Genomic DNA, 68,476 nt, shown 5'->3' on the forward strand with positions numbered 1-68,476 from the left:
AATCTTGAAAAAAAAATCATTTAGATTGGATAGCCAAATGTAAACGATCGTGTAAAAAAATAAAAGATTGTGTATAAAGAATCTTGAAAAAAAAATCATTTAGATTGAAGTAGCTAAATGTAAACGATCATTTCAAAAAGTAAACGATCGTGTAAAAAAAAAAAGATCGTGTATAAAAAATTTTGAAAAAAATCATTTGGATTGGAGTAGCCAAATATAAACGATCGTGTAAAAAAAAGTAAACGACCATGTAAAGAAATCTAAACGATAGTGTACAAAAGAATTAAAAAAATCATGTACCAATTTTTTTTATTTAAAAAATTCATTTAGATTTGAGTCCCAAGATCTAAACAATCGTGTAACAAAATTAAACGATAGAATTAAAAAAATAAATTGTAGCCATATCTAAACAATCGCGTATAAGTTGTAGCCATATCTAAACGATCGCGTATAAACTATAACCATATCTAAACGATCGCCTTGGCTATAAATTATAGCAATATCTAAATGATCGTCTTGTAGTCATATCTAAACGATCGCGTATAAATTATAGTCATATCTAAACGATCGCGTATATATTGAACCATATCTAAACGATCGCGTATAAATTGTAGCCATATCTAAACGATCGCAAATATATTACGCGCGCGTTATTGACGGCGTGGTTGATGGCGCATTTTTGGTATTTTACACGGTGGGCCTCTGGGCTTTGTCAGTTTTTGAAATTGTTCTATACAATGTAAATATTTTGCCGGTTTTTTATATTTTTGAAAATACCCTTATTTGAAACTCTTTTTCGTTAATTTCTTACTTTTTATCATAATAATTAATTATTGCATTATATAATTTTGAATCTATAAAAATTTAGATAGAATATTAAATACTTGAAGTTATTTTTGATTAATTTGAAGGTAAAATTCAGGATAATTAGGAGATATTGAAACCAATTGAATATGTTTATGGATCTCTCAAAGAATATAATAATTTTTTGATTTAATTAATAATTATCATAAGTGGGTGTGTTTACAAATACATTGTAATCGTAATATGTGATATTTTATTTGATTTTTCGATTTCACAAAATACACTGTATTTGTATATGGACAATTGTCATCCGTAAAGGGTAATTTCAGACCAAAAAAGTGAAAAAAATATTTAAGGTAGTTTTTCTATTCTTATATTTGTCATTTCCACATATTCTCTTATTTTAAATTCATGTCCAACGACTAGTTTTTGACGCGTGGTGGACTTTTGTTTTTGTTGGGTTTTAAAAGAAATAACTAAGATATATATTATTATATTATTTTGTTTGTGTCTAACAACTAGTTGAGTTTAAATATCTAACAACCAAATTTTGAAAAAAAAAATTGTTTAGATTTTGGTCTAAATCTAAACGATCATTTACCAAATATATTACGTGCGTTGTTGACGACGTGGTTGACAAGATATTTTTGGTATTTTTGACGGTAGGCCCGTGGGCTTTTTCTGTTTTCAGAATTGTTCTATACAGTGTGTAAATATTTTGCCGCTTTGTTATATTTTTTAAAAGACTCAAATATTTAATGTTATTAAATTTTGTAAGTAATGGTTGATATTAGATATTCCGGGTCTTTTCAAAAATATTAAAAAAAAGTATTTACGCTCTATAAAACAATTTTAAAAATGGAAAAAGTCCAGAGTCCTACCATGTAAAATACTAAAAATACCCCGTCAACCACGCTGTCAACAACGCGCGTGTAATATATTTACAATTGTTTAGATTTGATTATTGTTTGACATGCTATCATTTAGATATGACTACAATTTATACGCGATCGTTTAGATATAGCTACAATTTATACCCGATCGTTTAGATATGATTTTTTTTTTCAAAATTTGGTACACTATCATTTAGATTTATTTATAGGATCGTTTACTTTTTTTTACACGATCGTTTACATTTTGCCACTTCAATCCAAATGATTTTTTTTAAGATTCTTTATACAATACACGATCTTTTATTTTTTTTACACGATCGTTTACTTTGTTTAAGTCAATCTAAATGATTTTTTTTTCAAGATTTTTTATACACAATCTTGTATATTTTTTACACGATTGTTTATTTTTTTTACAGTTTACATTTGGCTACTTCAATCTAAATGAATTTTTTTTCAAGATTCTTTATACACGATATTTTAGATTTTGCTATTTTTGTACACGACGTAAAAAAAAAAAGAAAAAAAGAAAGACGATGGAAAGAAATTGTAATAAAAAAAAAAAGAAAAGGTAGAAAGACGATAGAAAAGCGAAAAAAAAGAAAATAAGAAAAACGGAAAAAAGAAAAAAAGAAGACAAATGAAATAGCAGAGGAAAACGAATCGGGGAAGAAAAGAAAGATGGAAGGGCAAACCTGAAATATTTAAAAAATGACTAATTTTATAAGTTTTGTTATACGGATCGTAAATAGTTTGGTATTTTGTTATTTACAACAGTTTTCCTAGATATTATTTGTTCATTATTTCTAAATTTCAGTTTTTAAATATTTTTACAAATATACATCTAAATATTATCTTACTCGTATGTTAATGAAATTTGAAAGTCTAATGGATATTGATATTTTTATAAAATTGGAACTTTATATTATATTCCATAGAACAATTTGGCTTTTGACGAGAAATGGCTCTCCATCAGAGCGGGAGATGATAAAAAGATCCTCTTTCTTTCTTTTTCTTTTTCTTTTTCACACCTGTTTTCTCCCTCCACAGGGCTCCTCCATTTCCTGATTTCTCGTCCTCTCCCTTTCCTCTCCGACTAGAAATCAGGGTAATCTTCTTTCATTTACTGTTTTGTCTTTCCATGGCTTCTTTCCTCTATTACTTACCTTTATTTTTGGCACCCGATCTGATTTCTTAAAACTTATTCTTGAACTGTATTCGATTCAACTTATGTCAGATAGCTTAGTTTTTCATTTGGATCCATGCTTTCAGTGGTAGTTACTCTTGTAAACATTGTTATGAATTGTCCCATCCGTATCTTACGAGTGACTCTCTAACTAAAGCATTAACAAACACTTTGCTTCTGAATAGTAAGTGGGTTATTGCTTTAAGGCTGTTTAGGGCATTCAAATTCCTGGAATACATGTAGTTGTTATGTTTATATGTTTTTTCAATGGTTGCATCTTTTTTTCCTTGATTGGGTAACGCATTCTGTAATTCCGGAGACTTTTATTGGTTGGGTTGAGTTACTATTCTTTTTCTGATATAGCTGAATTTCAGGCGTGTTGATTGGTTTCTGCTACACAATTTTGATCTTATTGTGAGGAAATGGGGTATATTGGTACACACGGGGTTGCAACACTGCACAGATACAAGTACAGTGGTGTTGATCACTCTTATGTTGCCAAATATGTGCTGCAACCCTTTTGGAGTCGCTTTGTCAATTTCTTTCCTTTATGGATGCCGTAAGTAAAGCTCCTTTGTTTCTAGAAGTAGTGATTTCTGCAGATTCAGTAAAAGATTTTCCCCATATTATCTGATCCTGTGTTCAGAAGCGAACTGTAGAGACTTCATAAGTCAGTTTTTCAAGACATGATAATGATTTGCGTTTAAAAATGTTATTAGCTTCTAGGGCAACGTTCAAAACTGATTACACTTATTTTATTTTCTAGTAAGATTTTTTTCCGATGATATGCTGACTTATCATTTTTTCTCTGTTCTTTCTTCATGTGCATTTCTGGATGATTTCATCAGTCCAAATATGGTAAATTGATGTTTCAATTTTGAGTTCTATACTATATCTTTTGCTTGGACTTTTGAGATAATATGTTCTTTTCTTTGTGGCTTGTTCTCGTGGTAGATAACACTTATGGGATTTATGTTTTTGGTCACATCAGCAGTTCTTGGTTATGTAAGTAACACCCGATTCTCCTTTTTACTGGTCTTATTTAAATTTTACTCCAAATGGTGCCATTTTTATTTTATGATTATCTGACTCGTGCAATACTTGGTCCTACTTCTTTAGGATGATAAACGCTCTAAGACATGCCAAGATTTTGTTTTATTAGTTTTTGTGTTTTTTCATACTTTCACTTATTTTTTTGTTGTTGTTTTATTTTCATTAAAAATGTAATAGGCACAGTATATCTAAAATTGAATCAGATATATTTCTTGTTGGTTTTATTGATCATCAGTCTTTCTCATATTTTTATTTTTATTTCACTTTCATGTCAGATATATTCTCCCCAATTGGATTCAGCTCCCCCAAGGTGGGTTCATTTTGCACATGGATTGCTTCTGTTTCTTTATCAGGTATGCTGTAATATTCTATATGGAGTTTTGTCTGTACTCCTTGGATGGCATGTCCTCTTTTGAAAGCTGAACACTCGCACAGATTTCATGGACACTATTTAGAGTGTTGCTAATACCCTTATAAATTTTTTTATCCTGTTTTACAAGACTTTTGATGCTGTTGATGGGAAGCAAGCACGAAGGACAAATTCCTCAAGTCCACTGGGAGAACTTTTTGATCACGGTAATATTTCTTTTTCATTTTTTTTTTTAAATTTTCTCCTTGATCCCATCTCTCCTGCTTTAATTGGCTCAATGAAGATTAATGTTTCAATGGGCTTGTTTCTGTCTTCCAGGATGTGATGCACTTGCATGCGCGGTATGTATCATGATGTATGATTGCTGTATTTTCCTGGTCATTTGGCATTCATATATTTTTACTTTCTTGATGTTGATACCAGTTTGAAACCTTAGCATTTGGGAGCACTGCCATGTGTGGAAGATCTTCTTTCTGGTTCTGGGTACTTTCAGCTGTTCCCTTTTATGGTGCAACATGGGAACAGTAAGTTTTCTGGACCAGCTCATTATTTTGATATGATAGAAGTTACAATGAGTTATGACAGTGTCTCTTCTCTTATGATTTTAGTTCTTAAAGGGATCTATCTTATTAGCCATGCGGTACCCGTTACTTAAACAATCCCTTAGCTTAGGAAGGGGATTCTTCATCACCTTTCTTTTGGTACAACTTTCTTGTTTAATAAAAGATCTCTGTTTTCAATCTTTTGTCGATTTGGAAGGAAAGGAACCTTAGGATTTGTTAGGTTAGGATATATTGAATACAGGGGATACAACACTTGCCCTCTTGCAGGTGCTTAAACCAAAAAGAGCTCTTTTGTAATTATAGTGTCTATTACGAATTGGAAAGCTTTTCTGTGATAGTTCTACTTTAGGAGGGGGTTCTTCCACTCCCGCTCCTGGGTTTTTCCTCTTCCTCTTCTTTTTATAAATATTAGAGAAAGTTCCTTATCAAAATAAATAAATAAAATCTGTCTTTTTACACAAAAAGGAAAAAGAGACAAAGAAGTCTGATGCTTCCAAGGGAAACCCCTTTTTCCACTTGTGAATCTTGTTTGACTTACGTAGATGGTACAATAGTTTTCTTTGGCTGACAATGTGTGATTATGCATATTTCATCCAGCAGTGAAATTGTTTCTTCTCTAAAAAATATCTATCTATAGATGCGTGACTATGCATCTTTATCATGATCAAGTGCTGCTGGTAGACATTGAAGTTAGATATACCCTTTCCCACAGTTTGTATATCATATTTTGTATGTTCTTTTTGCACAAGGTTTATTGTTCTTCCAATTCAAACAAGGACTATTGCTAACTTCATAACTTGGGTAGGTAAAGTATGCAATTTTAGTAGCATTTATATTAGCTAGTTGGAAAACCTTTATGCAATCTCTCTGACTTTGAGATTGGGTTTCGAGCTGTTACCCTTTCCTTATATGTATGCTTTTTTGGGTGGATTAATTGCTTATTATCTTGAAAGGAAAAAAGGAAACAAAAAAGAGGCACCTAACTTCCATTTTCATCTTTGAGTACAGCTTCTTCACCAATACTCTAGTTCTTCCCGTTGTAAATGGACCTACTGAGGGTCTCATGCTGATATATTTATGTCATTTTTTCACAACCTTTGTTGGTACGTTTCTTCTTCCTGCTTGTTTTACAATTTCCGTTTGCAATTTTCTACCTTGAATATGCAATTCTCTTCCAGCTTACTGGATAAATTCATCAAGTCCTGAATACATCTTCTAACAGGTGCTGGGTGGTGGGCTCAGGAGTTCGGGAAGTCCATACCAATTTTTAGTTGGGTTCCTATTTTCCATGGTAAGATATTAAATCTACTACCAATGAAATTTTTCTATATTGTATACACACCTTCGGCAGTTCTAACTATGAATATCCATCCTCCTTCCCTCCCCCTCTGTAACTCTCTGTGACCAGTTTTTATAGTGAGTTCTGGTTAGCTTTGTACTTTAATAATATATGAGATTCTAGTTCAGCTTGACTGTTGGCACTCTCGATTGCATTGATACTACTCTCTGTGCTTCTATGTCTTTATGGCTGGTCTGGTTCACACTATCATATGCATATTGGGCATAAAATGTAGTTTGTTTGTTTGTTTGTTTTTTTTTTTTGTTGGTTTTTTCCTCCAGTTAGAATGTTTGTTTGAGTGAAATAATACATACAATTCAAATTGGTCTGGTTCATAAAATGAGAAAAAATTGCATACAAAATTTAATGTATTCACTTATGCATGCCCTCCTTGTAGAGAAAGTTGGTAGAAATCCATCACATCTCAATCTACTGATGATATGGTCTTTTGTTCAAGTAAGGAGGAGTCTTTCCTTAATTTGAATCAAGTTTTTGTCATTTTTGGATACTATCTCAGTCCTTCGGATCAATTGAGGAAAATGTCAAATTTTAGGTCTTAATTGAACCATCTAAGCTGGGTAGTTAGGCTTCCTTGGTGGGGTTTGAGGTTGGTACCTTTCCTTCTATAGGCCTTTTCCTAGATCATAACCCTAGACTAGAAGCCTTACGTTTTAGGATCCTGCCTTTTTTTCTTTCTTGGAAGAGAAACATTTCATTGATGAATGAAATTAGAGAAATATCCACACCCCTAAAGGTGATTACATAAGAGATCGCCAGTTGGTAACTAAAAAATATAAGCTAAAGTGTTTAAATGGTTGCTTAATTTTGCACCAAGAAATAACAGTAAAAAGAACCAATTAATGATTACATTTTAGGATCCTCGCGTTGATAAGATTTGTAAAAGGCTCTCTTCTTGGAAAGATAGTTTTTCTTGAAAGGTTGGAGGCTTAGCCTTATTCAGTCTACCCTTAGCGGCTCCTACGTATTTTCTGTTCGTAGCGAGATGTTGGAGAAGTTGAAGAGGCATCTCTTATGGGAAGCGGTTGACGAGGGGAAAGGCTTGCATCTTGTTAGTTAGAAGGCAGCGTCTAGGCCATTGGAGATGTAAGTATTAGGCATTGGTAATGTTAGGCTTGATACATGGTTCTATTATCTAAATGACTCTGGAAACATTTGTTCCTTGTTTCTTCTCTCGCTTTTTATATCAGTTTGCCTCCTTGAGGAGTCACACTGTGGTTTCTATCTTTTCTCTTAATAAGACATCAATTTTTTTGAAACAACTTTCATTAGAAAAAATGAAAGATTGATGAGACACATTTTTTGACTTTTCGCTGTCTGTTGACCGATAGGGAAATGACAGATGTCTTGGCTTTGTTATCCTTGACGGAAACTTTTGCTTCAGCCCTCACAGAGGAGATGTTAGCCTTTGGAGTCTTTGCCCCTCCAAGTGCTTCTATTGTAGCTATTTTGTAGTTGTTTGGCTAGCTCCTCTCCATTTACTGACTGTCATTTTTCCTGTTTGTAGAAGGTTAAGCTTCTAGTGTGGTAAGTTATACATGGAAAAGTTAATGCTTAGATCAGATTTTGGCCAAGGGGTCCTCCTTTTTCTGTACGTCGTTTTGTTGTAAACTTCTTATGTGGATGGCAGAGGACCTTGATTTACTCTAGAGATGTGATTTTTGCCAATGCTATGTAGAGTTGCTTCTTCGAGGCCTTAAATTTTAGGTCTGCCAGCTTGCAAAGTTGTGGGGGAGATGATAGCAGAGCTTCTTATCTCTGCCTTGGCAGGTTAGGGCTTGTTCCATTTGATGGGGTCTTCGCTGTGAGAGAGACAATAGAAGCCTTAGGGGGTATGAGAGATCTTTGGTGATGTTTCATCTCTTATCAGATTTTATGTTTCTCTTTAGGCTTGGGTGACTAGGTCTTTTGGTAAGTACTTGCTAGGTCTTATTTTGCTGGATTAGAGCCTTTTTTTATGGTAATTTGTGGCTTGACTCGTCCATTTCTTTTTGCGCTTCTCCCATTTGGTATGCTCTTGTATCCTTCCATTTTTTTCTAAATGAAAGTTTGGTTTATCATCCAAGAAAAAAAAGGAAAAAAATAGTTCTAGGTTTGCAATCTTGTTATAAGTTTCAGTTTCCTGATGTGATGATACAATATTTATGTCATGATATTTGTACGAAGTTAAATTTGATCTGGGGACAATTTCTTTAAACTCAATCTGTTTGGGTGACAAGCTTATTTTGTTATGTTATCCACCCTTCGCCTCTCACTGCATATTTATTTTGCGTTTTGAACCTGTCCAATATTGGCAAATTTCTCTTTTTATTCCCTTTGTTATTTTATGTCAGATATATAATATAGGCCTCTAATACATTTTTTACCACTTTCTTGTTTTAGTACAATTACTCGTTCATTTGGAAATTTCACTGTAGCAGTTACTTTTCGTGTAGTTGATCATTTTTTTTTTTAAATTTCTGTGTTCAGATATTCCTACATTCAGGGCTGCACTGATTTTATTGGCTGCTTTCGGTGTCATTCCTACAGTTGCATTCAAGTATGTGCGACACTTTACTTTTAAATTTAGAGTGGCATCCAAAATAATGTGGCACTTTACTTTTAAGTTCAGAAAAATTTCCGTAGCAGTGAAGCAGATTAATAGTTTTGGATATAGAGAGTATCAAATTGGTATGCAACAATTATTGTTATTTCAACTGTAAATGATTTACGGATACTGGAAAGGAATACTTGTGAATATCCTGTAGAAACAAGTCAATACTTGGAGAAAATTAAATATAAAATGATTTAAAAGAAAGTAAAACTCGTTACCTTTTTCAAAGTTGTGGCATATCAAAAGTAAATTGATTACCAAGATTTTTCCATAATTTTTCTACATGGGATGAAATGATAAATTTTCTGAATTTTGTCCACTCATGTTTCGTTCCAGTTTCAACTTTGAGGACTCTTAACCAGAATATTTTCTCAAACCCATATTATCTTATGCTTCTGGGCAGTGTGTACAATGTTTACAAGGTTGTGCAGGCAAGAAAAGGAAACATGCTATTAGCATTAGCGATGGTAAAATCACATTGTCTATTAACTTTGGTTTATCCCTGTTATGCTGTAATAATATATAGATTTCGTTTCATTGTTCATACAGCTTTACCCATTTGTGGTACTTGTCGGAGGAGTCTTAGCATGGTAAATTTCAATTGTATTTGCCTTCCCCTCACTTAGTACATTTGTAGTTATCATGTCTTTACACCGTTTATATCTTTCATCTAGGGATTATTTGTCACCTTCTGACATTATTGGAAGCTATCCACATCTGGTTATAACTGGAACTGGACTTGCTTTTGGATTCTTAGTGGTAAGACATAGGCTTTCTATCTCTAGAAGCTATGACGTAAATTTGGTGGACTGAGTTGGTAACTTTTAGTGTTATTTCTATTAAATGGAGGTTTTGATGAAGTACTATTCATCATTTTCTTCGAGTCATCATATGTCCCATGAGTGGGTACCATTTTATGGCATCGATGACTTACATCAGTTGGCGTGGGAGCTTGAATGCAATGAACTCTAGCATTTCTAAAAACTAAAATTGAAGCATTCTGTTTTGCAGGGTAGAATGATTTTAGCTCATCTCTGTGATGAACCCAAGGGGTTGAAAACTGGAATGTGCATGGTATGTTACTTTATTGAACCAAAATACTTTTGACAAATTCGTCAATATTTGCTGATGCTAATATATGACACCAAAAGATTGTTGATTGACAATTCTAGTATTTAGTCAAAAATCAGAATATAGACTTTGCACCAAGTCATTTGACTTTTCAAGCCTGGCTAGCTACGGGGAACATAATTGTGCTGTTTTGAAAATCTTCATGAAGAGGCATGATTGTGCATTATATCCTTGCCTAGCCCTCATGCTACAGTATTTTGATCTGTAGTTTAGAAATGAATATATCTGGGCTTGAACCCCCACCCTTAATAGGAATACTTAAACCTTGATTGTTTGCTTGATTTTTCTAGTTAGTTAATGAGTTATTGATACATAATATAATGAACAAAACCGCCTGTTCAGTCTGTAAATAGCATAATTCATAGTTGAATTATTAAGTCACAGTTCATATACATAAAAAAGAAGCTATAATATACTCACTGTTTTTTTTGAAAATGCATGCACTTAAGCGTGCTTCATATTAAAAATTAAAGCTAAACGAGGTGTCTACCTGTGTTGAATGTTCACTTCGGACTAAGCAGCAACTTTTTTTAATGAACTACGATTGTGGCAGAGGAAGAAAGGATGTTCAAGAATATTCAGAATAAACTAGGTTAATTAAGCTAGCCAGCCTTGTTGTTGGTAAAGTGTTCTGGATGAATTTCAAAGTAACAGAAGTTTCCATAGTATATTTCGATTAAAACTGGTATGATTTGATGATCCAGTAATCATTGGTAGATATTGTAATATGGAAGATGATGTAATTAACCTACAAATCGGTTTAGAGGTCTTTGTATGTAACTTGGTGTTCCCATTATTATTATTGTTGAATTCAAGGTTAACATCGGATATGGTAGCAAATATCTCCGAATGAATTAAAAATTGAATATTAATCACGATGCATTTGTTCATTTCTATGGAAATCCAAATTATTCTTAATTTTCAGCATTTCATCCGTTCATATTATATTATCTAGATGGGGGTAGAGTCTGATGCAAGATTATAATTTTTTTTTTAAAAATTTATGCAGTCATTACTATTTCTTCCACTTGCCATTGCAAACGCTCTCACAGCAAGGCTCAACGACGGGTACGTGGTTATGGATTCAATTGTACAATCTGCAAAGATGGGATGCTATATTATTTATACTAACAATAAAGTTCTGTAAATTCATGTGGCAGGGTACCATTAGTGGATGAAAGTCTGGTTGTTCTTGGTTATTGTCTTTTTACTGGTATGTTTATTTTTAACAATTCTCCCCATCCCACTTCTCTTTAACATTCATAGTTCATTTAATGTGCTATGAAATCATCAGATAGGTCTTTTAGATAGACCAACCATATATTGTCTCTAAATGTAAAGTAAAAACGTATTATAATATGAAAAGTATACGTAAGTGCAGATCATGTACACCATTGTTAAATAATGCTTTATTCTTATTGATTCAATCTCACGTCTCCAATTTGGGTTTCATTTTTCCATGACTTCTGCCTTTTTTGATTTCCTTAGGTGCTCTGTATTTGCACTTTGCGACTTCAGTCATTCATGAGATTACCACTGCCTTGGGAATCTATTGCTTCAGGTGAGAAGAGAGTTTTGGCCACTGCTCATTATGCTCGAATATGGACATTTCACATTTCTGTAGCCTTCTTACTTCTATAAGATTGACAATCCAAAAGTGTGAAATACATATCGAAATCAATTTTAACGTGGTGAACTTATCTAGGCATAATATCTGAGATTAAAATTATTATTATTTTTCACAACACTCTACTGATAATATATGAAGAAATATCTCTTCCTTTGGCCTAAGTTCTTTTTTTTTTTTTTGTATTATTATATCTCTCTTATTCATCATTTTCTCTTATTCTGCAGGATAACAAGGAAAGAAGCTTAAAGTTGGCTGCAGTTTTCTTTACTGTAAGGCCTCTTACAACTGAGTTTTCAAACATTCTTATGTTCAAACCCACATTATGGTTGATGATACTGAAAACTTCATTATTATTGATAAAAACTTTTGTTTTTGGTTAATTTTGTTGCTCTAAACTAGATGTTATGTGTCTCAGCCAACTGGAAGTTGAATGATGCAGCTGCTACAAGCATTCCTCAATATGACGACAATTCTGCATTATTGGGATTTTGATTGAAATCATTTTTGGATGAAATTGATGAGGATAGTTTTGAATCCAGTGATTGTTATTCAATTCATCCCATACTTCAATTGATGACTTATAAGATCAGTATAGGGTTATCTTAGGTGGTTGTGACATTCTGAATCTTAACTCTAGAAAGAGAAACTTAAAAAATGTAGTAGTATTTGATTCTTATTGTATCATTTATTATTACTTGTGTATTACCCGTGCAATACACATGTATTTAGGACTTACGATACTTGAATTATATTTAAATTCAAGTGATTTGGTGAAATATTTGAAGTATAATTAATTTTGAAATAAATTGGGATACAATTTTATAGTAATGGTCGCATTGAATATTTTTCTTTTGCATATCGTATGTTTCATTAATTTAGTTTTGATGTATTTTTTAGCAAATACCTTAATGATCTTTTGTACAAATATGATGGTCAACACGGGCACTTTCGGTTGGAGTCTCAATTATTGTTTTTTTTTTGGTGTGATGGTGTGAAATTATTAACTTGCACCTAATATTTAAATTTATAAAGGATAGTAAACGTACATCATGAAGTGATTGATTCTAATTAATTCAAATAAGACATTCTTTTCCCCAAAATTTGTGTGTGTTTCTTTAAAATCACTTTCTAATGATAATAAAAAAGGTTGTGCCAATTAAAAATGTGTTTATGTTTACATTTTCTTAAATATGGATCATAAACTTTAAATGGTTGCACATTTAAAAGCAATCTATTATTAATTTCAGATTATGAAGTGATCGGTTATGTAAAAATCTTTAAGGACAATTTTTAGAAATATAAATTTTTTAAAATTATTGACAAAAATAGAGAAAGTTGAGAAAGAAATGACAAATAAAGGGTAGTTGGGCAAACTATTGTAAGAAATAAGGTAATTTTGGGTCTTTGAAGGAAGTTGTGTACGCACACGACTTCCTTTGAGGGTACACGGCTTCCATTAACCACATCAACATTTGATTGTTCAACTTCTTTAATAAAAAAAATATGCAGGTTATAATAATAATAATAATAATAATAATAATAATAATAAATAATAGGGAAACTTTTCTAAATATAACAAATTATTGAAATATTTACTGTCTTAACAAAGTCTATAAAGTTAGCCATTTTTAAATATTCTAGATTTGTCATTCCATCTTTTTTTTCTCCTTGCGATTTTTTAATTGTCTTTCTTTGTACTAATCGTCTTCCTCCGTACTCTTCTTTTTCAGCTACGATTTCTTCCATTTTTTTTAAATTTTAGATTTGGATAACTAAATCTATTTCTTTCTATTATCTTTCTTATTTTTCTCTTTTTTAGATGCGTGAATGTCTTTCTTTCTCTTTTTTTTTCTTTCATTCATGCATTGTATTGTTTTTCTTCTTTTCTTTTTTTACATTTAGATTAGCTAACCAAATCTGATGGTGTATAAAAGTTTTGAAAAAATTGGTCAGACATATAAATTAGGGTAACCAAAACTAAAAGATTGTGTATACCAAATTTTGAAAAAAAAAAAGTTTAGATTTGGAACCCCAAATCTAAACGATCATGTAGCCAAATCTAAACAATCGTATAAAAAAAAATCGTTTAAATTTGAAACCGCAAATCTAAACGATCGTATAGCCAAATCTAAACGTATACCAAATTTTGCAAAAAAAAATGGTTTAGATTTGGGGTAGCCAAATCAAAACGATCGTGCAACCAAATCTAAATGATCGTGTAACCCAATTAATTAAATGATCGTGTAACAAATTAGTCAAATCTAAACGATCATGTACCAAATCGCGTTACCAAATATATTACACGCATTGTTGATGGGGCATTTTTGGTATTTTACACGTTGGGCCTCTAGGTTTTTTCCATTTTCAGAATTGTTTTTTACAGTGTAAATATTTTGCTTTTTTTTTTTTTTTATATTTTTGAAAAGACCCCATAATAATAATTGTTAGTATTATGTTTATGTTAATTATTCTATTTATTATTATTATTATTATTATTATTATTAGTACATAAAGACTCAAATCTTGTATGTTTACAATTTTTTTTCAAAGTTAATTATGTTTAGTAAATACTATATTAGTTTCCTTTATCAAAATTTTAATATAATCTTGGTGTAATAGATGCATTGAGAAGTCCACAAACAATATGTTCTAAATTTCAATTGGATTGAGAGAAATTGTTTGTGTACTAGAGGTGTAAGTTATCGAAAGTTTTAATTTCAAATAAGTGTATGTTTTTTTCTTTTGAAACTCATATTATAATTATTAGGATCTAATTTCTTAGTAAACAACTACCATACTTTTATAAAAGTTAGACATTTAACTAATTAATTAACAACGTCTTATACATTTAAAATTGAAATTAACAAGAATTCAAAATTAATTTACAAATTTTCAATTTTTTTCATCACCCTTTATGACATCATCACCTTGCCGTCGTCTATATTGCATGCGTCTACAATCTGTGTCGGCAACATTGAGTTGTTGGGTTTGCTGAATAATTTGTTCTACGACTCCCGTGGTTCTATCACAAATGTTGCCCAAAGCTTCTATATCATGTTCCACGGAGAAAGCGTGTACTTCGTCAACAAAATCATACTGAAAGATTGCAAGTAATATAAACCAAATTAATGTTTTATTATTATTAAATGTATAAAATAAAACATATTAAATCCTTACCATGCAATGATAGAAAGCGCCCTCAAGGGTGATGAAGCGTTTGGTAATCGACTTGTACCTGGGAAAATAGTTTTCTGATACCGTTGGTTGGCATGTGGTGAGTGCTTCAACTCAAAAATTATATCTCGAATTCCACATCCCGATATGTTCCGCATGAATTCGACATCAATCTTGATCATGCTTGCCTCTTAAATCTATTTGGTGCATGCTCGGATCTGTGAAACTAATCGCTGGTGGCATTTGCAACATATTAAACTGTCGCAACACGCAATCTGGTTGATGCTTCTCGACCAGATGAAAACAAATCATTGGACCTGCGTAAGTCCACACCGCTTGATCACTACGACATCGAATAGGAAGCAATGCCATAATGTCGGGCGTGTACGGTGTCCAATTAATTTGTTGAAAAAATAAACGTCAGTCGACAACAAAAAATAGAATTATAGAACATTCTATAATATTTTACTACCTGAGACTGCCTCAGTCGATCAAATATCCATTGATAGGTCAGCAACATATTTGCTGACTGTTGAGATGAAGGTAGAACACTGCTCCATCTAATTTGTGAAATAAACCATTAATAAATTATAGATAGTGCAAATTCTATTAAAAAAACAACATGTACATGAAATAGTACCTAAAACTCAAAGGTCGACCATCTGAATGCTGCAGCGTTCTCTGTGGCGCTATAATAGGGAATCTTTCGTATGCCCATACTTGTAGCAGCATTAATGGGCCAGTGATCTCTAGGGACTGTGCATGACTCGCTCGACAGAGTTCTCTATACAACTATGCGAGGGTCGCAACACCAAGTCCTCTTGCTAGCGTAAACACCTTGGTTAGATCATTAAGTGGTTTCTTCATTGCTGCTAGTCTGTCACTTAGTACTTTAAAGCGAAATATATTCTTCTAGTGTCAGCGATCTTTTCTTCAATGCGTGTAAGGACGATTCACTTATATGGATTTCATTTTCCTTCATGATTGAGAGCAACATCTCTAATAATAAAGTGTATGTATCAAGGCCTTGATGAAGATGCTTTCCCTTTTCAAAAATCTGTATTATCCACAGCTTTAGACACAAATCGAGAACTTAGAGTGACCATATTTGTAGAAGAAGAACATTTGGATGTGTCCCAATAAAAATATGAATGCCAAGCAAACACATATAAAGGCCAAGTACTGGACATAACAATCAAGACAAGAACAATAATAGATATGGTTAACCAATGCAAAGTCCAACTACTTAAGTCGTGGAACCATTATACTCCAACTAAGTTGAAACATCACAAGAAAAAATTGGTGAAATAACTCCGGGGGGCATCGGTGACACAACCAATCGAAGGTCAAAAGCCATAACTTGCTTGTAATGACCCGAACTTTTTAAACCAAGTTAAAGTCATTACTAAAAAGATAAATATCAAAAGACACTTTTTAAAAAGATGATAACTAAAATCTTTATAAAATTAATATCAAAACTTTCACGAAAAACATAAGATTTTCAAAATTAACAAAAATAATTTGAAAACGTGACCCGCACGTTCTAACAATTTTAAAGAACTAAAAACAAATAAATAGGATAAAATCTTTAAGTAAAATGGTTAAAATTTAAAAATACTAAAAGACATATAAATGAGTGTGGAAGTTGAACTGTATCCCTATATGGCATGCCACGGATCCCTCGCTGTCGCTCACCAGCTTCTTAAGTTCTTTACATTAGCCTGAAATATTAAACATAGAAAAGAGTGAGTATATAAATATAATCAGTAAGGGACCCACTACTAGTCCCGTTAGATGATATGTTAACTTTCCGTTAGAAACATAATTATAGCGTTGTGTGTTCAATAGAGCACACCTAAGTGAGTGAGACCGTACGAGCATCTCTAAATCGTGCGAGTGATCCTGTAGACACACCCCTAGTCGTCCGAGTGATCGTAGGTACACACTGCATAAACATATATGTAATACGTAGGTACACCCCTAATCGTGCGAGTGGTTTCGTCGAAACACCCCTAGTCGTGCGAGTGACCCTGTATACCCAATATAACTGTCCCTTAACCGTGCATGTAATCCGTAGGTACACCCCTAAATCGTGCGAGTGATCCCATAGGAACACCCCTAGTCGTGCGAGTGACCGTAGATACACACTCCATAAACATATATGTAATACGTAGGTACACCCCTAATCGTGCAAGTGATCCCATCGGAACACCCTTAGTCGTGCGAGTGACCTCGTATACACAATATAACTTTCCCTTAACCGTGCATGTGATTCGTAGGTACACCCCTAAATCGTGTGAGTGATTCCATAGGAACACCCCTAGTCGTGCGAGTGACCCCATAGATAGGACCACAACACAGGTGGGGTAAAAAGCTCAATAGACAAAGTTAACAGATACACCACAATCCAAAGTATGTAACATCATTATAAACATCATAACATGACATGAATATTAATCATAACGTCCTTATTCATGTGATTAATATATCATGTATCATAAACATCATAAACATATTAGTCATTATCGTCAATCATAATATCAGTCATCATCATCAATTATAATATCGATCATCATCAACACAATATCAATCATCATCTATAGCATCGCATTATACATCTTAGCTACCATCAATGCATAATTGTAAATACATGCAGTCTCTTAAATTTAGTTCGAAGGTCCAGTAGTAGAATCTCTTACTTGGAGATTGTCTAAAAAGTATTTCTTTGCTGACAGTAATTTCCCAATTAACGCAGATCCCTGGCTTACTAAACTTGACCAAATGGAGGATGAAAAATTATCTAAACCTTGATGAGAAAATTCATCAATTCTTCAAGTTTTGCCAAAGGGACCAACCATAACTAAAACTGGTGAAGCGACGACGGAAGAAGATTATCTTAGTGAAGAAGATGAAGAACCTTTCTTTTTTTCTTTTCTTTTAAACTTAAACATTCCAATGGTATTTATAAACCCAAATAATAACAATAATATTTATTATTATTATTATTTCCTTTTCCTTTTAGGATATATATATAATACCAAAATATACATATATCTTTATTCCCATTATCTTTTCCCAAAATAATTAATTATTTCCACAATAATTAATTATTATTTATCTTTTTCCAAAACAATTAATTATCTTCCACAATAATTAATTATTATTTATCTTCCTCCAAAATAATTAAGTATCTTTCACAATAATTAATTATTATTTATCTTTCTTTTAAAATAATTAGTTATCTTCCACAATAATTAATTATTATTTATCTTTCTTCCAAATAATTAATTATCTTCCACAATAATTAATTATTATTTATCTTCCTCCAAAATAATTAATTATCTTCTACAATTATTATTTATCTTTCTTTCGAATAAATAATTAATTATCTTCCACAATAATTAATTATTATTTATCTTTCTTTCAAATAAATAATTAATTATCTTCCACAATAATTAATTATTATTTATCTTTCTCGAAAATAAATATCCTTTTATAAATAATTATATTTACCCAAAATATAATTATTTTCCTTTTTCTTCATTAAAAATATCTTTTCTCTAAAATCAAATTATCATTTCCTTAAATAACTATATTTCAACAAATATAATTATCTTTTCATTTCCCATAATAATTATATATATATATATATATATATATATATATATATATATATATATTTCAAAATATACATATAATTATCAAATCTCGAACAAAATCTTCACCCTACAAATTAATTAAATAACATCCATAATTATTTACTTTAATTTCAACGACACTAAAAATCCACAACTTTACTTTATCCTCTTAACCTACCATTTAATCAAAATCTCAATAAACAGCACATGCCAAAACCTCTAAATTAATTAAATATTTATCCAACAAATATTTAATTAATTTCAATTCCCCAAAATCAAATACTTCTTATTAAATGAATTAAAAAATAACCCCCAATAAATTAAATCTAATTAAACAAAACTAAGATAATTAACTCCAAAATTATCTTATTTTTTTTCTAGGTGTTACGTTGCTCAAAGGAAGTAGCAGAGATCGAGTCATTTCAAGGAACAACCGTTGAAACAACTCAAATAGAAGCTAATAAGTCTACAAATATTAAATGCATCAAACCGCATCAACAGAGAAGTTGGGGACGAGTAACAATACTCGCATTTACCAGATATTAGAGGTTAATTGTACATTAAACTTCCAATTAACCCTATTGACACTTCAAATTTCTCCTTGCAGGAATCAAATATACATAACAATCAACCCATGATGACTAGAAGTAAAACAACTCATCAATACTGCTCAATGGACAGAAACAAGTCCCACACTTTCTTGGTTACTAACCAACTAAATAAACCAAAAAGAGTGCAATTAAAATCCCTCACTGGAAAACAACCATGGAAGAAAAAATTGAGGCCTTAAATGCAAATCAAATGTGGGAACTCACACCTGTACCAGAAATTACCAACATCATAGGTTGCAAGTGGATATTCAAGACTAAACTCAAAGAAGATGGATATGTGGAAAGATTCAAATCAAGATTAGTAGCACAAGAATACTCTCGAACTGAAGGGACTATAATGAAACATTCAGCCCAGTTATCAAACACACCACTATCTAACTAATGATTGCTTTAGTTGTGTCGCACAATTAACTATCAAGACAATTGAATGTCAAAAACACATTTCTCCATGGAATTTTGAAAGAAGTGTACATGCATGAAAAAACCACCATATTTTGAATATCCTAAAATTCCTCATCATGTATGCAAACTAAAAAGATCTTTATATGGTTTAAAACAAGCTCTTAGAACTTGGTTTGATAGATTGTCTCAATTTCCTATGACTAATGGCTTCATATGTAGCAAAGCTGATCCATCTCTTTTTGTTTTTAAAAATGAATCTATTATCATATATATGTTGATATACGTGGATGACATATACTCACTGGAACTAACCCAAGTTTTCTGTCTCAACTTGTGACAAAATTAAGTACTGAGTTTGCCTTGAAGAACCTAGAGGATCTACATTTCTTCTTAGGTGTGGAAGCTCAAACCACTAGTCAAGGAATGCACCTAACTCAAGCTAAATACACAAGAGAAGTAGTACTACAAAAGACTGGTATGGTCAACACCTCATCCATTGCCTTACCAATGTCTACATCCATGTCCAGAACTCCAAAAGATACTGAGTTAGTTAATCCATTGAATTATAGGAGTCTTGTAGGCTCACTTCAATATCTTACATTGACTTGACTTCACATTGTACATGCTGTAAATAAAGTGTGTCAGCATCTTTAACAACCACAACACCAACATCTTAAAGCAATGAAGAGAATACTTCGTTACCTCAAAGGAACACCAACATATATGATATATCCTTTCATAGAAACAACCCTACTAATTTATATGCTTTCTGTGATGTGAATTAGGCAGGTTGTCCAGCTACAAGAAGGGGTACTACAAGAATGTGTGTGTCCTTAGTCACAAACTTAATTTCTTGGTCTTTTAAGAAACAACTAACGGTGTCTAGATCTAGCTTCGAGGTTGAATATACAACATTGACAAACATGACTGCATCCTTTTAACTTAAAGAACAACTTAGCAAATTTATTTACAAAGCCACTGAACAAAGCCACTTTTCGCTCTTTGTAGAAAAAACTTAGAGTTCGGTATGTACCTACCTTCAGTTTAAAGAAGATTGATAAAGAAGATCCATTACTCACTATCACTCACCAGCATGAGCGGTTGCGCACCATCACTCAACAACATGAGCGATCGCTCACCATCTCTCACCATCGCTCACCAACATCTAGTAGCCATGAAATCCGTATCAGATGAGGCAACAAATGAGTCCATTAATCCTGCTAATTAATCAAGAAATCAAATCCCTTAAATCAAGGAGATTTAAAACACCAAGATTCTTCCTCATTTTTTTTGATGTATCTATTTCAGGAATTTGAAAATTGATACTCCATCAATTAAAGAGTAGATTGCCAGCAAGATAGACAACTAATGTGTAGTTTAAAAGAATAAATTTATATACAGGTGAATGCAAGTTTTGCTTTTATTGATCGAAATAGAAATATACAAAGATTGTGAATTTGTTCAGACCTCAACATTAAGCTAGAGAAAAATAACATCAAGATTCTATATATTTGGGGTTTTCGATGAAAATTTGGACATAATTTGTAAGACCTGTAGTTAAGATAAGAAGTAAAATTTGACTAAGTGTCTTGAAATAGGCATTTTGGGTGGACTAGCGAGAAGTGGTTGGTTAGTCCGCGAGAAGGTTGGGGCAACAAGACTTTTGAAATTCAAGTATGACTATATGGTCAAGATTCTACGTGAGAAGAAAGATTTGGCAAGAAGAAGTAAGGAAACTTTCTAGAAATTTCTTAAAGTTTGCTTAATGGGCCACGTGTAGATTTTAAGTTAAGCATGATTAAGTTAAACCTTAAGCTTACACGTGCACCACTAAGAAGCAGGAGGTGATGATTTACCAAGAGCTTAAAAGTGCCTAAGCTTGTTTATGAGTAGTATAAATACAGGATGAGATCAGAATATTAAGGATTACTATTTTGAGAATTTAAAGAGAAAAGTTTAAGTGTTGGGGTGTTGTCAATTTGTTTACGTGAGAAGAAGAAGTAGAGAAGCCTTTTGAAGTTTATTTCCCAAATGTTGCTTCCAAGTATTTAAATAATTTCAAGCCTCCTTTATTAAAGTGTTTACTGATTTGAAGTGATAATTTCAATATAATTGTTTCTAAAGAGATTTTCAAGTAAAGTCTATTCTATGTTTAAAGCATGTTTTGTGTTTCAATGATTATGAAATGGTATTTAAACCATTAGTCTACTTCCTATAAATGAGCTGACTGCATGTTATGTGCATATAAAGAGTAAAGACAACCATGTAGAAGAGGACTACATGGTGGAGTGATGCTGGCCAATATAGAAAAGAACTGCATTATGTTTAGCGGCCTGAGCAATAAGATATTGAATCAGAATATTCTCGGATGCTGTTGTTACAGTAGTCTAAACGCGAAGTAATGAAACTTCGGAGAATGGTTTGGGATTCTTGGCGAAAGGAATGATTATTGACTAATGTGTGTTTATATGAAATGTTAAACATATATGATTTGTATGCAAAATTATGTGTTTATATAACAAGGTGAATTTATGCGAGTTTGATGAAATGATGTTTACAAAAGATATTTTGTGAAATGGATTTTATAAAATATCATCGATTCTTTTAGACTTATGCTTTAAAGTTTTACCTTCTAAGTTCCAGAAGTTAAGACCAAGCAGAGAAAAGGTAAAAGGACTTGCGAGACGAGAAGAGACTGCCAAGGCGTTTAGATTAAACTTAAGTGTTGTACTTATGTAATTTATATAAAGAGTTGTAGAACGCTTGTTTCAAGTTAATAAAAGTATTTGCTTGTCTTATTCATCTTTGTTAAGGTGTTTTATCGCCTGAAATTATGACTGTAGTTAAGAAACAAAAGAGTAAGTGATAAAGCAAAGCTTAAGGACCACAAGACTGAGTGTCTTTAGCGTTTAAACATGTCAAGGATGCGCAAGTCATGTCGCGTCTCGCATACTAAGCAAGGACGTGTGCAGGGCAGGGTGTGACATAATTAACACCAAAATTCAACATATTTGAGATTTTTCGATGGAATATTGGACACAATTAACACCAAGATTACATGTATTCTCAAATCTTATCCAAATTTTCATAATATTATTTGATCTTGCACAAAATTTATAGAAATGATAGTGCAATCGTCTTGAATCAATTTGGAGAATCAATTTTGATAATTGGAAATTTGAAATTTCATATAATTTTTAAAATATAAATAAATATGCTAAAGATTTAAAAAGTTTAGCAATAATTTGATGTAATATTTTGTAATCATAAACATAACCGAAAAAAATTGATAAATTAGAAAGAATAATATTTTTTTTAATTAAATCTGATGTGGTTTAATTTGAGATGAATATATCGAAAAGATTGTTTCAACAAGTTATAGATAAAATGCTAAATTTTATAAGTTTTTTTTTTTAATGTAACAAACCGGTAAAATGTTTACCCTATACAAAACAATTTTGAAAACGGAAAAGCCCATAGGCGTATAAAAAAATACTAAAAACACTCCAATCAACACGTGATTAATAATCGACCACACAAGCGTGCGAGTAATCTTCTTCTAAATGGTCGTGTACTACAATCTAAATGAATGATATAAGATCGTTTAGATCATGATATACTATCGTATAGTTCTTTTAAATGATGTGGAAAAATGCTTTAAATTTAAACGATCAGATAATAAACTTTAAATGATGGCGAAAAAGCTTTAGGCATATATAAATGATTGTATAATGTAATCTAAATAATCGTTGAATTTATACACACAATCGTTTAAGATATATTACAACGATAGACGATCGTATGATGAAATAATATATTTTAAACGATCGTGTTGACTATGGGCAAATGATCGTATTGATCTTCGCAAACAACTATGTTGATTAAGATAAGCGATCGTGTAGTTAAATTGTATATGATCGTTAAAAACTTCAAACCTAAAGATTGTGTTGACCATGGTAAACAATCGTGTTGACCATGCTAAATGATCATAGTTATTATGGTAAGCGATTGTATAATCCAATGTAAATGATCTAAAAACATCAAATCTAAGATCGTATTGACCATAGTAAACAATTGTATCGATCATTTAAGACAATATTTAAACGATCTTAATATTCTAGAGTATGAGGAAGATGATGAAGAATATTGAAACAATTGTGAATTACCTATAAAGAATCTTGTCGAAAATGATGAAGATGAAATAGAAAATTTAAACAGAAGAATAAATTGTTTAAAATAGAAGAAAAAATTTTTTGAAAGAGGAGATTAAAAAATCGTAAAGAAGATGAATAAATCGCAAAGAAGAATAAGAAAAAGAAGTGACGAATCGTCCCGCAATATTAAAGGACAAATATGAAATTTATAAAAATACAACAGTGGCTACATGAGCTTTTATTTTTTGTTATACGAATCGTAAATATTTGTAGGTTTTGTTACATTTATGTAAATCATTCAATTTTATACTGTGAAAATTTATATTTTTAATGTTTTGGGAAGAAAACAATTATGAGTTTGTCATCTATTTTGGGTTGTTAATTAGTTATTACTTTTTATTTTTAAGAGTACAATTTTTTTTATGTTTGTTTTGGTGTTTTGGGCTGTTTGTTAGTCTACACACTTGGTTTAATTTATAAATCGAAATGGGAGGAATATTATTAAAAAAATCGACACTCCATGAAGAGACACTCACTTGGAAGAAAGAAAGTTTTATTAAGACAATTTACAAATGGACACCTTAGAGAGAACACTCACTCACTTTCACTAAAAGTTTCTTACTAACTCTCTTTCTCTCTCTCTCTTTATCACTTTGCTTACTTGCTTTAACTTTTGCTTGGTTCACAAATGAGGATCACACCTCTATTTATAGGCATGAATTCCTTGGAGATCAAGCCAAAAGAGTTTTCTAGAGTTCTACCATTCTAGATATTTATTTACATAATTCTAGATATTTCTCTTTTATCCTTATCGAAAAGAATTCTCTAGAATTCTTTATCCTAAAAAATCTAAGATATTTCTAGGTTTCTTCTTTAGTTTACATAATTCTAGAATTTTAATCTACTCATTTAGTATCTCTAGAAGATTCTATTTAGTGTTGCTATATACTTTAATACTCCCCCTCAACACTAACTATCCTTGGTCTTTCAATCATCCCGAGTTGTTGCAGAAATTTCATATGCTTGGTTGTAGGTAGACCTTTCGTGAAAATATCTGCAATTTGATCTTCAGTCTTTATTAGCTTCATTTCAATTTCCTCTTGAAGTACCTTTTCTCTAATGAAGTGATAATTGTAACACCACATAAATTTAAGAAACTTATTATGGGTATTACATTAAGTGGAATTCAAAGTTAAGGAATGTATTCGGTTGTTTTGTGTTGGATTAATTAAATATATATACATCGGTGTGTATATTTAATTAAAGATTATGGAGTTTGGTAGAAATTGTTATTAATTAAGACATGAGAGCCAAGTATCCCAAGTTGTTCAAAGATTAGAACTTTCGAGGACGAAAGTTTCATAAAGGAGGGAAGATTGTAATGCCCCAAAAATTAAGATAATTTTGGAGTTAATTATCTTAATTTTGTTTAATTAGATTTAATTTAGTGGGCGTTATTTTGAATTCATTCAATAAAAAGTATTTGATTTTGTAGGAATTGAAATTAATTAAATATTTGTTGGATGAATTAGAGGTTTTGGCATGTGGTGTTTGTTGAGTTTTTGATTAAATAGTAGGAGAGGATTAAGTAAAGTTGTGGATTTTTAGTGCTGTTGAAGTTGAATTTAATTAAATAATTATGGATGTTATTTAATTAAATTGTGAGTTGGAAAGTTTGTTGGAGATTTAATAATTATATATATGTGTGTGTATATATATATATATATATAATTATTATGTTAAAGGAAAAGATAATTGTATTTTGGAGAAAGAATATTTTTAAGAGAGAAAAAAGAAAAATAATTATATTTTGGGTAAATATAATTATTTATAAAAATATATTTATTTTCGAGAAAAATAAATAATAATTAATTATTGTGAAAAATAATTAATTATTCTGCAGAAAGATAAATGATAATTAATTATTGTGGAAGATAATTAATTATTCTGCAGAAAGATAAATTTTGATTATGGAGTGGAGTTGTTATGGTTGGGTTAAGAGAATTCATGTTGGAAGTTGATTTATTGGAAAAGATTTGATTGATTAAATTAATTGAGAATTTAAGTTAATTTGAGATTTTGGAGGGAAAAGTTAGTTTTGGTGGAATTGGATTTAATTGAGTATATATATATATATATATATATATATAATAATAATAATAATAATAATAATAATAATAATAATAATAATAATAATAATAATAATAATAATAATAATAATAATAATAATAATAATAATAATAATAACAATAATAACAATAATAACAATAATAACAATAATAACAATAATAACAATAATAACAATAATAACAATAATAACAATAATAAAGAAGTATTATTGTTATTATTAAAGGTTATAAATACCTAAGATTTTGTGCATTTATGTAACACCCCAATGATCTCATGTCGTTCTTTTTTTTAAATTCAATTATTTATTTTTATTTTATTCATCTATTTGTTTATAATTAAATAATGAAACTTATGTCATCAAGATGTGAATTTTTCCCCTTTTAAAATATTAAGCAAATTTCAACTTTAATTATACTTGGTAATTAAAGATTTAATTGGTATTTGGAAGTTGAGGGAAAGGAGGAATTTGGGGGAAATATTGGTAAATTAGAGAGAGAAGAGTGAAATTTGGAATTTATTAAAGAAGAGAAAAAGAGGGGAATTTATTTTATAAAAGGAAAAGGAAAGGAAAAGAAAAGGAAAAGAAAAGGAAAAGAAAAAGGAAAAAGAAAAAGAGAAAGAAGAAGAAGAAGCCGAGAAACCCTAGCCACGCCGCCGCCGCCGAGTCGACGCACATCGTCCCAGCCGCGTCGGAGATCAGGTCAAGTCGAGCCGTCGCACGCCAGCCGTCGCCCGAAGCCGCGTTACACCCGTGCCTGCGCCGCGCTGCATCGATCCGAGGGAGAGCAGCTGAAGCCGCGTCGCCGAGCCGCCCAGTCCCATCGTGCGCAACCGCCAACCACTGCGTGAAGCCGCGCACTGCCAAGTCACCGACCCGCAGCAGTCGACGGCGTCAGCCGCGCGCCTCCAGCCGTGAAGCAGAACCCGCGTTTCGGCTGATCTGCGCCCGCCCGTCGGCCCGAGTCCAAAACCGACCCGCGCCGCCCGCCGAACCCGAACTCCGCGCGCGCGCCTACTCCAAGCCGAGCCGCGCCTCCCTGCTGACGTGAGCCGAGCCGCTCGCGCAAGCCCCTTTCGCCAGGACTGAGCCGAGCCGATTCTGTCCTTCTTCCAGCCGAGCCGCCAAGACAATTTTGGCTCCTTCCACCTAGTTTTTGGTAAATTTCCAAATTCCCTAGCCTGCCCAGTAATTAAATGAGTTAATTTGGAAATTTAATTAATTTAATTACTTTCCTCAAGAAGCAACTTGGACCAAATAGCTGCTGCAGCTTAGGACTTCCTCAGTAGGAACTCATCTAGCAACATCTCGAGGTAAGAGATTTCTACTACTAGACCCATGAACAAATTGTAAGATTTCGCATACTGTGAGATATGCATACTGATGATTGACCGTATGGTGTATTGAACTGTTGACTGTACGACGATGTTATGATATTAATGCTCAGTAGTATGTGGCCGTATGTTGTGTTGAACTGCTGACTGTAGGAGGACGTTGTGATACGAATGCTCGGTAGCATATGACCGAAATGTTTGGAATTGTTCTGACGATGTAGAGACTGTTGAGGAAGGGAAGGGAGCTAGTGTTCACTATTTCGTCATAGTTGTATGATGATGAGATGTATATGTATGTTAAGACTAGGGTCCCTGTTAGCAACCCAGTAGAGTCGTACCTGCATGGGTGTCCTTCGGGATCACCACCTATTTAGGACTGTGTGGTCCGACGGGACGCCAGTCTAGCATGGATATAGATATGACCGAGTGACTCGACGGGGTCCTCGCATCCCGGTTGTCTTAGTGTTACCCCCGGGTTCACTACAGACCAGCATGTCCTAGGTGCTCCCTCGGAACACCGAAGACCAGATTTTCGTTCCTACGGGAGCGCATGTTGCACGTGTTCGGGAACGTGCCAGAGATTGGGTACCAGTTTTCAGGACTCGATAGGGAAGCCAACAGGCACCTAGTGGGACTAGTAGTGGGTCCCTTACTGAGTATTTTTATACTCATTCTCTTCATTTTATGTTTTCAGGTAGAGGACGAGGTAAGGGCAAAGGCAAGCTGGCGAGCGACGTGAAGTGACCGTGGCGAGCCATAGGGGTTTTCCTGCTTCCGCACATGTTTTACTTTACAGTTAAATTCATGTTTCGGCTTTCTGCATGTTTACTTTGGTTATTTTTGTAGATAGGGCCCGCTTAGGGATTTTAAACTTAACTCGTATTTCTACATGTTACCTTAACTATCTTTCATAAATACATTTGCTAGATTTCTTTGCATTTATTTACACCAGATTTTATGACTTAAACACTGATCCTAGATTCAGTAACCACTTCGATTCAGCATAAAGAGTCGGGTCGTTACAGTTGGTATCAGAGCACAGTGTTTTAGGTTCTGTAGACTGACCTACGATGTAAGTCATTTTTTTTTTTTTGGTTTTACCTCACCCTATGGCTATACGGTCCTTCGTCACTCGCCAGGTATGCCTAAAGCTTTACAAATATTAAGATTATAATGTTGCCTGATTAGATTAGACTTAGAGTGAGAATATTGAGCTCTAGTGGTGAAAAATTTGTTGGTGAATTTTAGGAAGAATGCCGCCACGTAGAGGTGCACGCCGAGGAGGTGGCAGGGGAGGCAGAGGAGCCGGTCGTGGCCAACCGGCGGAGCAACCTGCCGCGCCGCCAGTCAACCCCGACGTACCAGTCAACCCTAATGCACCGGTCACTCAGGCGGATCTCGCCGCAATGGAGCAGCGTTACCAGGCCATGCTGCAAGCTGCTCTAGCGCCGTTCCTCGCTGCTCAGCAGAACCAGGCCGCCCCTGTTCAGGACCAGCCTGTAGTCCCTCCAGCCCCTGTTCAGGACCAGCCCGTCATCCCTCCAGCCCCGGTGGAAGCTCAGCCGGTGCCAGTACAACTGTCAGCTGAGGCCAAGCACTTGAGGGATTTTAGGAAGTACAACCCGAAGACTTTCGACGGATCCTTGGACAACCCCTTTAGAGCCCAGCTGTGGTTGACATCCATAGAGACGATCTTCAGGTACATGAAGTGCCCAGAAGACCAGAAGGTGCAGTGTGCAGCTTTCTGTTTGGAGGATAGGGGGACTGCCTGGTGGGAGACTGCTGAGAGGGCGCTGGGAGGAGATGCCAGCAAGATCACATGGGAGCAATTCAGGGAGAGCTTTTATGCTAAGTTCTTCTCTGCCAACGTGAAGCACGCCAAGCTCCAAGAATTCCTAAACTTGGAGCAAGGCAAACTGAGCGTGGAACAGTATGATGCCGAGTTCGACCTGTTGTCCCGTTTTGCCCCTGATGTGGTAAGGGATGAGGCCGCCAGGACTGAGAGATTTGTTAATGGCCTCAGGTTAGACCTCCAGGGTTTTGTACGAGCTCTTCGACCAACCACTCATGCGGATGCTCTACGCATAGCACTGGATCTGAGCCTGCATGAGAGAGCTGGTCAATCTAAGGTTGTCGGCACAGGGTCAGCCTCGGGACAGAAGAGGAAGGCGGAGGCGCAGCCCGACGTAATACCACAGCGGACTCCGAGGTCAGGAGGTGTCTTCCAGAGACACCGTCGGGAGCTGGCAGCAGCTGGGAGAACTTTGAGAGAGCTACCCACTTGTACTACCTGTGGGAAGGTCCATGGAGGACAATGTTTAGCTGGGAGTGGAGTCTGCTTCAGGTGCAGGCAGCCGGGGCACACTGCTGATGCGTGTCCTCGGAAACCCTTAGAGACGACGCCACGTCAGCCTTCTGCTCCCCAGCAGGGGAGAGTCTTTGCCACGAACCGGCAGGAGGCCGAGCGAGCTAGTACGGTGGTGACAGGTACGCTCCCAATCTTGGGGCATTATGCTTTGGTACTATTTGACTCGGGGTCATCGCATTCATTTATATCCTCTATTTTTGTCAAGCATGCGGGTTTAGAAGTAGAACCGTTGGGTAGTGCCTTGTCTGTCTCTACTCCTTCTGGAGAGGCCCTTTTGTCTAAGGAAAAAATAAGGGCATGTTGGGTAGAAATAGCAAACCATACCTTGGATGTAACCTTACTGGTGCTAGATATGCAAGATTTCGATGTAATTTTAGGCATGGATTGGTTGTCCACTAACCATGCAACCATAGACTGTTTCAATAAGGAAGTAGTCTTTAACCCTCCTTCAGGGGATAAGTTTAAATTTAGAGGAGCAGGCATGGTAGGTATACCCAAGGTCATCTCAGCAATGAAGGCGAGTAAGCTACTTAGCCAGGGTACTTGGGGTATCTTGGCAAGCGTAGTAGATGTGGCAGAACCAGAAGTTTCCCTATCTTCCGAACCAGTAGTAAGGGAGTACCCTGACGTTTTCCCCGACGAACTCCCAGGACTTCCGCCTCCTAGGGAGGTAGACTTCGCCATCGAGTTAGAGCCCGGCACCGCCCCTATCTCTAGAGCTCCTTACAGAATGGCCCCAGCCGAATTAAAGGAGTTGAAAGTCCAGTTACAGGAGCTGTTGGACAAGGGCTTTATCCGGCCCAGTGTATCACCGTGGGGAGCCCCAGTGTTGTTCGTGAAGAAGAAGGATGGGTCGATGCGCCTTTGCATTGACTACCGAGAGTTGAACAAGGTGACAGTTAAAAACCGCTACCCCTTACCCAGGATTGAGGACTTGTTTGACCAGTTACAGGGGGCCACCGTCTTTTCCAAGATCGACCTGCGATCAGGCTATCACCAGTTGAGGATTAGGGACGGTGATATTCCCAAGACGGCCTTTCGTTCGAGGTACGGACACTACGAATTCATAGTGATGTCCTTTGGTTTAACTAATGCCCCTGCAGTGTTCATGGACTTGATGAACAGGGTGTTTAAGGACTTTCTAGACCAATTCGTCATAGTCTTCATTGACGATATCTTGATCTATTCCAAGACTGAGGCCGAACACGAAGAGCACTTGCACCAAGTCTTGGAGACCCTTCGAGCTCATAAGCTATACGCCAAGTTCTCCAAGTGTGAGTTCTGGTTAAAGAAGGTGACATTTTAGGGCACGTGGTTTCCAGTGAGGGAGTCTCGGTGGACCCAGCTAAGGTCGAAGCGGTGACCAACTGGCCTCGACCGTCTACAGTCAGTGAGATTCGCAGTTTTCTGGGTCTGGCAGGATACTACAGGAGGTTTGTAGAAGACTTCTCACGCATAGCCAGCCCATTGACCCAGTTGACCAGGAAGGGAACCCCTTTTGTCTGGAGCCCAGCATGTGAGAGTAGTTTCCAAGAGCTTAAGCAGAAGCTAGTGACGGCACCAGTCCTGACAGTGCCTGATGGGTCGGGAAGTTTTGTGATCTATAGTGATGCCTCTAAGAAAGGACTGGGATGTGTCCTGATGCAGCAAGGTAAGGTAGTTGCGTATGCCTCACGCCAGTTGAAGAATCATGAGCAGAACTACCCTACCCACGACTTGGAGTTGGCAGCTGTAGTCTTTGCACTGAAGATATGGAGGCACTATCTGTACGGTGAGAAGATTCAGATTTACACCGACCACAAGAGCCTGAAGTATTTCTTCACTCAGAAGGAGTTGAACATGAGGCAGAGGAGGTGGCTCGAGTTGGTGAAAGACTACGACTGCGAGATCCTGTACCATCCAGGTAAAGCAAATGTAGTGGCTGACGCGCTGAGTAGGAAGGCTGCACATTCAGCAGCGCTAATCACGAAGCAGACCCCCTTACTCAGGGATTTGGAGAGAGCCGAGATTGCAGTCTCAGTAGGTGAGGTTGCCGCACAGTTGGCTCAGTTGACAGTTCAGCCAACCTTGAGGCAAAAGATCATTGCGGCTCAGCTGAGTGATCCTTACTTGGCAGAGAAACGTCGTATGGTAGAGACGGAGCAAGGTGAAGAGTTCTCTATATCCTCTGATGATGGCCTTATGTTTGAGGGGCGCCTGTGTGTGCCGGAAGACAGCGCAGTTAAGACAGAGCTTTTGACTGAGGCTCACAGTTCCCCGTTTACCATGCACCCTGGGAGTACGAAGATGTACCAGGACTTAAGGAGTGTCTATTGGTGGAGGGGCATGAAGAGGGATGTAGCAGAGTTCGTCAGTAGGTGCTTGGTGTGCCAGCAGGTGAAGGCACCTAGGCAGCATCCAGCAGGGTTGTTGCAACCCTTGAGTGTGCCAGGGTGGAAGTGGGAGAGTGTGTCGATGGACTTTATCACGGGACTGCCCAAGACCTTGAAGGGCTACACGGTGATCTGGGTTGTGGTCGACAGACTCACGAAGACAGCCCACTTCGTGCCAGGGAAATCCACGTACACTGCCAGCAAGTGGGGGCAGTTATACATGACGGAAATAGTAAGACTGCACGGAGTACCAGTATCCATCGTTTCAGACAGGGATGCCCGTTTCACTTCGAAATTTTGGCAAGGGCTCCAACTTGCATTAGGTACGAGGCTGGACTTCAGCACGGCATTCCACCCTCAGACTGATGGTCAGACAGAGAGACTGAACCAGATTTTGGAGGATATGCTGCGGGCCTGTGTGCTAGAGTTTTCAGGAAGTTGGGACTCCCACCTGCATCTAATGGAGTTCGCCTATAATAACAGTTACCAGGCTACCATTGGTATGGCTCCGTTTGAGGGTCTGTATGGCAAGTGCTGTAGATCCCCTGTCTGCTGGGGCGAGGTTGGAGAGCAGAGGATGCTAGGCCCCGAGTTAGTGCAGACTACCAATGCGGCCATACAGAAGATCCGAGCTCGTATGCTGACCGCACAGAGCAGACAGAAGAGTTACGCTGATGTACGACGTAAGGACCTCGAGTTTGAAATGGGAGATATGGTCTTTTTGAAGGTAGCACCGATGAAGGGCGTTCTGAGGTTCGAGAAGAAGGGGAAGTTGAGTCCACGTTTCGTGGGGCCATTTGAGATACTGGAACGGATTGGCCCTGTGGCTTATCGTTTGGCCTTGCCCCCATCCCTCTCAGCAGTGCATGACGTATTCCATGTCTCCATGTTGAGGAGGTATGTCGCAGACCCGACGCACATCGTGGACTTCGAGCCCCTTCAGGTCAGTGAGAACTTGAGCTATGAGGAGCAGCCTGTCGAGATCTTGGCAAGAGAGATCAAGAAGCTTCGTAGTCGAGATATTCCACTAGTCAAAGTCCTTTGGCAGAACCATGGAGTTGAAGAGGCCACGTGGGAGAGAGAAGAGGACATGAAGACCCAGTACCCAGAGCTGTTCGAGGAGTAGAGCTTTCGAGGACGAAAGCTTTCTAAGGGGGGAAGTATGTAACACCCCAATGATCTCATGTCGTTCATTTTTTTAAATTCAATTATTTATTTTTATTTTATTCATCTATTTGTTTATAATTAAATAATGAAACTTATGTCATCAAGATGTGAATTTTTCCCCTTTTAAAATATTAAGCAAATTTCAACTTTAATTATACTTGGTAATTAAAGATTTAATTGGTATTTGGAAGTTGAGGGAAAGGAGGAATTTGGGGGAAATATTGGTAAATTAGAGAGAGAAGAGTGAAATTTGGAATTTATTAAAGAAGAGAAAAAGAGGGGAATTTATTTTATAAAAGGAAAAGGAAAGGAAAAGAAAAGGAAAAGAAAAGGAAAAGAAAAAGGAAAAAGAAAAAGAGAAAGAAGAAGAAGAAGCCGAGAAACCCTAGCCACGCCGCCGCCGCCGAGTCGACGCACATCGTCCCAGCCGCGTCGGAGATCAGGTCAAGTCGAGCCGTCGCACGCCAGCCGTCGCCCGAAGCCGCGTTACACCCGTGCCTGCGCCGCGCCGCATCGATCCGAGGGAGAGCAGCTGAAGCCGCGTCGCCGAGCCGCCCAGTCCCATCGTGCGCAACCGCCAACCACTGCGTGAAGCCGCGCACTGCCAAGTCACCGACCCGCAGCAGTCGACGGCGTCAGCCGCGCGCCTCCAGCCGTGAAGCAGAACCCGCGTTTCGGCTGATCTGCGCCCGCCCGTCGGCCCGAGTCCAAAACCGACCCGCGCCGCCCGCCGAACCCGAACTCCGCGCGCGCGCCTACTCCAAGCCGAGCCGCGCCTCCCTGCTGACGTGAGCCGAGCCGCTCGCGCAAGCCCCTTTCGCCAGGACTGAGCCGAGCCGATTCTGTCCTTCTTCCAGCCGAGCCGCCAAGACAATTTTGGCTCCTTCCACCTAGTTTTTGGTAAATTTCCAAATTCCCTAGCCTGCCCAGTAATTAAATGAGTTAATTTGGAAATTTAATTAATTTAATTACTTTCCTCAAGAAGCAACTTGGACCAAATAGCTGCTGCAGCTTAGGACTTCCTCAGTAGGAACTCATCTAGCAACATCTCGAGGTAAGAGATTTCTACTACTAGACCCATGAACAAATTGTAAGATTTCGCATACTGTGAGATATGCATACTGATGATTGACCGTATGGTGTATTGAACTGTTGACTGTACGACGATGTTATGATATTAATGCTCAGTAGTATGTGGCCGTATGTTGTGTTGAACTGCTGACTGTAGGAGGACGTTGTGATACGAATGCTCGGTAGCATATGACCGAAATGTTTGGAATTGTTCTGACGATGTAGAGACTGTTGAGGAAGGGAAGGGAGCTAGTGTTCACTATTTCGTCATAGTTGTATGATGATGAGATGTATATGTATGTTAAGACTAGGGTCCCTGTTAGCAACCCAGTAGAGTCGTACCTGCATGGGTGTCCTTCGGGATCACCACCTATTTAGGACTGTGTGGTCCGACGGGACGCCAGTCTAGCATGGATATAGATATGACCGAGTGACTCGACGGGGTCCTCGCATCCCGGTTGTCTTAGTGTTACCCCCGGGTTCACTACAGACCAGCATGTCCTAGGTGCTCCCTCGGAACACCGAAGACCAGATTTTCGTTCCTACGGGAGCGCATGTTGCACGTGTTCGGGAACGTGCCAGAGATTGGGTACCAGTTTTCAGGACTCGATAGGGAAGCCAACAGGCACCTAGTGGGACTAGTAGTGGGTCCCTTACTGAGTATTTTTATACTCATTCTCTTCATTTTATGTTTTCAGGTAGAGGACGAGGTAAGGGCAAAGGCAAGCTGGCGAGCGACGTGAAGTGACCGTGGCGAGCCATAGGGGTTTTCCTGCTTCCGCACATGTTTTACTTTACAGTTAAATTCATGTTTCGGCTTTCTGCATGTTTACTTTGGTTATTTTTGTAGATAGGGCCCGCTTAGGGATTTTAAACTTAACTCGTATTTCTACATGTTACCTTAACTATCTTTCATAAATACATTTGCTAGATTTCTTTGCATTTATTTACACCAGATTTTATGACTTAAACACTGATCCTAGATTCAGTAACCACTTCGATTCAGCATAAAGAGTCGGGTCGTTACAATTTAAGACATTTATTTAGGAAAGATATTGGAAATAAAGATATATTATATATTTGGTATTATATATATATATATCCTAAAAGGAAAGGAAATAATAATAATAAATGTTATTGTTATTATTTGGGTTTATAAATAGCATTGGAATGCTTAAGTTAAAAAGTAAAGAAAAAAGAAAAAAGTTCTTATCTTCTTCTCTAAGATAACCTTTTGTCGCCGTCGCTTCACCAATTTTAGTTATGATTGGTTCATTTGGCAAAGCTTGAAGAATTGATGAATTTTTTTATCAAGGTTTAGATAATTTTTCAACCTCCATTTGATTAAGTTTGGTAAGCCAAGGTAATTAAATTAATAATTTATTAATTTAATTTTGGATCTAATTGGAGTTTCTTAAAAGGTTCAATTGGTTAAATTTTTAGATTTAATCTTGGATTTTTCCCAATCAAGGTTGAATTGGTTTCAACTTAAATTTGGATAAGTTAAATTGAAAATTTTTAGATACAAGCCATTGGTAAATTTTATTAATTAAGTTATTGATTTTCCCTTATTGTTTAGGATCTACTTTAATTGGGAATTACTGTCAGCAAAGAAATACTTTTTAGCTAATCTCAAGGTAAGAGACTCTACTACTAGACCTCCGAACTAAATTTAAGAGACTGCATGTATTTACGATTATGCATTGATGGTAGCTAAGATGCATAATGCGGTGCTATAGATGATGATTGATATTATAATTGATGATGATGACTGATACTATGATTGACAATGATGACTGGTATGTTTATGATATTTATGATACATGATATATTAATCACATGAATAAGGACGTTATGATCAATATTCATGTCATGTGATGATGTTTATGATGTTGTTACATGCTTTGGATTGTGGTGTATCTGTTAACTTGTCTGTTAAGCTTTTACACCACCTGTATTGTGGTCCTATCTATGGGGTCACTCGCACGACTAGAGGTGTTCCTACGGGATCACTCGCACGATTAGGGGTGTACCTATAGATCACATGTATGGTTAGGGGACAGTTATATTGTGTATACGGGGTCACTCGCACGACTAGGGGTGTTCCGACGGGATCACTCGCACGATTAGGGGTGTACCTACATATTACATATATGTTTATGGAGTGTATACGGGGTCACTCGCACGGCTAGGAGTGTTCTGACGGGACCACTCGCACGATTAGGGGTGTACTTACGTATTACATATATGCTTATGGAGTGTGTACCTGCGATCACTCGCACGACTAGGGGTGTTCCTACGGGATCACTCGCACGATTAGGAGTGTTCGTAAGGTCTCACTCACTCAGGTGTGCTCCATTGGACACACAACGTTATGATTATGTTTCTAACGGAAAGTTAACAGATCACCTAGCGGGACTAGTAGTAGGTCCCTTACTGAGTATATTTATATACTCACTCTTTCGTATGTTTAATATTTCAGGCTAAGGTAAACAACTTAAGAAGCTGGCGAGCGACATCGAGGGATCTCTGTGGCATGCCATATAGGGATACAATTCAGCTTCCGCACTCATTTATATGTCTTTCAGTACTTTTAAATTTTAACCATTTTACTTAAAGATTTTATTCTATTTATTTGTTTTTAATTCTTTAAAATTGTTAGAACTCGCATGTCACGTTTTCAAATTATTTTTGTTAATTTTGAAAATCTTATGTTTTTCGTGAACGTTTTGATATTGATTTTATAAAGATTTTAGTTATCTTCTTTTCAAAAAGGTGTCTTTTGATGTTTAATTTTTGAGTAATGACCTTAACTTAGTTTAAAAAGTTCGGATCGTTACAATAATGTACCTCTATATGTTTGGTCCTTGCATGGAAGACTGGATTCTCAGTTAAGCGAACTGTACATAGCTTATCATAGTATAAAATTTTTGCATGATTGATCTCTTGGTGCAAATCCTTCATTAGTTGTTTTATCCACATATTCTCTTGTGCTGCCATGGTTGCTGCTCTATACTCTGCCTCTTTGGTAGATAAGGCAACTGTTGGTTGTCTCTTGCTAATACACCAAGAAACTGCTCCACAACTAAGTTTAAACAAGTACCTAATAGTTGATTGTCGTGTATCATGATCTCCTGCATAATCAGCATCACAGAAGCCTTCTAACTTGCAATCCTGCCCTTTCTTATATAAAAGGCCATATTAAGTTGTTCTTCTGAGATATCTTAAAATTCTTCGAACGGCTTCAAGATGAGGCTTCTTCGGTTTCTGCATGTAACGACTTACAACTCTGACAGAGTATGAGATATCAGGTCTTGTTAAGGTAGGGTAGATCAAACTACCTACCAACTGACGATACATTATTAGGTCTATAAGATCTTTGCCTTTATGCATGCAAAATTTTTTGTTAACCTCCATTGGTGTGGATATTGGCTTGCAGTCACTCATACCATACTTCTGTAGAAGATCCTTCACATATTTTTGTTGTCCAAGAAATAATCCTCTTTCTGAGTACTCCATCTCTAGTCCAAGAAAGTACTTTAGTTCTCCAAGTTCCTTCATCTCAAAGCGGACTAGTAGGTTCTGCTTTATTTGTCGAACTTTTTCTATGTGGTCTCCTATTATGATTAGATCATCCACATAGACTAATATAATTGCGACCTTTGAGTCTTGAGCTTTGACAAATAAACTGGAATCTGCTGAAGCTACTGTAAAGCCACTTTCAACAAGAAATTCTGCAATCTATCCGTACCAGGCTCTTGGCGCTTGCTTCAAGCCATATAAAGCCTTTCGGAGCTTGCAAATATAGTCATGATGAATTTTATCCTCAAATCCTTTTGGTTGCTCCATATATATATCTCGATCCAACTCTCCATTTAAGAAGGCATTCTTAACATCAATTTGCCATAGCTTCCAGTCCTTACTAGCAGCTAGTGCCAAGAAGACTCGAACAGTGGTGAGCTTTGCTACTAGGCCGAACGCCTCATCATAGTCCAGTTTCCATACTGTTGAGAAAACCCTCGAACGACCAATCAAGCTTTGTATCTCTCGATTGTTCCATCTACTCGTGTTTTAACTTTGTAAACCCATTTACATGGTATGGGTTTAACATCCTTAGGCTTCAACACCAAGTCCCACGTATGATTCTTTTTTAATGCATCAACTTCTTCTTCCATGGCTTTTCTCCATTGGATGCTTTGTGGCAATTCTTCATATGTTGTTGGCTCTTCAAATGTGCTAATGCTGCATCTACATATCTAGAATTTGGTTTTCTTATTCTGGGTGACCTCCGTAATTGTGGTTCTTGATTATGTATTCCACTTTGCCAAGGACTTTGTGTTCTTACTTGTTCTTCTTCATCTTCGTCGTTTTCTTCTTTAGCTTTTGTTGGAGCTTGTTGTACCTGACTTATCTCTTCTTTTGATCCTTCTTTGAAAGACTTCTCATCCTTGGTTGACTTTTCTGGTTCGGGTGTCCACCACGATGATGCTTCATCAAATATAACATTTCTTGATGTGTAGCATCGTCCACTAATAGGGTCAACGCACCTTCACCCTTTTCTTTGGTTGTTATATCCAACAAAGATGCATCTAATTGCTTTCTTGTCAAACTTGCTTCTCAAATGATCTGGTACGAATACATATCATACACAACCAAAGACTTGAAAGTGTCCAACTGTTGGCTTGATATTCAACAACTTTTCATAAGGTGATGTGAATTCAAGCCTTTGTTGAGGAAGCCTGTTAACCACATGGGTCGCTGTTCTCATACACTCAGCCTAAAATCTTCCTGGAACATTACTTGCATGTAACATGCTACGACATACTTCTGCAAGATGTCTATTTTTTCTTTCTGCCACTCCATTTTATTGTGGAGTGTTTGGACACCTTAAGTGATGATATATCTTATACTTATGCAAGTATTGAGAGAATTCATTAGAGATATATTCTCCCCCGTTATTTGAACTTAAACATTGAATTCTCTTTCCTAACTGATTTTCAACTTGTTCTTTGAAATCTTTAAATTTTGTAATTGTTTCGGACTTTTCTTTCATAAAGAACACCTAAGCATACCTGGAGAAATCATTAATAAAGGTCCCTATGTAGCGCATTCCACTGATTGAAGATTGCTTGACAGGACCAAATACATCTGAATGCACCAACTCCAATGGTTGTTTTGCTCTGAATTTAGACTCCTTGAATGGTAGTTGATGTGCTTTCCCATACTGGCAACCAACACATACCAAGTCTTCTCTGATATCAAGTTGTGGCAACCCCTTCAACATGAACTTGTTTATTATTGTCTTTAATTTGCTATAGCTAACATGATCAAGTCTTGCATGCCACAAATCCGCTGTTTCATTCTCCCACATCTTGTTCACGTAGGTGGTCTCTGCTGACATAACGTAGATGGAGTCCTTCCTTCGTCCTTCCATCAACGGTGTACCACTTACTTTAAGATTATGATATTCATTTTCCACCACATTGGATGTCGACTAAAGGTTGGGATCTATGGTTGCACAACATGCTTCCTCATCCCATTCTTCTTCACTAATGCTCTTGGCCTGGGAGGTGACTGCATTGCTTTCTGCTATCTTCTTCTTGCGGCGACATTCTCTCGCAAGTGGCCTATCTTTCCGCAGTTGTAACATTCACCCTTCTTTCTATGACCTTGTAGATGATCATTTTTACTAGCTCCCCCTACTTGAGAGCCCTTTGGAGTCTCTTCAACTCCTTTTGACCCTACTTTCTTTTGAAACTTTGAATGACCTCTTCTTCTTCTTCATTATTGCTCTTTATTGTGACCTTCGATATTTGCTTAGCCAATGCTTCTTGACTGGTAAGTATACTTTCTAGGCCAATCAAAGAAGGTTGGACTGCCCAAACTTGAATAGCAGCAATAAAACTTCTATATTCTGATTTAAGACCATGAATAAAAATTCTTCTCATTCTTGATTCTGAAATGGCGAAGTAGGATCTAATTCAGAGATTTCACGGCATAGAAATTTTACCTTGGTAAAATATTGATTGATAGGCATCTCCTTTTGAGTAATTGACAGGAGCTCGTTCTCTAAAAACTGCAACCTTGCATCATTCTTCTTTGAGAAGAGTGAGGCGAACGTGTCCCATGCTTTCTTTGGTGTCTCTATAATACTAATATGCTCCAACATTTCTTCATCAACTGTAGTTTTAATTGTAAACAAGACCTTACCTGCCTTGATATTCCATTTCTTCAAAACAGCAGCATCCTCTGGTGGATTAAATTCAGTTGCTCCTATAACATCCCACAAATCTTGGCCTTGGAGATATGACTTCATGCATGTTGACCATGTTTTGTAATTCTGATTGTTAAGCTTCTTGATTCCTCTAACAACTTGAAGGTCTCCCATCATCATGTAATGGTGAATGCTCCACGATCAATTGTGTCCCAAACAACAAGCTTCACAGTCCCATACTGTACTTGATTTGCAAGAGCTTCAACACTGCAGACGAAGCTAACCTTGCTCTGATACCACTTGTTGAAAAAATTGGCACTAAATGAAGAGACACTCACTTGGAAGAAAGAAAGTTTTATTAAGACAATTTACAAATGATGGACACCTTTAGAGAGAACACTCACTCACTTTCACTCAAAGTTTCTTACTAACTCTCTTTCTCTCTTTCTCTCTTCCTCACTTTTCTTACTTGCTTTAATTTTTGCTTGGTCCACCAATGAGGATCACACCTCTATTTATAGGCACGAATTCCTTAGAGTCCAAGCCAAAAGAGTTCTCTAGAGTTCTACCTTTCTAGATATTTATTTACATAATTCTCGATATTTCTCTTTTATTCTTATCTAAAAGAATTCTCTAGAATTCTTTATCCTAAAAATTCTAAGATATTTCTAGGTTTCTTCTTTAGTTTACATAATTCTAGAATTTTAATCTACTAATTTAATATTACTAGAAGATTCTAGTTAGTGTTGCTATATACTTTAACAAATATTTGCGACGAAATGAAATGGAAAGGAGGGGGATTTCGTGGCATATTGAAATCTTGAAGAGGGGAGTGGGGGTTTTCACGGTGGAAGTGAAAACAAAAAAGGAAGTTTGGGCTTCCATTCTCAAGCCTTCCTCTCGACGCTGCAAAAAGCGTTGGCATGGGCTACTTATCCCAATTCTTTACAACTATATGGTGTCAGGATAGACTCTATTTCCGACAATCTACAATGTTGGTAATAATTTTAACGTTGATAAAAACCATCTATCTTGTAATGTTATACAAGTTCTTTTGTTTGTATTGATAATATTAACAAGCAAATATTTTCCTTTTTTTCCTTTCAAGATAATAAGAAAATCATATATAGCACGACTCATATATATGTATATTATTTAGGTGTTTGCTCGTATGTGTAGTAAAGTGTTGTGGTTGTGCTCGATAGTACAAGCACAAATATATACATGGTTGGGTGCGGAATTGATGATTATGACTGATGGTGGGTTAAATTTCTTTCCTTCCTTCGGGCAATCATAAATAAATTTGGTTAAATTTCTTTCCTTCTTTTCGGCAACCACAAATGATATTAATTTAAATTGATGTTTAAATCTTGCCGATCAAAGATACAAAATAATATCAATTTTATTAAAGTTTCAATTACCAATGAAATCTTACGAGATTGGAAGCTTATTTAAATTTACGAAAACATGCAACGGAAACATAAAAAAAAAATATATTAATCATCCATGTAAAATTATAAGTTCTCAATCAAAGCTCTAATAAAACACGTAAACTTTAGTTTCATGATTATACAATAAAATCCTAACATTGTATGTAACAATAAGTACCAAGATCTTTGAACTAGATGATTGTACTAATTAAATTTAGTTAAAGAATAATATACCTTAATCCATGAATAATATTTTTAAGAAATTGAGTTTCTCTCCCTTGGTCTTCATTAAAACATAATTAGATTTATAGTAAACAAAGGTTGTAGAGAGATGGAAGAGCTTCTCTCTCTAATTCACACGCCGACGTTTACGATTCCCAAACTTCAAAGAACCACCAACAAGTGCCATGGAAAGCCTTTGCGATTCCCTTGAAGGAAATTTATTTGCTCACCAACCAAATTTATTCCAGCTGATACTCCCGGCAACCAAGAAAGATTTCGATAACCCGAGGCTATTAAGGTACATACACAACAGCCTTCATACTCACAATTTGTTTTCTACTGTTGCTTGCTTCCACTTGCAGAATGTCTTCACTGCGACACCTTCCTGGATCATGCACTATTGAAAAAAGATAATTCGTCCTTTCTTTGGACAATCGGTCACGAGATATCAAGCTGCTTATTACGGAGGTGGGGCCATACAAATCTTTCTCTATCGCTGTCACTTTGGAATCTCTAGAATGGCTTAAGTCCACCTTTAAAACTTTATTGGATACTCCTCGAATGACAAGATTCTTCTTAGAAAAGCGATTTGAGGAATATGGCCTGTGGGTCCAAAAAACATACAACAAAAAAGGGTACATTGCTGAGATTTACAGAGTGGATGACAGAGGAAGAAAATGCTGCATTCTTGTTCCTGAAGGATCAGAAAAATCGGGATGGGCTCACTTTGTCAGTCTTCTACATGACAAAAAGGATTGTTCTACAAAAGTAAATTACACAACTCTGTTGATTGACAAAAAGAAAAACATATATTCCAGTTCTGATTCTGACTATGAAACAAAAAGAAGATCTTATGATGAAGTCGTTATCAAAGGTAACTCATCTGATGAAGATTCACAAATCTGGTCCACAAATACAAAGAAAACAGGAAAAGACCTCACAAGCTTCACCATTGAATGGGAAAAAACAGTTGTCCTCACTAGAAGATACTTTCATGACGATTGGGAGAATATAGTTGAGAAGCTCAAAGAACAACTTGATACCACTGTAAGTTACAAGCCTTTTCATGCTGATAAAGCACTGATCTTTTTCAAAGATATCGAGCAAGCAAATCTGATATGTAAGAATAAGGGATGGACTACTGTGGGGCATTTTTACGTTAAATTTGAAGAATGGAACCAGAAAGCTCATGCCTCGCCGAAAGTAGTTCCAAGTTATGGTGGATGGATTAATGTGCGTGGTTTAACCCTGCATGCTTGGAAATTAGAAAGTTTCATTCAAATTGGAGATGCTTGTGGAGGATTCATTGAAGTGGCAAAGGAAACCAGGGAGCTCACAGATCTCATTGAAGCTTCTATCAGAGTTAAAGACAACTATTCGAGTTTCATTCCGACGTTTATCAAGCTGGTTGATAAAGAAGAACAAAGCTTTATTATCCAAGTCATAGTCAAAGCAGAGGAAAAATGGCATATGGAAAGAAATCCTAGTATCCATGGTACTTTTACAAGAGAAGCGGCAAGAAGATTCGATGAATTTAATTTGAACTGCGAACAATACTTCTTTGAAGGTAATCTAGCAATCTTGTCGGAAAAAGCCTTGTCGGATTTGATCGGAAAGGAAGATCGAAAAAAACAAAGAAACGGTTCTTTTCCTGAAAATAATAAAAAATTGAGCTCAATGATGGAATTTTTGAATTATGACGGTGATAGTGACTCAAGTGAGAAAAGAAAGATGGAGATAGAAAGAGAAGAGCTGACAGTGACAAGCTATAAAGGAGGGAAAATTTTTTATAAAGGGAAAAATTCAAAATCAGCAGGACAAAAAAGAGGAAAAAGAAAAGTCTCCTTTGACTCACCCAAGTGCAAGACCTTTCTCTATGACCCAAAAAGTGCCCCATAGGCACCAATAAAGATAAAAAGCCCAGTTGAAAGCCCAAAGAAAAAATTATTGAAGAAGTACGAAAAAGAAAACAAAGGAAAAGGTAAAAAAATCTACAGGATAAAAAAGTCCAAGCTCCAAGCCTGTTATGCCAAAGGAGAAAAAAACAAAAGGCAGTGGGCTAAAAATCCAGCCCAATGAAGATGAAAACAGACCTAAAGCCATCAGTCTCACGGTGGACCTAGGGCCTTTATCTCCTTTTCCGGACGAGTTTCTCTCTAGCCCAGATCAATTGTCTATCTCTCAATCACCCACATCTCCAACACATTCAGACATCATAAAAGACAGCCCAGAGCAGTTGCTAATTTCCGAGAACGAAAAAAAAATTGAAGAAGAAGCTGGGAAAGAGATTAGTGATGATGCAATCTTCAAAGAACAACTAGTTGATTGGCTAAAGAATAATAACCTCAAACTTGCTCCAGTGGACTGGGATCTCAGCTTAAATGCTACCTTAAATGTTTACAAGGGTAGCTCCTCAGCAGGTGATATTGAAAAGGGGCATTCAATGTTTAAATGATAGTTGTAAGCTGGAATACTAGAGGGTTAAACTCTCCCTCCAAAAGAGTTCAAATAAAAATTCTCCTTTCCCGTTATCATCCTGACTTTGTGATTTTAGTTGAAACTAAATTAACTACTATCACCAGAAAAATTATTAAATCTTTATGGAGTTCGATTAGTGTTAATTGGCGATCCATAAATGCTGTTGGTAACTCGGAGGGCATCTTAATTATGTGGGATGATTTTAGATTCCATGTTTCTGATTTCATTGAAGGCAACTTTTCTATATCCATAAAAATCAACATTCCAAATGGGCCTCCTTTTTCGGCCTGGTGGCTTTCAACTATATATGGGCCTGCAGGCGGTAGAAACAGAAATAATTTTTGGGCCGAACTTTTGGACCTTAATTATAAATGTTCTCCAAATTGGCTGAGCGGGTGACTTCAATGTTGTGAGATACTCTACTAAGACGTCGGCCCAAAACCCAAAACATTATAGTATGAGAAAATTTAACTCCTTCATTTTCGACAACAATCTTATTGATCCTCCCCTCACAAATGCCAAATATACGTGGTCCAACCTCAGAAATCAACCGGTGCTTTCCAGAATTGACAGATTCTTATACACAGTGGGGTGGGAAATTCATTCAGCCCGTACCTCTTTTTCAAACAATAAAAGCCCGAGCCCAGATGGCTTTACAATGGAATTTTTCAAAGCAACCTGGTGTTACCTAAAAAATGATATATGTACTATTTTCAAGGACTTCCATGACAACTGTATCATTAATAAAGCTGTGAATGTTACTAATATTGCCCTGATTGCTAAAAAAGAAAAATGTTTGATGCCAGCTGATTATAGACCTATTAGTTTAACTACATCCATCTACAAGATTATTGCCAAAGTCATTGCTGAAAGACTTAAAGAAACGCTTCCGTTTACTGTGGCAGAGAACCAAATGGCCTTTGTCAAGGGTAGACAAATCACTGATGCCATTCTAGTTGCAAATGAAGCTATTGATTATTGGAGAGTCAAGAAAATAAATGGGTTTGTGATCAAGCTGATATTGAAAAGGCTTTTGATAAAATTAATTGGAGGTTCATTGACTTCATGCTTCTGAAAAAGGGCTATCCCATAAAATGGAGAAGATGGATTAAAACTTGTATCGGTAGTGATTAATATTCCATCATTATCAATGGCAGACCAAGAGGCAAAATCCAACAATCCCGCGGTATTCGTCAAGGAGATCCAATCTCCCCTTTTATTTTTTTCCTTGCGATGGACTACATAAACAGACTGCTGGATTCATTGGGCGATAAAATCAAAGGGGTGAGAATGAACAACAATCTAAACCTCACACACCTCCTTTTCGCAGATGATATTCTGCTTTTTGTTGAAGATGACGAAATCTCCCTCCAAAATTTAAAAAATGTCATCCATCATTTTCAGCTAGCCTCGGGTTTAAATGTAAATTTGAATAAATCCACCATCTCTCCCATTAATGTTGATGCTGCCAGAACCAACCAAATTGCTTCTTCATGGGGTGTCTCCTTAAAATTTTTCCCAACAAATTACCTGGGTGTGCCTCTTGGATGAGGGAAGCCTATCACTAAGGCTTTCTGGAATAATATTGATGAAAAAATAAGCAAAAAACTTACCATCTGGAAGTACTCTATGCTCTCCAAAGGTGGAAAAATTACTTTGATTAACTCCACCCTTGCCAGCCTTCCCACTTACCAACTATCAGTCTTCAAAGCCCCTGCATCTTTTTACAAAAGCATTGAAAAAGCCTGGAGAAACTTCTTCTGGAACAACCCCACAGATTCCTAAAAACTGCACTTGGTTAGATGGCCGGTGGTTACCTCTCCAAAAGAGAAAGGGGGGTTGGGCATCATCCGCATGAAAGATACCAACTTTGCTCTCCTAATCAAATAATTATGGAGATACATTCATGAAGACTCCCCCCTTTGGAAGAAATTCATAAAAGAAAAATATAGCAGCCTATACCAGGGAGATATTCCTTGCACTAGCAAATTCCGCAGCAGTCGCTCCCCTTGGTACTCTATCAGTAAAGGCCTGAATTGGTTTCAATCCAGATATCCTGAAAAATAAAAAATGGTAGAAACTTCTCCTTTTGGCACAGTCACTGGCGCCAAAATAGTCCTCTATCCTTGCACTATCCCAAATTATTTGCTCTATCTACAAATCAGAATAGTTCTATAAATGACATGTGAAACTCTGCATTGCTTGATTGGGATCTCAGACCAAGAAGACAGTTGAGGGATTGGGAAGTTCCTTTGTGGACTGAACTAAAAGACTCACTAAATGTTAGCTTTTGCGAAGATGGAAGAGACACTCCTACTTGGAATCTCAACACTGATGGCTTATTCACGGTTGCATCGGTCAAAAGCGCCATACATCAAACTGACCTGGGCGTCTTTCCTCTCCCGAACCAAAATAATTTCACAAATCTATGGAAATCCAGCCTTCCAAAGAAGTGTAAATTCTTTATCTGGTCCCTGCTATATGACAGCGTTAATACAGCCGATCAACTTATTAGGAGAATCACAAATCTTTGCTCTAGACCAAATTGGTGTGTTATGTGTAAAAAAAGCGAAGAAGACAGAAACCATCTCTTCATCCATTGTCCCTTAGCAAATTCCATCTGGAGCCAAATCACATCCCTCTTAAACAACAATGCTGCCCTTCACAGCCCCAAGGATCTCTGTCTCCTTATGTGCAGCTGGAAACAGAGGAGAAAGAAAAACATTATTCTCTTCAACACTTTTGCATCTGCTCTATGGAATATATGGCTGGAAAGAAATGACCGAATCTTCAATGGCAAAGAAAAAATAGCAATTGAAATCTAGGAAAATATAAAAGCTTTCTTGGGACTTTGGACCAGTAGATCACATTTGTTTTCTAGTTATCAAGCGTCCTCTTTAACTCTAAATTTACACGCTTTTATTTAGCTTTCTGCTTGTATCATTTTGTTATTGGGGGCTGTCCTCAAGCCCTCTTGTTCTTTCTCTTCCTACTTCTCTATACCTTATAGATGATATTTTTAATGAAGCGGGAATGATGATGGTGCTAATGGGGTGTCCACCTAGTGGAGATGTCCGGGTGCACCTACTGACCCACCGTTTCCTGTTAAAAAAAAAACATAATTAGATTTATTGATGGAGGAAGAATGAACTACTTAATACAGTGAAAAGTTCATTAAAACTTAATTAGATTTTTTGATGGGGGAAGAATGAACTACTTAATACAATGAAAAGACCAATCCCTAAAATAATTCTATTTATATACACCACCCATCATGGAGTTTAATTAGAACATTATCTTTTTAGCCAATAAACCTAATAAAATAATAAACTTGAAATAGATAAAATAGCATATAATGCATATGAGCCACATTAATAATAATATTATATTTAAAATAAATCTAACATGATACATCGATCAAATTGTATACTTCTATAAACAAATTTAAAACTATCTATAAACAAATTTGGAACTAGCTCATAATTACAAGAGTCTAAGTTGATTGTATATTGATGCAGGATCAGATACTTAATTAGATAGAAAGAATCTAAGTGAGTTTGTTTTTTGGAATCCTTTTCAAACAAGACTAGGAGAGAATGTTAGCAATGAAAAAGAGGATCTCATGTTTAGGAGTACATAGCCTAGCTAGTTATCACTAAAGATTACAGTAGGTTATATGTGAGTCAAACAGATGATATCCAACAAGTAATTACCATTGTAATAGCTTGCATGTGTTACAATAGAAGATATCTAACAAATAAGTATCCTTGTAATAGGTCGTACATCTAACAAATATAATAAATACCATTGTAATAGGTTATACATGAGTCACGATAGAAGATATCTGACAAATAAGTACTATTATAATTGGTTGTACGTGAGTCACACTAGAAGATGTCTAATTAAAAAATTATGAATATTTTATTATAACTACTCAACTCATTACTAATTAAAATTTTTTTTATTGAACATATTGCTCCCCTCAACGTAAGAAATATCGCACCGAACTAAGTTATTAATATATATGTATTTCTATTTCAATTTGCTTCTGAGTTTTACTTTATTGACATTAATATTATTACAACATTACTTGTATTTTGTACGAAAATATATATATTAGATTCATATCTAGCTATATCGTTTCAACAAGGGTATGTATAGGTCTTGTCCAAATTATTTCACCAAATCCATTTATGGTGGGGGTTCTGGAAGAGTTAAAGATGATATTATATCAGGAGATCACAGAGATTATGTGATAGACTAACAAACAAAATGGAAAGACAAAGCTATGGTGAAAAAGCCAAAAGTTGAAGTTAATAAATTCAAATAATAGGGTTTCTTTTATAAAAAAAATCATTTTGCCATGTTTAAGTCCAACCTAAGGTAGCCTAGTTTCTGAAGAAAAAATATATATATATATGTATGTATGTATAAATAAAAGAATAAAAACCCTAATGTGGGACTTGATATTATTCCAAGCCAGGCTCTGCAGGTAGAAGTAGTAGAGGGAAGAGGCAGATGAATTCAAAAGGTCAAAACCATCCCATCACTTCTTCAAAGTGTAGTGATTTTTGCAGGGTCTGAAATGTCTTTTCAATAGCTCCATAGCTCTACTACTAACCCCTACAAACAACAAGCATGGCCTTCACATAATTAATATAAATCTCTCTATCTTTCTCAATATTTTTTTTCTAAAAAAAACATCTGTTATCCATGTTCAAGTAATTTTGTTACTGCATGTTTAATATTTTTCGTCGTTTTCATAAATTCAAATTAACATGAAAGGTGAACCAACTTCAAATGTATTATAAAAAATTGTACAACGTAAAAGTAACAAAATGTGCTATTGATGAGTAATATAAAATTCTTTCACAAAATTTGTATTATAAAAAATTATAAATCTCTAATTAATATAATTCTCTCAATATTATTTCACAAGTATTTATATTACTGATGAGTGATATAAAAATTGTAGAACATAGACGTTCTCGAGTCTTCCACAAAAATTCATTCATTGATAGTATTGATATTTCTATTGACTTTTTGTAAAATTAAGATTTAATGTGACACTTAGTAAAAATAATTCTAAGAAATACTTTAATTTACTTTGAAAATGTATATACCTTGTTGTTTTTGTTTCTATATTACCTTGTGAAATATATTTTTACTTCCATATATATGGTTTTTTTTTATATTGCCCATGGTTTTAGGGACTTAAAACTCTAGCTATTCATTTCTCCAACATCACTTTTGCTTCTGGTTCAAAACATATTGGAGCACACCAACTATGACATAAAGCCAAAAAATAAAAAATAAAAAATAAAAAGTATCAAATCTTTGTCAACATTAACTTTTTATATAATGGATTATTTTTAATTTTAGAATGATTATAAATATCAAGATTTGGTTTTATAAGATATGATAATTAAATGAATTTCAAATCACTGTTATTTTCTTTCCTTTCAATATTTCAGCCATTGGACCATCATTCCTTTATGCTAAAAAACCTTCTAGTTTTCATAAAAAAAAAAAAAAAACATAAACTAGCCTTGAATTTTGGAGCAACTACAGTAAAAAAAGAAAGTTTGTACATCAACAATTTCACATCATTAAATTACCTTCATTAACAAAGTGCACAAAATCAAAAGAAATTTTTTCCCAAGTGCTGTCAAAACACAAAAGAAAAATTAATCTCCCCCACAAAAAAAGATAAAAAAAAAAAAGATAAAATTATCTGACCTTTTAACCCCTTGTCTTAATACAAGAAATTTTCTAGTAATGTTTTGTTTTCATCCTCCATGTAAGAGTACTCAAGATTAGCAGCTTGTTGATGATTAATATTATTCATAATATTATCAGAATAATAATAATAATAATTAGGGTTATTATTATTATTATTTTGAAATCCCATTATTCCTGAAGTAGTATTGATTTGAGTGTAGCTTCTTCCATCAGAAGTACTTGAACTGCAACTTCCTTCACTTCCAAACCCTAATAAGCAGCTTTCTTTCATTTGTACCAATGGATTATGATGATTATACATCAAGGAATTACTACTCAATAAGTTGGTTGTTTCTTGTGTTTGGACAAGACAAGGGCTATGGCTAATGTTATTATTGTTGTTTGACCAATTTGATGGGATTGATGAAATGAGAGATTCAAAGCTTTTGATTGTTGTTGTTGAAGGAGGGGAGGAAAGGTTATAATTGGAATAATTAATATCATTGAAGTAGTCATCATGTTTGTTGATTAGGGATGAGAGTGGTTGAGATGAAAATGATGAGAAAGTTTGATGATGATGATGATGATTCTGAGAAGATGGTATGGTTGTGGTTATTTGGGCTTTCTTCTCCATTTCTATAAGCTTCCTCTTTAGCTTGCTATTCCAGTGATTCTTTATGTCGTTGTCCGTTCTTCCTGGTAATTGGGTTGCAATTATTGACCACCTGCGAATTTGATCGATCTCAAGCTAGATCCAGAAGAAGAAAGAAAGAGAACAAAACCCTAAGAAAAGCTTACTCGATCTTTCAGACGTGAAATATATATCAACCACCTATAAATTCTCGAGCTAGATCCACAATAAAATGAAGGAAAAAAAAAACCCTAAAAATATTTCGTTAAAGTTACTTTTTCAAGAATCAAATATGTATATTATCAACCACCTATAAATTCTCAAGCTAGATCCATAAGAAGGTGAAAGAATCAAACGTAATGTCATCAATATGAACCCAAGAAGAAATGATATATAAGCAAATGCTTATATATATTGTTATGTAATGTTTAGATAAGCTCGGTCAGGGTAAATTTAATTGTTTATACACACTATACTAAACATAAGCAGGAGGAGAAGAAAAAGAAGGTTAAGAAGAAGAAGGTTAAGTGATTTATAAAATATGAAGGAAGATTATATAAATAAATGTACCTGCTTCCGATGGTGGAAAATAGAGTACAAATTATTCTATCTTCCTCATCAGTGAATCCTCCATGTTTAATGTTAGGCCTCAGATAGTTAAGCCATCTCAACCTGCAACTCTTCCCACATCTCTTCAAACCTTCCATAATAATCCACAAAACATGAAGAGAAAAAACCATTTAAGTATTATTACTATTGTTATCATTTTAATGAGATAGAAAGAGAAATTAAGTGACCCCTTTCATCCTCATCACACCTCGACCCCAAATGCAATATGAAAAAGAAAAAGCACTCACTTTACAAAGAGAGACCTAAAAAAAACTTAAAAAACCTCACTCTTAAAGAAATAAAACTGTACGTACAAATCAAAGTAGGCGTAACACAATAAACCTATAAATGTATTAATGACCACGAGATTTGTGATTATTGAATCTCCCTACTCTTATTGTAAGAAGGGGAAAGAACAGATTCAAAATCCTAAAACCCTAAAATTACCAGCTTTTTGGGGGAGAGAGATCCAATTTCCTCCAGTGCCATTTTTGTCAATAAAATCCTTGAGCTTAGCATCTTCTTCAGGAGACCAAGGACCCTTCTTCACATTACTCTTATCACAACAAGGAGATCTTCCCATTTTTCTTTTGTCTCTATTTAGAAAAAAAGCAATTAATAATGTGGGAAATGAGGAAAGTGAGTTATTATTATATAAGAGAATTAAAGATTTTTTTTGGAAGGGGTTGGTATTATTATTATTATTATTTATAAACAACTCAAAAGTGAAACAGTAAGTCAAAATGATAGACAAATGTTGAAACAGTTTTCTAACTCCTATGGGAACAAGCTATACTCTATAGTCTCTTCAACTTTCCATCCATGGATTTCTTTTATTATTATTGCTATTATATATATATATATTGATTTGGCAGCCTTAAGTACAGCAAACCCTTACCTTTTTTTTCTTTCCAAAGCATCCAAAGTTTGTTCTAGGAAAGGAAGAGGACAGACATGGAAACAAATGTATAAGCAATGTAGAAAGAATTTGACTACCATAAATACGTGCATTTTCACAAGTTCACATGCATTAAATAAATGAAGAACACTTTTTTTTTTTTTTTTTTTAATTACAAAGTTGGTTCGGTAAAGAGAAAGTTTAAACTTATAGTCCTATATATTTGGCTATGAATTTAAAAGTTAGAATTTATTTATTATGGTTTAGACATTATAAACAATTTTCATACATAGTTTTTATTGGGACTATTTAATTAATAACGAGAAAGTTTCTGATCAAACCATATATAAAAACTAAATTCGAATTTAAATCTTATTAGTAAGTTTTCAATCTTTCTAAGGGCCTAGAAGTACGTTCGGCAACACATTCTGATAATGTTTGGATGACAAAGATTTTATCAAGTCAAAATCTACTAAGTTTGGTGATAAAAATAAAAATCATTCTTTAGAAAAATTAGATTGAATTAATTTTTATTGAAACTTCCAAAACAAAGTGATTCTTTTAGAATCACTGAAAATCACATTCTAGGGCAGTTTGACTTTACATAGAGCCACTTTTAATTTAGCTGTTGAATTTCGCGAACGAACTTTTGATTAAAACTAGGGTTAAATTGTAAATTTATTCTGTATGATTTATAATTAACATTTAGTTTAATCGATAAAATCATCAATGGAATGAAATTTTTTCAACGCATTAGAATTAAATTCTAACTTTTGATATAATAGAAACTACTTTCTTAAGACAAATAAATAAATTCACAAGGAACTTAAATTCAAACTTTTTATAAACTATAGATACAAAAGTTATAATTTAAACCTTAAACCTACGAGTAAGAAAATGTAAGCAACCACATGTTCTTTTTCTTTCAAATATGGTAGTATAATATATTTTTGAAAAAGTATTTGAATTACAGTAGATAATTAGTAAAATTAATCTACCAAATTGAGCATAGGTCAATTAAGTACTCTATTATTAAATGTACTAAAAAAAGCTTAGATTGATCCCATGTAACGCGTAAAAATTGTTTTTGACAAATTAAAAGAACTTTAAAGAAAATTTGCATTATACATGTTTTTATAATAACAATTTGGTCATATAAGTCTAGTGGTCAACAATTGTATTTTAGTATATTAAAAAGTTGTTCAAATAATAATAATAATAAAGATATTTTCAAATATAAAAAATGAACCAAAATAATTATAAAATATAGAAAAATTCTAGATTTGTCATTTTTTTTTTAAAAGGAGACAAGATGCTTAATAGCAGTATAGAGAAACCCATCATGAAAAACCTAAAGAACTACCGGACATCGAGTTTTATTGATGGTAAATCAAAACGATTACATGCAGGACTAGAGGTGAGCCCTAAGAAAAGCTCTTAGTTGAGCAAAATTTTGAAGTTTAGAGCTAGAACGCTAGGTTTGTAATCTTTGAAAAGAGGGTGTACCTACTACACCAAAGACCTAGCAAGTTACAAGAGTCTTTCCATAAGCTCAGAGTGTTCTTTGGTTTATTGTTGAATATCAGCTGTTTCTTTCAATCTAGATGCACCATAGGATGGCAAGTACCATGTTAAAGATGATGACGTTTCTCTTGCTTGTTGGCTTAATCTTGCAATTGAATAAGCATTAGGGATTTGACATGATTACCACCCAGGTTATAACCAGTTTTTCCGTGGAACATGCTCCAAAGTAGCTTGGTTGATTTGCATTGAACCAGAAGATGGTCTCGATTTTCATCACTTGAGTTGCAGAGAGCAAACCAATTTGGAATAAGACATGTGTTAGGTAGCCTTTTTTTTAGAGAATTTCCTTTGTGTTTATGCCTTCATGAATGGTGGACCAAATGAAGAACTTACATTTCTTTGTGATTGCTGACTTCCATAGATTTTTGTAGAGTTGGTCATCAAAACCACTGTTGTTACTTGGATGATCATTGAAAATAGCCTTTTTAACCGAGATCGTAGTAAATTGTTTATCTTCTTTCAAGTTCCACAAAGGTTTGTTCAGTCCCTTATTTTCATATGGAATTGAGAGTGATGTTTTGATTTGGTTCCAAATCATGGCCTCTCTATCATTAAGAGGTCTTCTAGAAGATATATTCCAATCTCCTCTATTGTTTTCTCAAACTTCTTTGACAGATGCACTTTGCAATTGTGAGACAATAAATAGTCTGGGATAGTGAGTATGGATAGAGGGCGACTGGGTTCTATTTGTCGTGCCAAAAAAAGATGAGTTCACCATTGTTCACCTCCTAAGTATACTTGTTTTCAAACCAGCTGATGCCTTTTATGATTGAATGCCAAGGGGCTCTAAAGTTGCTGAATTTTTCTTCGGTTGGGATTGTGCCAACTGCCAAGGTGCATACCTTTATATTTTGCTTGAATGATTTTCCTCCATAAAGCATTTGGTTCGACTTGAAATCTATACATCCATTTGCATAGGAGGGAAAAATTTGTGCCTCTTAAATTTGTTATCTCTAACCATCCTTGAGTTGTAATCTTTGACCATCAAATAAAATGAGAATCGGTGCTATCGTTTGTTTCCTTTCCAAAGAAAGTTTCTCTAATATTTTTCAACAGACTTGTAGACTGTCACTAGAGCTTTGAAAACTGAGAGTTGGTAAGTGGGAAGGCTATAAAGGGACGATAATTTTATAAGCATGAGTTTCACTCCTTTTGAAATGTGTGTATATTTCTATTTGTTAAGCTTTTTATGGATCTTCTCCTCTACACTTTTCCAAAAGACCTTTGATTGAGGTTTACCTTCTAAAGGGACTCCCAGGTAAGAAATTGTTAATGGTGAAAAGAAATTCCCCATTTGTTGGCCATTGAATTTGTAGGAGCTTCAGATACATTTATAGGGATGAAATTTTGAGAGATCGATGTTAAGACCTGAAGCTTCCTTAAAGAGTCTTATGGCCATTTTGAAGATTCTTGAGATAGAAGTCATCGTCTTCAATGAGCAAAAGAATGTCATCTACAAAGAGTATTGTGTGATAGGCTGCATTGAGTCCATTGACTATTGGAGGTTACCCTTTAATTGCTTGGTTTCTTCTCCAAATGAATCAAAAGTCTGCTAAAATAATCCATAATCAATACAAATATAAAAGGAGAGATGAGATCTCCTTGGTGAATTTCTCTATTTAAAGTAATAGGGTCATGTGGTTTTCCATTAATGAGGACAAAATATTGAACGTTACCAATACAAACCTTGATCCATTTTCTCCATGTGTCTAAAAAGTTGTTCTTTTAGATAGCATGTAATCAATAAAATTCCAGCTCACTTTATCCAAAGCTTTTTTGATATTCAACTTTCCTTTGGCTTTATTTTATTTCCAGAAATCCACAACTTCATTTGTCATTAAGATTGCGTCAATAATCTGCCTCCCTTTAACAAAAGCCAATTGATTTCTAAAACCGTGTCTGAAAGGGTAAGTTAATTTCAGGCTTTTAGTTATTGTTTTTCAAGAATTTTGTATATAGAGGTGGCAAGACTGATTGGTATAAAGTCCTTTGCCATAGTACAATTTTTTCTTTTGGGCAATCAGGGCAATGTGAGTATTGTTTACATTTTTGTTTATGATACCCTTGCTGTGCAAATCTCTAAACACATTCATAATGTCTTTCTTGAGAATTTGCGAAAATCTTTTATAGAATTGAAGTGGAAATCCGTCATGACCTGGAGCTTTATTATTCTCAAAGAAGAATATCACTTTTCTGATTTCCTCTTCATCAAACAAAGCATAAAAAGAGGGGTGTAAAGAGTTTTCAATAGCGCACCATTCCAAATTTTCAATAAACAGGTTGTCTTTGTTGCTCCCATTGAATAAGTTTTTGAAATAACTGATATAACTCTCGGATATGGTCACATTTATGCTGTGTGTAATACCATTTTCATTTGAGATCTAAGAAATGAAGTTTATTCTTTGCTTAGTCGTGCACACTTTGTGAAAGAAGGTAATGTTTTCATCCTCATCCTTGATCCATAATCTTTTTGCACGTTGAGCCCAGAATTGAGCTTCTTTGAGAGAGATTTGGTTAAGATCAGCTTTGAGAGCCAATTTTCTATTGTTGCCACTGGGTCCAAGGAGTTTTGCTCTTCCAGTTTGTCTATTGCATCAATTTCCAAAGTTAGGCTTTTCTTAGTGTTGACCAACAACTTCATCTTTTCTGATTGCCATAATTTGACAAACTTGGAAAGCTCTTTAAGTCTCTGGATGAAAACAAAACTAGGATAGCCCAGTTGTTTTGTGTTATCCCACCATCTTCCCATGTTGTTTTTAAAGTCAACGTCATAAAGGGAATTGTTATCCAACTGGAAAGGAGTAGCCCCTAACTGAGATCAATTGATTCAAGAAGTATGGGTTAATGGTCTGATGTAGTTCTAGATAACGTTCTTGATGAATGTGGGTTGAAGGATTGTTTCCAAATTTCAGTACATAGGAATCAGTTAGACCAAGTATATCTATTATTTGTGGGAGGATGGGTCATCGGATTGTTCACTTGGATGAATTTGTTAAGGTTTCTCATGCTAAGTCGAGCTAGGTTGATTGTCGTGGCCTCTTCTCTTAATCTGATTACGTTAAAATCTCCCTCAATTAGCCATGATTGTTTGACAAATCGAGTGAAGGTTATGGCGTTCATCCTATAACTCTCCTCTTGTTTTCCTCTTTGCTGGACTATACAAGGCTGTGAGCCACCAATTTTTGTTACAATTTGATATAAAGTTGGCGGAAATGGTGAAGTTGCCTTCGTAATGGGTTTCCTACTTGTTTTTCAGATCATCCTACATTATTAGTACTCCTCTAGAGTTTCCCTTAGAATTTTTTGCTAACCATTTGATACTTAAAAGGTTCCAAAGAGACTTGATAATATATTTGACAATAGATTTTAATTTGGTCTCTGTTAAAATCACAAAGTTGGAAAATAGGAAGAAATCGTATCTTTTATTAGGGTTCTTTTAGAGGGAGAGCCTAACCCTCAGCATCAGTAGCAGTTACTACAGGGACCATGGTAACTTTAGGTGCTAGTTCATCATCATCATCATTTGTTCGTTTGTATGTCTGCTTAGAATCATTCACAACCACATTGATAGTTTCCATAACCACTCTGGTTCTATTATTAAATACTCTTTATGCCCGACTATTTTGAGAATAACCAAGAAAAATCCCCTTTTCTGATTGCACATCCCATGTTCTGTGATACTCTCTATCAGCAAGAATGTAGCAAGTACTACAAAAGACATGGAAATACTTAACATTAGGTTTCCTGCCTTCTATAACTCATACAAAGCGATAGTTGTTCCAGAACGAGTAGTAGTTCTGTTGTGAATATGACAAACAATATTAACAACTTCAGCAAAAAATGCAAAGGCAAAGATCTGACATGAATCACGACTCAAGCCATCTCTTGTAGGATTCTGTTTTTCCTCTCTACTACTCCATTCTGCTATGGAGTTAATGGAGCTAAATATTCATGGTGAATTCCTTCTACTTCATAAAAACTATTTAGTTTTTCATTTTCGAATTCCTTTCCATGATCACTCCTGATTCAAATAATATTCTTTCCTTGTTCATATTGTAAACTCAAACAAAAACTGATGCAAACTTTGGCAGTGTCAGATTTTCCTTTGAGAAATCGTATCCACGTGAAAAGAGAGAAATCATCCATAGCTACAAACACATACTTCTTCCCTCCAAGACTCTCAGTTTGCATGGGACCCATAAGATCCATGTGTAATAATTCTAAAACTCTATTTGTGCAACATTCCTTCATACTTTTGTGAGATGCTTTGATTTGCTTCTCAACTTGACAGTCACCACAAAAGAACTTGATCTTTGAATCGATGTTTAGAATTCCTATGACAGCCTTATTTTCTACAACTTTATCAATACACCTTAAGCTGGCATGTCCCAGTTTTCTATGCCATAGCCAAGTCTGAACTTCTCTGATTAAGTGAAAAACATCAGAATTGTTGGATATCCAATGGTAACAATTATCAGCCCGCCTACAACCATACATAAGAACTCTTTTATTTTCATCAGTCACTACACGATTATCTTTGCTAAAATTTACAGTGTAACCTTGGTCCCAAAGTTGACTAACACTCATTAGATTTGTCTTGAGCCCTTCAACATATCAAACATCATTTAGATATGGTAGATTATTTTTCTCAATATTACCTTTTGCTATGATTCTTCCTTTTGCACCATCCCAAAAGTCACATGACCAGATGCACATTCTTTTAACTTGGAAAAGAGGAATTTGTTTCCAGTCATGTGTCTAGAACATCCACTATTAAAATACCAAGCATTAGTTGAAGCTTGAATTATTGTAAAGGTAATATTACAATTTTCTGAGTTCCTAACTCTTCATTCCTGATAGCTTCTCTTGCCTCTTGAATAATTTGGTTTGTGCTTCTTTGAATTATATGTAACTTTATGATATTGAGATATGTATCTTCGCAAGGCATAACAAAATGGCCGAATATGAGCCTTTTTACCATAGTAATAGCATACGCAGTTACTTGTTTTTGTAGACGTGTTAACAGCTTTTGTTTCAACAGGTAGTTCAGCCTTGATGTTTACTATAGTAGGAACAAATTTTATCCCAGTTGTTTGACCAGTGTTCTTAACTGATGAGTCAAAACCAAGACCATATTTGTTGGAACTAGACTGTCCTAAACTTAGTATTTGATCTAAAATTTTAGACTCTGAATTTAACATTTTTACAGATTTCATAGTTTGATCATATTCAGTTTGAACCTCTCTCAATTTTAGCTTTAGTAAGAATATAATAGATAATAGCCATTCATTTTCTTCCATGAGGCCTTGTATCTTTTCTTTTTGTATAGATCTGGCTTTTGAATTCTCTTTCCATTGAATTTTCAGCTGTTCAAAAGACAACTGATTATCACTATCTTCTTCAGAATTTTCACTTTCATCTTCAGTCACAGAATCATTCTAGGTGATATTTACTATGAAAGCATTTATACCAACGTCATTTTCCTCACTATCATCAGTATTCTCATCAGATAAAGTAGGATGAAAATTTTTCTTTTGCTTTCTCAGAAATGTGGGACATCCAGCCTGATAATGACCAACTCCTCCACATTCTTTACATTTGAAAGTTTTACCTTCACATTCTCTTTTTCGAAGATAGTCACCATCCCTTCTATTTGAACTTTCATTACTCCTTCTATTATAATTTTCACAATCTCTTCTTTGGTAATTTGTCAGATTCCTTGAAATGGATCCTATTCAATTCAAAGTTTTGAACTTCTTGACTACCTTAGAAAACTATTTCTTCAGAAGAGCTATAGATTCATTCATATTTGCTTTACTTTCAAACTGATTGACTGCTGTCTCTTCTTCATATATTGATTTAAAAGCAACATCCTTGCCTTTCTTATTTTCTCTGTGTGTTATAGCCATCTCAAATGTGAGTAAAGACCCAAACAACTCATCTAGTTTTAATTTTGTTATATCATGTGCTTCCTCGATAGAGTGACCTTCATGCCAAATTTTCCAGGCAATGACCACAACACCTTACGTACTCTTTTGGATTCAGGAATCTTTTCTCCAAGAAGTAATGACTCATTGGCTATTTCTAAAACTCTCTCGTTATATTCAGATACAAACTCATCCTCAGACATTTTTAAGGCTTCAAACTTTGAGGTTACCAAATGTAATTTAGACATTTTAACTTTCGTAGTGCCTTCATAAGCGACTTCCAATATTTTTTAGGCCTCTTTGGCAGAGCTACAAGAATTTTTCAGTTTAAACACATTCAGATCAACACCATTAAATATAAAATTGAGAGCTCTCGCATTCCAAACTAAGACTTATTCTTCAACATCAATCCAGTTTACTTTAGATTTTGGAACAAACACCCCATCTACAGTGATCATCAGTGGTTCATATCCAGCCATAAGAGTTCTCCACACTTTCCCATCTAAGGTTTTAATAAACAAAATCATATGAGATTTCAAGTATGAATAATTTTTACCATCGAGAACAAGAAAGCGTGAAGCTGAAGGTCCTTCTGATTATCTCCATGGAATTGCAACTTGTTCTGATACCAATTGAAAAACGATGTGAGATAATCAAATAAACCTTTAGTTATTTCAAAAGAATTTAACTAAAATAATAGCTAGAGGGACAACATAAGAAAATAACACAGAGAACTTTGGTAACCCAGTTCGGCAAATATGGCCTACGTTTGGAGAGTTACGCATAACTCAGGTGAGTAATATTATTAAGATTCACACTAGTCAATATACATCAAATTCATCTTTTCGTCTTTCACATTACTCATCATAAAATTCATCATATGTCAACATGTTGATACCATAGATAATAAGTCGCATTACCTTTTTTTTCGCTTGTAGCTACTACGACAATACACACGGCTAATCTTTTGCACGAGCTTTTTGCTTTTTTTCAGTCGTATCACAAACCACAAATTTTGTAGTATATATATTTCTTAAAAAATAATCTCAAAAAAGATATTGATACAAGATTCTTAAAATAAAGGAAGATCTTTTATCTTTTTGGAATTAAATAACTCGTTAATAAAAGATAATCACATAAATTTTTTTTGACAAAATCCCAACACAGTATATTAAATGAGGTTCTTTTCATGGCATATCCGAAGGGACACCATGTTTGACCATTGAAGTATAGATGGTTTGACACGGACAAGAACAAAAATCATAGAACACACATGGAATTAAGGTACAATTCTATCAACACAACTCATTTTTGGTTTCCGGAAGAACTAGTCATTCTCGCAATTTAGGCAATCAAGTTTTTTACATCGACGACCCAAAAAATGGTGTCAAATGGAAGGTTGTTTAGGTTGTCCAAAATAAACGTATATGAAACGTACCCGAAGTGGACGATGTTGAGGATCAACAACTAAATTTTCCCGAAATTTTTGTCGCTTATCGTGTCGCTAATCATGTTGAGGACGACACGTTATGCAAATTCGATGTTGGTTTTACAATGGTTGAAGGACCGATTGTGCGTCATGCCATTGACGACTTTATAACGATGATGATGAACAATTATCCCTTCAAAGCGGATCAAGCGATGAAGAAGAATAATAACTAACGAATCACGTATTCATAGTGTAATTAATTCTTTTTACATATTCAGTTTCACGTGTTCTCATATGTCTAATTAATTTTGTTTATATGTCCATAGATACTATGTCTTAATTCCCCGTCAATTTCTATAAGAGCGATGATCTATTTGATTTTAACGTTGAGGAGTTCTAGGCACGTCATCAGTCAGTGACACGTTTGGTTAGTCACCATTACATAAACAATTATTTATACATAAGTCTTTTTGTTATCTTTATGAAATTATTCTTTCCTAGATGCCTCCCAACCTGTTGCTCCCACTCCCAGGAGATCACAACACTCTAGGAACCTAGAGCTGGATAGATATGTCGTACAAAATGGGAATATCCTCATATCTATCACTCTAGGCCAGGACAAGCCTATCTCGCCACACGTCGTTCGCTTTAATAATACCTTTGGGGTGTTAATGCAAGACACTTTTCCAGTTTGCTTTCTTAAGTGGACTGATGTGACACCAAAATACATTGAGGTCGTTAAAGGGGGTTTACGGGTAAGTTTTTTTAAATCACCTATACATATATGTTACCTATACGAATATACATAGACTTAATCCTATCCCTGTGTACTTTTCTTTTACAGCAATGGTTCGTGCATGATTTCACTGATCCAACACTTACTCGGTTTGTTGAGCATTAAATACTCATCGTGTAGAAGAAATTTAAGTGACAGAAACACCGCCATTTCAACAAGTTCGATGATCCTCAATAGGCTCGTGCCAACCCACCCCTAGATTGAGTAATCGAGTGCAAGATTGACATTTCCTCTGCGACCACTACCTCACTCGATAATTTCAGGTGATTTGTAACTTTTAATGTACTCAAATAGTACTTCATTTGGTTTTTTATGTAATGCTTTGATTGTTTGCATGTAGGAGCAATCATTGATGAATAGGGCTACTAGAGCGAAGCAACCCTACAACCACAGTAGTAGCACCAAGTCGTTTCTACAATGACAACATGAGCTTGTTGAATTGTGGGATCATTCGATCGACCATGTGGAGTTATTCAGGGAAACACACATTTAGGGTGGCCAGTTCGTTTTGCAGGCGGCTGTGGTTGCGCATGTAAGTTTATAAGCTATCATTTGTCTTGTTTCACATAACCGTTGATTTACACATTTTACTTAATTAAAAAAATTATTTGTAGAATCAAATGTTCCAATCCTAGCCTACCCTAGAGGGTTCTCAATCACTGTATAAGGACAAGATATGCGAGGCCATTTTGGGTAGATGACCAGACTACTCTAAAGGTTTTGATTGGGGCCCTAAGCCAAAGCTCCGACATGTTGCTGGAAGTTCTTCATCTACATCTGTCGAGCGAGAGCTGGCCCACGTTAGGGAGGGTAACAAGCTAAAAACTCATCTTGAGGTAGTAGAAGAAGAGAGTAACAGGAAGCACGAAAAAAGTGCTAGCCTAATAGAAACACATGGTTGCCATATGGAAGAATAAGCTTGGCAGATGGAAGAAATGAGGAAGATGATTGAAAACCTCTCTCAGGCTTCAAGAGGACCTTGATTTCATTGAGGTACGTAATTTTTAACTTTTACGTTATTTAATTTCATATTATTGGTGATATACGTTTAAACTTAATTTTGTGTCATTGTAGGTTCGGAGCCATGTAGAACTTTCATGGGACACCGACACTTAGATTATGTGTTTAATTTTCTTTTTTAGTTTTAAGTTTTTCGTTTTCACTATGTATGTAATTTTTGAACTACGAACGTGTATTTTTGAATTATTTTTAATATAAATTTTATTTGGTATTTGATTATATTTATGTTTATTGTTTTTAGTATTTGAATGAATTTAAATTGAATTCCATTTCAATTTGCAAAAACTTAAAATTAAAATAAAATAAACGAAAATAAAAAAGTATTATAATAAGGATTTCATGATGCATATTATGCATCGCAAATGGTTGTTCTAACGACGCGGCATCGTCAGAAGGTCTGTCCATGCCGCGCTGGTGGTTCAAGTATGCCGACATACTTGACGATATCAGCAATAACGTAATTATGACATCATTACTAGACGTTGGTAGTTACCTACTGCGCGCCTTTCTTGATGTGTTGACTATGTCGACAAACATTGTGTCAACAGTAACCTTTGTTGACATCGTCCCGTTTGCGCGTCGGGAGTGCCTTTCACAACGCTTGTCTCACGACGTTCTTGTTGACGTCCGTTTCTATGTCGACGTAGCCTCTGCCGATGCATTCTTGACTTTTGTTGATACATCTCTACATCGGAGTTCCCCTTCTTCCTATAGTGAATGATACTAGAAGAGAAGAAATTACTCTAAATAACCAATACAGGCAGAGTATAGAGAGATGAGTAATGCTACAATCATGAAACCATTGAACTAAGTTATTGTAATTAAAAGAAGCAAATGATACTAGAAGAGAAGAAATTACTATAGGTTATCTTTTTCGGTGAAACAAAAAATCATTATTAGTACTTCTTCATTATATTCAGTTATGGGAACGTTTTTAAGTTCTACTTTTGCGTGTATCATTCGGTTGTGGGAACATTTTTTAGCTTCTACTTCTGTACGCATGTATCATTCGGTTATGGAACGTTTTTGTGTCATTGATAGAGCTCTATCAATTTCAATGAGTGATATTGACAAAAACTGATAAAAGTCAATAAGCTTTATCAATTTCAGTGAGTGATATTGACAAAAACTGATAAAAGTCAATAAATGAAATCATTGATAGAATTTAGAATTTTGTTATATTTTACAAATATTTTTAATAGTTTTTGTCATTTACAATAATTTATCTTTAAAAAACTATTTTTTTAAAAAAATCCAAATCCATATCATACTACTTTTAAAAGATGACCAAAATTAGAAATTGACCTTAGAAATAGAAAATTTAGGATGAAATTGCGTTAAATACTTTCTCGCACATTTTCTTCCATAAAAGAAATGATATCTTACAACAACAACAACAACAACAACAACAACAACAACAACAACAACAACATTATTATCCACATAAATATTTTCGACGGCAGAAATAATGATGTTCCCAAATAATGAAAATGCGTGAGTACAAAACATATCTTTGACTACATTTTTTTAACATCCCAGAAAAGGTAAAAAGTAGATAACAAAGTAAATTTGGGGTTAAAGTAATGTTTATGGCTTAATTTTTGAAGAAAAAATGGTAACCAAATTGGACCTAAATTGTCATCAATTAAATATGCTTCGATATATGTAATTGGTATTTTTGTTTGGCTTTAAATATATTATACAAACCAATATAAACTTAGCACAATAAAAAAAAATATAAATGTGACTCATTAAGAATTTTTAAAGAGTATTTACTACTCATTAAAAAAATTTAAATAACAAAAATTTGCTGAATATTTACAAATATAGTATACTATCAAAGCCCATTCGAGAAAGATGGTAATATAGTATTGTCTGAATAAATACAAATAATAATTTATCATGATATATATATGATAGATAGACAATTATATTTTGTTCCACTTTGGTTTATTTTATCGAAAAACATTCCATATAATATATATATGTTTATTACTCTATATTTCTTTTATTTTTACTACAAATTTAAAAATTCAAACAACTATAATGGCATGAATATATTTTAAGAAGATGTTTCGGACAAAAAGTGGACTTCTATAGCCACAAGTTATTATAGTTTGAGTTTGAATCGTAGATTAGTTTAGTTTGAGTTAGACTAGTATTGTGTCTGGTGTAAATTATTTAAATTTGACGAGAAAATACTAAACACAATGTAGTAAATAACAGAAAAAATAGCGAAAACAAAATAATAAGGACTATAACAAATAGTAAACATTATATAAAATGAGAGGCTTTAAAATAATATTTACTGTGACTCGTTAAGAATTTTTAAATAGTATAAAATATAAGAGATGACAATTATAACCTTAGAACAACAGTATGAGCTACGAGGCATGAAAGATGTTAGGCAATTTTGTCACACATCCAAATGCAACAACAGTGTCCCAAAATATATTGGAACCCCAGAATTTAATTGCTACATAAAAAATAAAAATAAATTCCAAAACCCTATTTCCACAGGGGAACAACAAAATAGACAGAACTTAGGGCTGTGCTGATCCATCAATCTATATATACATATATATATATACATATATATATATATACATATATATATATATACACATATATATATATATATTTGCAAAATAATAACAAATTTGCTTTCTTTTCTTGTTCAGACAGTACCCTAAAAGAAAAAACTGTACACAATTTTGGTAACCAATTTATCTTCGTCATTTAATTCACATATTTACGACGAATGAGTATTCTTTGGGGAAACTTTATGATTATGGCAGTTTCTATTTGTGCTATTGTCTATGTGTGCAAACCAAAATAGTTAAGAATATTAGCCTTCCCTTTACCTTCACTATTTACTATTTACTATTTACATACACCACCTAGATCCTTTCTTCATCATTGACCTACATTTTTAAGAAGAATAAATTATTGCAAGGGGACTATATATTATGGCTTTTACTACCTATGTTGTCTACATTATAGGTTAAACTATACAAAGTATTCATACATTTTTGTTAGTTTTTTTTTTTTTTGAGATACATTTTAGGTTTCAATTATATTTCTAGATTACTTTATTTCATCATTATTATAATAGATCTTTTAAGAATAATTAATAATTGTAAGGTACGTTAATGATATTTTTTTAAACAAAATTCAAAGTTTAACTTTAACAAAAAAATAACTTTCAAAGTCTAATAATATGATTATGTATTTTATCATAAAGTTTAGGGCTATTTCTATTTTAAATGATAAAACTAAATGAAAATATTTATAAATATAATAAAATTTTAGAATTTACTCATGGTTGTCTAATGTCATTCTCCTCACTCGTTTTCTTCTTTCAAATTTAGGGTAACATGCCTATCTATTTAATTTAATCTACGTTGATTTTCTCTCAGGTATATATTTATTTCTTCATATTTTATCCATATATAGGAACATGTTCATTTTTTGTTTTAATGAATAAAGCATTAATATTAAAAGTTTAGTTTAATTAGATTCAATTCTAAACCTATTTTAAGTAGAGAAATTATTATCCTAATTAGTTAAATATTTTTCAAACAATTTATATACCCACCTATAAATATTCTTTTTCATTGGGACGAGATTATTTTTTGTGGCCATACACTAGTTTTTGCAAGTATGTTGGATTTGTCTTAGTCAAGTTTGTGTACTTTATGTGATTGAGTTTTGTTAGGTAGCTAGGTCGCAATGTTATTAACACAATCAAAATTTATGTCCTCTTCTTCTCCTCTTCTCCCAATATTAGTAAAGGATTTCCATTGATTTGGCTAAATCAAGGGATGATTATATGCAATAATGCTAACTTATGTTAGGGACAATAAACTTTTACATATCTCCACATTGCTATAATATATATTGTGTAGGAGTCGAACGCTTCGACTCCATAACGAAAAAGTGATGGAATCACATTATTGATTTCTTAAAATAATTAAAAACACAAAAGATAGGAAGGAAGTAAGCACCGTACTTCTATCGATGCGTAAGTACGACAACAAAACTTCTTTTGTAAGCAACATTTTCCCTCGAAATTTTCCTCTTCCGTTAGATCTTTCTTTACTATGACTATGTCAAGAATCTAGTTTGTGAGAATCTTTCTTGAAAGATGTGAAAGAAACCGAAAAGAAGAATTTTAGAGAACAATTAATACTCTATGTGATGAATTCTTTCTATTGTATAGATCATGTTATTGTGTCTCCAATAAGGGCTCCCGACACTACAAAAGATGGGGGTACTCCCGACGCACAAAAACGTCAGGGAAAGTGAAAAACATCGGGAAAGGGTATGCCGACGTTTTTCACGGCGTCGGAAATAATGTCGGGAGAAATGAGTCGGGAGAGACATTTCCGACGTCGTACCAACACAGCGTCGGGAATGCCTCTCCCGACGCCGTGACATAGTCGGCCAAAGTGGCGTCGGGAGTTCCTCTCCTGACGGACCTTATGCCGACGCATGACGCGGCGTCGGGAATGCCTCTTCCGACATTTTTTTACATCTTTTGTGCGTCGGAAATTCCTTTTTATATTTTTTAAATATATAATTTCTAATTTTTTTCTCTAAAATATTTTGCTCAAACATTCATGACGACATTCAGATTGCTCAAATATTTTTCTAGACGTTTTGGATTAAATTAAAAAAAAATTCAATATAAATTAATAAATTAAAAAATAAAAACAAAAATTAGAAAAAATATTTAAAATTAATAATACGAATAAGTTCAAAAAATATTAGTAAGTTTAATACAAAAAATGTAGTTCTCATAATACAAAAAAACGCAAACATAACAAAAAGTCTCCCAACGAGGCGCGTACGCGTCATTCTACACCTTTGATCCTACAATGATATAAAAGTAACTAAGTTTAGTACATATATCCATATGTTCACTGTATACTACCATTGCAAAAAATTAAGAATAATGGAGACATATATACGTACTGCAGAGCTAGGGATCATCTGATGGTCTCTGTTGTGCATGAGTGAAGTCTTCTATCAGCTTTTGCATTCGTTCCACTTGTGAAGCTAACGCTTGGTGATTTCTATCTTGCACTTCAATCCATTCCAAACTTCATTAAGTTTAGCTTGTAATTCAATCTCTATTTGTGTGGACTGCGGATAGGATGTCGAGGAACTGCTCACACTCGTCGTCCTGCGGGCCTTCGACTTTTGAGTCCCCAACCAACCCCCCCCCCCCCTCCCATTCAAATTTGAATTCAACCATAACCCCCTACAAAAATTTAAATTTAGCTAGTAACCCCCTTCAAATTTAAATTCAATTTTCAATTTAACCATAAATCCTAAACCCTAAACCCTTCAAATTTCAATTCAACCACAAATTACACACATTCTATACAAAAATACATTTAACAAACAAAAATTTATTCCAAAACAAAATCCTAAAACAATATTCTTAAAAAAAAACCTAAAACTTATATTTAAACTAAACAAACTTTATATTTAAACTTACCTAAGGTGGCAGACG

General features: G+C 34.8%; 3 protein-coding genes across 5 annotated transcripts; 2 read left to right on the plus strand and 1 right to left on the minus strand.

Annotated features, from left to right (window-relative positions):
- The first annotated feature begins 2,633 nt into the window (after positions 1-2,633).
- On the plus strand, positions 2,634-12,405 carry LOC103501264 (choline/ethanolaminephosphotransferase 1). Of its 2 annotated transcripts, XM_008464801.2 has the most exons (20): positions 2,634-2,802; positions 3,255-3,439; positions 3,729-3,738; positions 3,835-3,885; positions 4,209-4,286; positions 4,434-4,509; positions 4,622-4,644; positions 4,727-4,827; positions 5,875-5,969; positions 6,089-6,157; positions 8,693-8,762; positions 9,220-9,283; positions 9,366-9,406; positions 9,491-9,575; positions 9,828-9,890; positions 10,957-11,015; positions 11,108-11,160; positions 11,436-11,508; positions 11,802-11,846; positions 11,993-12,405. In XM_008464801.2, the coding sequence occupies exons 2-19, from the start codon at positions 3,303-3,305 to the stop codon at positions 11,821-11,823; spliced, it is 1,170 nt and encodes a 389-aa protein (XP_008463023.1). In that variant the 5' UTR covers positions 2,634-2,802; positions 3,255-3,302; the 3' UTR covers positions 11,824-11,846; positions 11,993-12,405. The 2 variants fall into 2 exon arrangements, with proteins under 2 accessions (XP_008463023.1, XP_008463036.2); XM_008464814.3 differs by lacking the exons at positions 2,634-2,802; positions 3,255-3,439; positions 3,729-3,738 and having other exon boundaries at positions 3,746-3,885; positions 11,977-12,405.
- A 13,580-nt stretch (positions 12,406-25,985) lies between these two features.
- LOC127144250 (uncharacterized) lies at positions 25,986-30,693 on the plus strand. 2 transcript variants are annotated; one of them, XM_051079951.1, is made up of 3 exons: positions 25,986-26,843; positions 26,929-26,997; positions 28,267-30,693. In XM_051079951.1, the coding sequence occupies exon 3, from the start codon at positions 28,272-28,274 to the stop codon at positions 30,690-30,692; it is 2,421 nt and encodes an 806-aa protein (XP_050935908.1). In that variant the 5' UTR covers positions 25,986-26,843; positions 26,929-26,997; positions 28,267-28,271; the 3' UTR covers position 30,693. The 2 variants fall into 2 exon arrangements, with proteins under 2 accessions (XP_050935908.1, XP_050935907.1); XM_051079950.1 differs by having other exon boundaries at positions 25,986-26,997.
- A 15,345-nt stretch (positions 30,694-46,038) lies between these two features.
- On the minus strand, positions 46,039-51,884 carry LOC127144135 (transcription factor MYB36-like). Its single transcript, XM_051079696.1, has 5 exons — positions 51,749-51,884; positions 51,263-51,392; positions 50,469-50,786; positions 46,303-46,396; positions 46,039-46,218 (listed from the first exon to the last, which is right to left on the minus strand). The coding sequence occupies exons 1-5, from the start codon at positions 51,882-51,884 to the stop codon at positions 46,039-46,041; spliced, it is 858 nt and encodes a 285-aa protein (XP_050935653.1).
- Positions 51,885-68,476: the final 16,592 nt, after the last annotated feature.

This window comes from Cucumis melo, chromosome 12 (assembly GCF_025177605.1).
Source record: "Cucumis melo cultivar AY chromosome 12, USDA_Cmelo_AY_1.0, whole genome shotgun sequence".
NCBI lineage: Eukaryota > Viridiplantae > Streptophyta > Magnoliopsida > Cucurbitales > Cucurbitaceae > Cucumis > Cucumis melo.

Excerpts from the sequence above, each read along its gene's own strand:
- LOC103501264 (XM_008464801.2), top strand. The coding sequence starts at position 3,303 with ATGGGGTATATTGGTACACACGGGGTTGCAACACTGCACAGATACAAG. Across the intron at positions 3,886-4,208 it reads CATCAGCAGTTCTTGGTTAT|ATATATTCTCCCCAATTGGA; the intron begins GTAAGTAACACC and ends CTTTCATGTCAG. Across the intron at positions 9,891-10,956 it reads TGAAAACTGGAATGTGCATG|TCATTACTATTTCTTCCACT; the intron begins GTATGTTACTTT and ends AAATTTATGCAG.
- LOC127144250 (XM_051079950.1), top strand. The coding sequence starts at position 28,272 with ATGCCGCCACGTAGAGGTGCACGCCGAGGAGGTGGCAGGGGAGGCAGA.
- LOC127144135 (XM_051079696.1), bottom strand. The coding sequence starts at position 51,884 with ATGGGAAGATCTCCTTGTTGTGATAAGAGTAATGTGAAGAAGGGTCCT. Across the intron at positions 51,393-51,748 it reads CTCTCTCCCCCAAAAAGCTG|GTTTGAAGAGATGTGGGAAG; the intron begins GTAATTTTAGGG and ends TTATTATGGAAG. Across the intron at positions 50,787-51,262 it reads TTTTCCACCATCGGAAGCAG|GTGGTCAATAATTGCAACCC; the intron begins GTACATTTATTT and ends TCAAATTCGCAG.